Source organism: Culex quinquefasciatus, chromosome 3, assembly GCF_015732765.1.
Source record: "Culex quinquefasciatus strain JHB chromosome 3, VPISU_Cqui_1.0_pri_paternal, whole genome shotgun sequence".
Classification (NCBI taxonomy): domain Eukaryota; kingdom Metazoa; phylum Arthropoda; class Insecta; order Diptera; family Culicidae; genus Culex; species Culex quinquefasciatus.
The window spans coordinates 181,005,692-181,077,780 of record NC_051863.1 but is presented as its reverse complement, the minus strand read 5'-3'; the positions used below and the strand labels follow the sequence as shown (position 1 = coordinate 181,077,780).

At 33.0% G+C, this 72,089-nt stretch overlaps 1 protein-coding gene across 2 annotated transcripts; it reads right to left on the bottom strand.

Annotated features, from left to right (window-relative positions):
- Window positions 1-26,809: 26,809 nt before the first annotated feature.
- On the bottom strand, window positions 26,810-60,950 carry LOC6050503 (ras-related and estrogen-regulated growth inhibitor). 2 transcript variants are annotated; one of them, XM_038263907.1, is made up of 5 exons: window positions 60,837-60,950; window positions 39,846-39,992; window positions 33,711-33,767; window positions 33,495-33,568; window positions 26,810-27,639 (listed from the first exon to the last, which is right to left on the bottom strand). In XM_038263907.1, exons 2-5 carry the CDS (start codon window positions 39,931-39,933, stop codon window positions 27,208-27,210), a joined length of 651 nt encoding a protein of 216 aa, XP_038119835.1. In that variant the 5' UTR covers window positions 39,934-39,992; window positions 60,837-60,950; the 3' UTR covers window positions 26,810-27,207. The 2 variants fall into 2 exon arrangements, with proteins under 2 accessions (XP_038119835.1, XP_038119836.1); XM_038263908.1 differs by having other exon boundaries at window positions 60,773-60,838.
- Window positions 60,951-72,089: the final 11,139 nt, after the last annotated feature.

The following is a 72,089-nucleotide window of genomic DNA, read 5'->3' as shown; positions in this document are numbered from 1 at the left end:
ATATCATTTTTTTTAATTGACTGCTCTACAACTTTGTAGAACTTTGTTACACTTTAAAAAATAACCGTGCAAAGTCAGAAAAAAAACAAAAAAAAAATGAAAAATTTTGTTCTTAATGAAAAAATTACCCTTCTGGGTCAATTTAGATTCGAAAAGTACATTAAATTTTCCTTGAAATGCCATGTTTCAAAATTTTACAGTTGAATAACGGTAAATTGCAAAAAATATTAAACTATTTTAGTGTTTCTTTTAAAAATGAAAAATACTTTTTTTTAGAATTCTGACTACGCCATCAAATCGGGCGTCCAATTTTATATAAATGTCCCTTTGACACCACTATCTCATCACCGTTCAGGCTGCAGCTTATTGAAAAACACCTCTTTTTTCGCATGTTCAAACATGAAAGGGGTCGTACCACCCCTCCATCACGAGATATAAAAAAAATGGTTTCTTGACCCCTTAGGACAAAGTTTCACGCAAATCGAAGAGTGGTCGGGGCAACTGCTGTGTGAGTGTGCAGAGAATTACCCTACAACATTTTTTGATATTGGAAGATATTGGCATAATAATATCTTATGTTATTTATAACAAGATTTGTTATTTGTCGCTATAAAATTTCTGGATATAGGGAAGAAAGAAACGTTCCTGTTTGTTCAGCCAAAGCTTTTCCTCTTTCATAGAAAAAACGCTAAAAAACTGAAAAAAAGATTTGCATGGTTCTTCCAAAATGGCTTCTAAAATTGTTTTTTTTTAATTAAGAATTCCGACTATTTTCTGAAGAATCTTTTGTTTATCTAGCAACTGTTGAAAGAATTTACCATTTCAAAATTCAAGCTTTAAATGTACCTCTTTTTTACATTGATAGGTTAAAAATTGTGTTGGTAATGTTAGAGATTCTTGTAGAAAATTTGATTTTCTAAAACTTTGTCGAAGAGCGCAAAACGATCCGAGTTGCTCCTGATTTCAAACAGAAGCTAATTTTTTGCTTGTTCTAGCAAACAGAGCTTTTTTTGGCATATTCTAGCTACATAATAAACCCCAGAAAACTATCAAATTAAACTTAACGTTCAGGTTCTGGTCCACGATCAAAATACCACCAGGGGGAGGGGTGCCTGTAATGCAACCATTTATTTTGGCCTCACTTAACAACAACAATGGGGAAGTGTTTATTTATAGGATAATTATCGCCGAAACCTGAAAGTGGAAAATTGTTTTTCGGGTGAAGGGTAGTTCTGGGGGGGAATGCTTGTTGGTACATAATATTGCATTTTGCAAAAGCGCGCGCTTGGCGAACTTTGGCTAATTTCGTTGTTTCAAGGAAGTATGGGAAAGGTGGGAAACCTTGTGAAATATTTGCACAAAGTTTTGATACAGAGATGCAGCATTTTTGAGTGAGAAGTATTTTTGGGATTTGAAATTTGAATTTCTTGGACTATATTATACAATTATAAATTGCATTTTCGATTCTTAAAATTACCACTCAGAGAAAAATAAAACGTGCAGATGAGTTTTCAGAGTAATCACTAAAACTATTTCAATAGAAAAAAAAATCGGGAAGCGTTCCCTCCTACCTAACAATACCATACAAAAAAAAGGAAAACTAGAAAAACATTTTTAAGGCTTTCATGTTTCATAAAATTCAATCAACATCAAAACGACAGCGGCAGGCTCGTCACAAAAAAAAAAACAAAACAAAATGCATTTTTATCTCCACTAGGCTGGGCTGCACAATTTTCGCATTTTTCCAGACTAGAATGAAAAGAGCTGGCCTGCGCTGCATGCATGTTCCCAGATCAATCACGGCATTAATACTGAATCGACACACGATAAAACTGTGTGAGCGATTGAAATGCAATTTTTAACGAATTTGTTCGATTTTATGACGGCAAAGGGTGATTTGGAAATGTTAATCGATGTTTTTTTGTAGGTCTCTTGATGCTGTGTTGTTTTAGCTTTAAGCAGTTATTTGTTTGACGATTTTGATCATATTTTCCAATCATTTAAACTTAGTTTAGAAACATTATTGTAATTTAACATTTCTTGAAAGAGCATTTCTCGACTCCCGCTTCCGGCAATTGTCATTAGGGGAGAAGCACCAAAGCATGAGCTGTATCCGTTCTCCTGAAAACCCCTAATTGACTTCCGCTCGAGTATAGCGGTTCCGATTAATTCCGTTTCCCGCCCAGGATAGATGGTGGCTTCGTGGAGTGACGGTAACGTGCATTCCACCGGCAGGGTTGGATACTTTGGAAAACGTGAAACCCTTCCACTCAATATAAATTGGAATTTTTGTTTTTGGAAAATTATTTAAAATTGCATCAAAATATTTATTTTATAAATAAATCATTTAAAATTAATAGCAAGAAAAAGTTGGTCTTAAAAGGGTTAAATTGCAGCACATGAGGCAAGTGGAAACAGGAAAAATTCTCCAGATGGAATTGGTCCTCCTCTGCCTCTGCGTTTCTCCCACAGCTTCCAGCAATCGATCCGAAATTGATCCGAATACTGCACATTTTCGCCTGTGGCAATGGCATGTTAGCTGCTGCACTTCGACGAGGTTGGTTGCATTGCGTGATCAAACGGAATTTGTTCCCGGAAGATATTTTCAATGAATCATGGATGTCCTGAAGCTGCTGGATGATCTTGATGTTTGCTGGATTTAAATGGATGAGTTTGATATTCATGTTATACTTATTGTTAGTTTTAGAAAATGTCATATTTTGCGTTTTCTTTTTTAAATCATAATTAATTGATTCAGAATTGCTTTTTCATATTACCAATTTAGCAAATATTCGGCAAAAATCAAACAATTTTTTCATGCAAGTTTCCAATCACAATCCTTGATTTCCAATATAACCTGAATTTATATTCATCTCACTTTCAACTGACAAATCAACTAATTGCTCCTTTGATGGTGCATATTCTATCGGGACAAATTATCCTATGCAGTCCAAATAATTTGTCGCACTCCAAGAACTTGATTTCGGGTCAAATTCCCAGAATCAGTGCTTAATTTATTACCAAACATCGAACCCTCTCTCACTGTCTCATCCACCAAATCGTAACAGAGCCTAAAGATAGGCCTTGCCAATTCAAAGCTCGCCAAACTCCACAGTAAAAGAGCAACAATTTCATCAAAACTTCCAGGGGACCGATAATTTAGGCCGCCTCTTTTTACGACAACCCCTCCCCCGGCCTCACTCATTCAAGCTGGCATCCTGGCCAAACTGTTGCATTTTGGGCTCCCCGAGAAAAGTCTAGAAAAAAAACACAAAATGTCGGAGACACCCTCCGGATCTGCGACACTATTCTGCTGCCTAGAAAATATCTACAAGAGAAACATTTCAAAAGGGACTAAATGAAAAAGGGGTGTAGATAGGACACGGTAGAAAACATATTCCACCACCTAGACGCTATTAAAAAGGAAAAAAATGACTTTCTCACACATACATTTTAGTTACGGCCAAGGTAGCAACTGTGTGGCTATGCCAACATTTACGGAGGGCCGTCCCGCTGTAAACTTAACGATAAGTGAAGGGAAATTTATTACACCCAGCAGGATTCATGCTTTTAACTGCGCAGAACGCACACATGCTCACATACTCACAGAGTATATGGTAGATACCGTTATGTTTAGAAAAAGAGTTGTTGCGATACAAAAAAAAAATACAAAAATACAAAAATACAAAAATACAAAAATACAAAAATACAAAAATACAAAAATACAAAAATACAAAAATACAAAAATACAAAAATACAAAAATACAAAAATACAAAAATACAAAAATACAAAAATACAAAAATACAAAAATACAAAAATACAAAAATACAAAATACAAAAATACAAAATACAAAAATACAAAATACAAAAATACAAAAATACAAAAATACAAAAATACAAAAATACAAAAATACAAAATACAAAAATACAAAAATACAAAAATACAAAAATACAAAAATACAAAATACAAAAATACAAAAATACAAAAATACAAAATACAAAAATACAAAATACAAAAATACAAAAATACAAAAATACAAAAATACAAAAATACAAAAATACAAAAATACAAAAATACAAAAATACAAAATACAAAAATACAAAATACAAAAATACAAAAATACAAAAATACAAAAATACAAAATACAAAATACAAAAATACAAAAATACAAAAATACAAAAATACAAAATACAAAAATACAAAAATACAAAAATACAAAAATACAAAAATACAAAATACAAAAATACAAAAATACAAAAATACAAAAATACAAAAATACAAAAATACAAAAATACAAAAATACAAAAATACAAAAATACAAAAATACAAAAATACAAAAATACAAAATACAAAAATACAAAATACAAAAATACAAAAATACAAAAATACAAAATACAAAAATACAAAAATACAAAATACAAAATACAAAAATACAAAAATACAAAAATACAAAATACAAAAATACAAAAATACAAAATACAAAAATACAAAATACAAAAATACAAAATACAAAAATACAAAAATACAAAAATACAAAAATACAAAAATACAAAAATACAAAAATACAAAAATACAAAATACAAAAATACAAAAATACAAAAATACAAAAATACAAAATACAAAATACAAAAATACAAAAATACAAAAATACAAAATACAAAAATAAATACAAAATACAAAATACAAAATACAAAATACAAAATACAAAAATACAAAAATACAAAAATACAAAAATACAAAAATACAAAAATACAAAATACAAAAATACAAAAATACAAAATACAAAATACAAAATACAAAAATACAAAAATACAAAATACAAAAATACAAAAATACAAAAATACAAAAATACAAAAATACAAAAATACAAAAATACAAAAATACAAAAATACAAAAATACAAAAATACAAAATACAAAAATACAAAAATACAAAAATACAAAAATACAAAAATACAAAAATACAAAAATACAAAAATACAAAAATACAAAATACAAAATACAAAATACAAAAATACAAAAACACAAAAACACAAAAATACAAAAATACAAAATACAAAATACTAAAATACTAAAATACTAAAATACAAAAATACAAAATACAAAAATACAAAAATACAAAAATACAAAATACAAAAATACAAAATACAAAATACAAAAATACAAAAATACAAAATACAAAATACAAAATACAAAAATACAAAATACAAAAATACAAAAATACAAAAATACAAAATACAAAAATACAAAATACAAAATACAAAATACAAAAATACAAAATACAAAAATACAAAAATACAAAAATACAAAATACAAAAATACAAAATACAAAAATACAAAAATACAAAAATACAAAAATACAAAAATACAAAATACAAAAATACAAAATACAAAAATACAAAAATACAAAATACAAAAATACAAAAATACAAAAATACAAAAATACAAAATACAAAAATACAAAATACAAAAATACAAAAATACAAAAATACAAAAATACAAAAATACAAAATACAAAAATACAAAAATACAAAAATACAAAATACAAAAATACAAAAATACAAAAATACAAAAATACAAAATACAAAAATACAAAATACAAAAATACAAAAATACAAAAATACAATAATACAAAATACAAAAATACAAAAATACAAAAATACAAAATACAAAAATACAAAATACAAAATACAAAATACAAAAATACAAAAATACAAAATACAAAAATACAAAATACAAAAATACAAAAATACAAAAATACAAAATACAAAAATACAAAATACAAAAATACAAAAATACAAAAATACAAAAATACAAAATACAAAATACAAAAATACAAAAATACAAAAATACAAAATACAAAAATACAAAAATACAAAATACAAAATACAAAAATACAAAAATACAAAAATACAAAAATACAAAATACAAAAATACAAAAATACAAAAATACAAAAATACAAAATACAAAATACAAAAATACAAAATACAAAAATACAAAATACAAAAATACAAAAATACAAAAATACAAAAATACAAAATACAAAATACAAAATACAAAAATACAAAATACAAAATACAAAAATACAAAATACAAAATACAAAAATACAAAAATACAAAAATACAAAATACAAAAATACAAAATACAAAAACACAAAAACACAAAAATACAAAAATACAAAATACAAAATACAAAAATACAAAAATACAAAAATACAAAAATACAAAATACAAAAATACAAAAATACAAAATACAAAAATACAAAATACAAAAATACAAAATACAAAAATACAAAATACAAAAATACAAAATACAAAATACAAAATACAAAAATACAAAAATACAAAATACAAAAATACAAAAATACAAAAATACAAAAACACAAAAACACAAAAATACAAAATACAAAATACAAAATACTAAAATACTAAAATACAAAAATACAAAAATACAAAAATAAAATACAAAAATACAAAATACAAAAATACAAAAATACAAAAATACAAAATACAAAATACAAAATACAAAATTACAAAAATACAAAAATACAAAAATACAAAAATACAAAAATACAAAAATACAAAAATACAAAAATACAAAAATACAAAAATACAAAAATACAAAAATACAAAAATACAAAATACAAAAATACAAAAATACAAAATACAAAAATACAAAAATACAAAAATACAAAAATACAAAAATACAAAAATACAAAAATACAAAAATTCAAAAATACAAAAATACAAAAATACAAAAATACAAAAATACAATAATACAAAAATACAAAAATACAAAAATACAAAAATACAAAAATACAAAAATACAAAAATACAAAAATACAAAAATACAAAAAATTAAAAAGCACAAAAAATTAAACATTCAAAAAAATAAAAACATTTTTTTTAAAAACAAATCAGAACCCTACGGTACCTTCCCAGATAGACACATTAAAACACAGTGTGTATTTTCTCATAGTTTTTAGGAAAAACTGCACCTTCTCTCCACCATCTCATCCCGCTCCCTCAGACTATAGCTATCTTTTCCCTCGCACATTTTAAATAGTGGGGAGGCCATTTTCGATGGAAAGATACTTTCTCGCTTGTTGGTGTGTGTGTGCTTTTATTGCACCTTTATCTTCGGCTGCAGCAGTGGGACCATAAAACTTCAACTCCAGCCCGACACCGCCGAGACTCCTTGATGGGGGTTTTTTCCAGCCGAGTGCGCGAAAATTTGCTGAATTGCCAGGGCCACCAAATGAGTACGTGTAAGGGTTGGAAAGCGTGTGTCACCCCGCTCGCGGTAATTAAAGCCGTTCTTGTTGGGGAAGCGCGCCATTTTAGTGCTGAGATGGTTTCTTTCAACTATCTACAGACATTTATCTTTGGCTGCCTTGGTGGTGCTTAAAATTGAGCTTTTTCAAGGGTAATGGCTGGACGTAACTGCACTTCATTTTAGTGAGCCGTATTGATAAGACACCAAATGGTGACTCATGGAGTTCGTAACAAAAATAGAAATCAAATTGACAATTCCTGTAAACAAAATTTTCTAAGAAAAAAACTCAAAAAAGAACATCCTTCCGGTGACGAAAAAAGCACTTCACAATCAATTACGCTCTCCAATAACTCATCTAAGTGTCAATTAACTAAACTGATAGTGACAGACAAAGTGCCCCTCCCCCGCACTTTTCCAACGAGCGCTTTCCTCAGAAGCCACGCATATGGTTTCTGTTGACATGTCGGCGGACGGCGAGCCTCTTTTTTCCGCATTAATTGAAGATGACATCAATAACACTTCACGAGCTCCTCTCGTCGGGCTCTTCCAGCTGCGAGACCAGAACCAGGCCGGCACATCTATCAGCGCGCTGCCAACATGGACCGAAGAAGATGAATACGACGAACTGAGGGGAACTTTCGATGTGAGAAACTTGTGTAGAACTCATTAGCTTCGACAGGGGAAACGGAAAGTTGAAGTTTATGAGAATGACAGGATTTTGGTTTCGGTTTTGCTTTTGATTTAGGTTTTGGTTCTGGTTCTGGTTCTGGTTCTGGTTCTGGTTCTGGTTCTGGTTCTGGTTCTGGTTCTGGTTCTGGTTCTGGTTCTGGTTCTGGTTCTGGTTCTGGTTCTGGTTCTGGTTCTGGTTCTGGTTCTGGTTCTGGTTCTGGTTCTGGTTCTGGTTCTGGTTCTGGTTCTGGTTCTGGTTCTGGTTCTGGTTCTGGTTCTGGTTCTGGTTCTGGTTCTGGTTCTGGTTCTGGTTCTGGTTCTGGTTCTGGTTCTGGTTCTGGTTCTGGTTCTGGTTCTGGTTCTGGTTCTGGTTCTGGTTCTGGTTCTGGTTCTGGTTCTGGTTCTGGTTCTGGTTCTGGTTCTGGTTCTGGTTCTGGTTCTGGTTCTGGTTCTGGTTCTGGTTCTGTTCTGGTTCTGGTTCTGGTTCTGGTTCTGGTTCTGGTTCTGGTTCTGGTTCTGGTTCTGGTTCTGGTTCTGGTTCTGGTTCTGGTTCTGGTTCTGGTTCTGGTTCTGGTTCTGGTTCTGGTTCTGGTTCTGGTTCTGGTTCTGGTTCTGGTTCTGGTTCTGGTTCTGGTTCTGGTTCTGGTTCTGGTTCTGGTTCTGGTTCTGGTTCTGGTTCTGGTTCTGGTTCTGGTTCTGGTTCTGGTTCTGGTTCTGGTTCTGGTTCTGGTTCTGGTTCTGGTTCTGGTTCTGGTTCTGGTTCTGGTTCTGGTTCTGGTTCTGGTTCTGGTTCTGGTTCTGGTTCTGGTTCTGGTTCTGGTTCTGGTTCTGGTTCTGGTTCTGGTTCTGGTTCTGGTTCTGGTTCTGGTTCTGGTTCTGGTTCTGGTTCTGGTTCTGGTTCTGGTTCTGGTTCTGGTTCTGGTTCTGGTTCTGGTTCTGGTTCTGGTTCTGGTTCTGGTTCTGGTTCTGGTTCTGGTTCTGGTTCTGGTTCTGGTTCTGGTTCTGGTTCTGGTTCTGGTTCTGGTTCTGGTTCTGGTTCTGGTTCTGGTTCTGGTTCTGGTTCTGGTTCTGGTTCTGGTTCTGGTTCTGGTTCTGGTTCTGGTTCTGGTTCTGGTTCTGGTTCTGGTTCTGGTTCTGGTTCTGGTTCTGGTTCTGGTTTTGGTTCTGGTTCTGGTTCTGGTTCTGGTTCTGGTTCTGGTTCTGGTTCTGGTTCTGGTTCTGGTTCTGGTTCTGGTTCTGGTTCTGGTTCTGGTTCTGGTTCTCTAGCTCTGGCTTCTGGCTTCTAGCTTCCAGTTGTCGTTGGTCGCTGTCGCTGGTCACTGTCGCTGATCACTGTCGCTGGTCAATATTGTTAGTCGCTGTCACTGGTCACTGACGCTGGTCACTGTCGCTGGTCACTGTCGTTGCACGGAAAGAAGGTTTATCGTGATTCTTGCTAAATTTTGGTTAAAAATCCTAAAAAAATTGGCTGTTTTTTCAACCAACATTTTTTTTAGCTGGAAATCCTAAAAAAAACCTGGATTTGACAGCTGGATCCAGGTCCTAAAAATGGTAAATCTAGCAAAATTTTACTAATTTACAAGCTGAAAAAATGCTGTCAGTCTCAAAAGCTGTGTGTTTTGAGAAGGTTTGTTAGCTATTTTAGCTAGATTTTATGGTATTCTAGGAAGTTTCATAGTTAGCCCAGCGAGTTTTCAGGCTGTTTCAACTAGTTTTTTTGGAATCATTCTCAAAATTTTCCATTGATGGCTGCGAAGCCAGGTATTTTCACACATCTTTTTAGCTAGTTTAGCTAACTTTGCCACTATTCTTGGTAGGTGTTTTGGTTTTAATAGCTAATTTTTCCACTATTTCTACAAGTTTTCTTTCAAAAGCCTCCGTTGCTGCCTGCAAAGCACGCATTATTCACCCAGCCTTTTGGCTGATTTAGCTCGTTTCTTTTTTGTTATTGCTTTGTTTTTCCGTAAGTCCAGCTAATTTTTCGACTGTTTTAACTGGTAATTTCGAAATAATTTTTAAAAATCCCTTGCTGCCTGTAAAGTTGTTGTTATTTAAAAAAAGACTTTTTGCAGGTGTAGCATGATTTTCCGAAAAAAAATACAAAAATTAAAATTAGAATTAACATAATTTAACTTAATTCAACTTAATTCAACTTAATTCAACTTAATTCAACTTAATTCAACTTAATTCAACTTAATTCAACTTAATTCAACTTAATTTAACTTAATTTAACTTACATTCACTTAATTTAGATTAATTCATCTTAATTTAATATAATTTTACTTAATTTAACTTTATTTATCCTAATTTAACTTAATTGAACTTAATTGAACTTAATTTAACTTAATTTAACTTAATTTAACTTAATTTAACTTGATTAAACTTAATTTAACTTAATTCATCTTAATTTAACTAAATTTTGCCTAATTCAGCTAAATTTTACTTAATTCAACTTAATTTAACTTAATTTTACCTAATTCAGCTAAATTTTACTTAATTCAACTTAATTTTAATAAATTTTACCAAACAACTTTCAACAACAATCAAACTTAATTCTACCAAATGTAACGAAATTTCAAAAAATGCATCTTAGTTTAATTAAATTTAACAAAAATTTCTAGATATATCCACATTTGACTAAATTTATTTCTTTTTTACTATGTTCAGTTTAATTATACTAAACTTAACTTTACTTAATTAAACTTGATTTTTAATTTATCATAATTTAACTAAATTTAATTAAATTTATCTAAATTTTACTGATTTTAACAAAATTTAATCAATTTAACTGAATTCTACTTTTTTCTAAATTCAACCAAATGTAATTCAAATTAACTTTCACTTAATTTAAAGTAATTCAACATTATTCAACTCTATTTTTTGATGTGCTTCAAAGGCATAAAGTGCCCTGCTCGTTCGGATCTGTCAAACATTGGCCAGTCTATATCTGGACACTCTGTACCCGCAGCCTCCCCCCCACGTAGACAGATTTCCATACAAAAAAAGTGGAGTGTGGACAAACGCCAGCCTCCACCTCCCCCGCCAAAGGGTTCACGACAAAGATGCCACCAATCGTCCAAACACAAATTAGAGGCTCAACTTCTAACCTCTTTCCCTCAACACAAAAAAAACTTCTCACCTAATCAACTGAAGATCTCAGCCCGCAGAAAGTCTTCCTGGCTTTCAATCCATTCACTCACGCACCATCTCCACCTTTTGCACTTGCACTTTCGACTTTCAAACGCAGAATCGTCACAAAACTCCGCGAACTGAGCGACTTAAACAGGATCAAACACGATACGAGACGTTCTCTTGCTTTGTGTTGGTCTCGAACTGATGATCTGTCAAAAAATCCATGCTGCCGGTTGCAGCTAGTTTTTCGGTAAAAAGTAGGCAAAATTGTGCTGAAACACCATTATTTTTGGTAAAATCTTTCCTGTCATTTTGATTTGGGCTGTCAGTTTTGGATAGCAAATCAGCATTCAGGGTTAGCTGTTTCACCAATCCCAGGTTGCTAAATTTACCTGTAATTTTAGCTAATTTAACCAAAAGAATCACTGTTCCACCAATTTGAAGCCAGCTAATTTGAATTGTTAAATTTAAGATGGAACTCCTTTCCGTGTGGTCGCTGTCGTTGGTCGCTATCACTGGTCAGAGTCACTGTCGCTGGTCACTGTCACTGTCGCTGGTCACTGTCACTGTCGCTGGTCACTGTCGCCGGTCACTGTCCCTGGTCACTGTCCCTGGTCGCTGTCGTCGGTCAATGTCGCTGGTCACTGTCGCTGTCGCTGGTTACTGTCGCTGGTCACTGTCACTGGTCACTGTCGTTGGTCGCTGTCGTCCGTCACTGTCGCTGGTCGCTTTCGCTGGTCACTGTCGCTGGTCATTATCGCTGTCGCTGGTCGCTGTCGCTGGTCGCTGTCGCTGGTCGCTGTCGCTGGTCATTGTCGCTGATCACTGTCACTGTCGCTGGTCAGTGTTGCTGGTCACTGTCGCTGTCGCTGGTCACTGTCGCTGGTCACTGTCGCTGGTCACTGTCGCTGGTCATTATCGCTGTCGCTGGTCGCTGTCGCTGGTTACTATCGCTGGTTGCTGTCGCTTGTCACTGTTGTCTCAGATTTTGCTTACCTCTTGACTTCCAGTGTATTTGAACAATTGTATGTTTTCCCCCAGTTGGGCAACTTCTTCCAACATGGGCCACATCCAAGGACGTTCCTTTCCGTACCAGGAAAAGTCAAGATACTTTCCTTCCACTATTCCCGCAGGCCGTTCTCCCCCCTCGGGACCAGAGTCTCACCATATTGACACAGCGTCGAAAAGGTGATGATGATGCTGTGACGGCCTCGGTGCCAAATACATTGCGGTAATGATCCGGACAATCAAGATGGATGAATTTGGCCATTAACTTTGTTGACATCGTCCACCATGTGTTGGGAATGGCTCCCGGGGACACGTTCAAACACGTTCTAATGGCCAAACACTTTGGGGTGTCCGTCGGATGACCCCTATGGTCCTTTTGTCACCTGCAGCTATCAATCAATTGCGGCCTTGTTTTCCGGGTAGCGGCGGGTGGCGTTTAAAAGCATTTCAAAATTTGACAACCTTTTTTTTTAATTCGTTAAAAAATCAATGATCAGATTCCTTCCACAAAATTAATTTCCCAATTCACACGAAAAGTGTACCGCCGCCCAAATTGACATGTTTGCGGGTGCCACAATCCTGTTGATTGAAATCCCCCGCCGTAGTTTCAATTTTCAATTTACGTTTCCCGAAAATCGAACCCCAATGGTACGGTTGGGTTGCCAAAATTCCCAGGAACCAACGCAACGATGTCAAACCACCGACAAGAGAGAGAGAGAGAGTTCGGGAACGAAACGCGTCCAGGATCGATGTCAATTTTCATCACAGCAAATTTGAATACATTTGGCTTTTCCTGTTTGAGCGCTGCCAGAATAGAGCTCGAGGGTGGCACCACTTTCGTGGAAATTCTTTTGTGTCCAATTGATTGAAGCGATTCGATACGGGGCTGGTGCGTGATTACATTTCGAAGAATTGCTGCCGGATTTTCCTCAGTGTTGGGCCTTTTGAAAGAACAAAGGCCGAGAAACAAGTCTGGAGAAAAATTAGTTTAAATTCGAAACCTTTTTTGTTGCAATCCTGTTGTAAAACTTTTCCTGAAGTTTTTGAGTGAAGAATCGGCCTGCTTTTCATCTCTTAAATATCAATACTGAAAAGTTTTTTTCAGAATGCATGTGGGTGCTGAAAAGTTTTTCTTTTCAGAACTTGACTTCAAAACAGCGTTTATCTCTTGAATCGCTTTCAGATAAAGCCAAATAAAACAATCATTTCTATTCAACCCGCCAAACTCTCCACAGAGCAGAGAGGGTGGGAAAAACCACCCCAGTGTTGCCTCCCAATTCAATAATTTTCAATTTTCACCAGGTGGTGCCGTGCATTGTATTTTGCGCGGAGGAATTTCTGTTCTGCTTAAAAGATTTGAAAAGGGGACAACAACACAGAGAACGAGAGAGCGCGAGTTGGTGGAGCAGAAGTGGCCGTTTTTAAAGTCCTCACCCCATCCGTGTCGGTGAGTTATAGCTTCGGTGAAAAGGTGCCGAAAGTGCACCACCGGCAGGCTGTGGACGCTGCTGTGGTCAACAGTGCGTGGCCGCGATGGGTTTTGTGGGGGAGGTTTTTTGGAACTTGTGAGGAAAGAAAGCTTTTGTCTTTGATTTGTTTTAATGTTTTTATCAAACAAAATCTAGTACATTTTTTTCTATTGGCTGTAATCAAAAAGTTTTTTAACGGTTTTTGACGTTTGAAGCTTAAGACAATTATTATAATTTTAACCATTATTATTTGTGTGAATTAACCTGAAATGAGTTGGCATAATTTTGGAAACTATGAAGAAAAACCGAAATTCATAGTCATGTTTTCTTGTTTTTAAAAGCCATTTTTGTTTGGAGAGTTATTAGGATTGGTTTTTTTTTTATCTTAAATATCTTGTTGTTTGTAAATTTATGTTTTATTTTACAAATTCATCCTTTACCTCTACTCTATAGAGAAACAAAACAATACTTAGATTGCATTTTTTTTTTTGGTTTTGAACGGTATCACAAATTCTGAAAATTGGGTGTATTGTCCCAGAATTTTCATTGCAACAATATTTAAATGCGGGTTTTTATTTGCTGTGAATTTTTTCGGAAATTCTTTAAAAAAATAATTGATTTCTTTAAGGATGTAAAATTTATGAAAAAATATTTGAATTTGATATTTTGCGCAATTGCATAGAAAAATTCATTATTTTGAATTTGATTGATTTCAAAAGCTAAAATAGTAGATCAAATAATATTTTTGTGTTCAAATTATCTAAAAGTCTGAAAACATACAAAAAAAAAACATTTTAATTATTAGTCTGCGATCGAACATAAATATTTTCTAGTCAAGGAGATCCTTATTTACAAAAATATATTCATAAAAACATAAATAAACTGATGCTCTTTTAATCTGTACGAACATTTTTTTAACATGTAATGGGAAGGCCACTCAAGGTCCATGCACTATTTAAAAAAAGAAGTTTTTTCAATGGTGTTTAAAAAAATATCTGTGTTTATAATTCTTATTTCGAATTCTGGGGTGACAATGATAATCATAGTTTTACATGTTTTAATCAAGTTATTATTATTTTTTATTTATTTTACGTCAAATGTAACATCAATAAGGTCAATAAGGTCTTTATGAAAAAATATTTTTATATTTGCTTAACTAAGGTTATAACTTTTTTAACGAAATACATTTTAATTTTAGGTAAAATTGCTAAAAAGTCAGAATTTTGCCTGAAATTTGTCGAAACTACTTTTCTTTATAAGATTCAAAAGTCAAAAGTCGAATCAAAAGTTTTCACATTTTATATCAAATTTTTTGTAAGGAAAATGCTTACAAATTTTGAGATTGTATTTCATTATGTTTCAAAAACAAATAATACATATTATTTATTAACTATTTTTATCTTCTCCTAGTGGAAAATTGTCCAACAATTCCAAAAATGCGTTTCGTTTTCCGATTTTAAATCATGTTCATCAAGAAAATCATGACACTTTGTTAATTTTAAAATAAGCGTTAAATAACTTTATAAACATTAAAAATTCTATGAAACTCCCTCTAGAAGTACTTTGAACACTTATCTACCACGGTCATATTGATTCCATACCATTCCGTACGTATTAAATTTGTACTCTTCATTTTGCGGAATATTTCAAACCTATCAAAGTCACCCCGTTTTACAGTATTCGTAAATACATTGAAGAATGTTTGCTTTTGATAAGAACAAGCAGAAAAATATTTAGTTTTAGTGTCCAAAAAAAGTATGCAATATTTATTTACCGATATTTTTTAGAATTTTGAACCGATTTTCAACTATTTATTGAAATACAAATCCACATTTTTTTTTTTTAAATGGCCATGAATTAGTGTTTATGGATTCTTTCAAGATAAGAGATTTTCGACGCTGCGTCGCCAAGTCAACAAGTTGATGTTATTAATAAACATTGTCGATGTTATGAATTGAAAGAAGTTCTATCATTGTTATATTCTTTTGTAAGAAAGGATCTATCTCACCCCAGGTGGGATTGAATCGGGTTTTTTTTTTTTCAAAATAGGTTCAAAATTATTGGAAACTTTTAATACTTTTCGAATGAATATTCAAAATTTTCACAGAACTACGTACTTTTGACATAAAACTTTTTTTAAATACGTAGTTTTGAAAAAGTTAAAAGTAAATCTTTTCCTGTTCCTGAGGGGAACATCCGTGAAGAGTATCGGGGCCGGCATTTACAAAACGGACCCAGTGACAGTTTTGTAATCAACTCAATGTTAACATGCTAAGGTTAAAGTTTACATTCCATAGGTTGTCTTCCTAAGGTGTCATGATAAGGTCCAGTTTGTGACGATACACTTCCTTTCCTTTACTAAGCAATCGAATCCTGAAGGGAAAAGATCACCAGTTGTGTTGGTCCGAACTGGGATTTGAACCCCGATCTACTGCTTACGAGGCGGAAGCATTACCACTAGGCTACGTAGCTCGGTCAAGTATTTTCAAAAGTTTGTGTTGTTACTTTTCAAATATATGAAAAATCTCGATAAATTTTTAGTATTTTACTAAAATACGTAGTTTTGTGAAAATTTGGAGTCATTCACTAAAAATATTATTCCTATCGAAATGTTTGAAAAAATCTTGATCATTTGATACCCGTATAGTAAAAACCAAAGTGTTGAAAAAAAAAACAAAAAATACCTAGTTATGTGAATTTTTTCAGTATTTTCACAAATATGTGTTATCACTTTTAAAATAATTATTTTTACAAATACCTTTTGTAAGATTTATTTTAAAAACTGAAATTTTTAGTTTTTTTTTTTTCAGAAAATAAGTAGTTTTGTTCTTTTTTGTATTTGCACAAATATGTGTTATCACTTTCTATATGTGTAAAAATAACCCCGATTATTGATACTCATATTGTAAAAAACTGAAATTTTAAGTTTTTTTTTCGAAAATACGTAGTTTTGTGAAAATTTTGAGTATTTTCAAAAACGGTGTGATAATTTTTGAAATGTATGAAAAATTCCCGATCATTTGATACCCATGTAAAAAAATCAATAATTTGGAGTATTTTTTCGAGAAAAAAAATTAATTTTAAAAATGCAGAAACAATACGTATTTTTGTAAACATTTTCAACAATTGCATTTTCAAACATTTTCAACAATTGGATAGCTGACATCATCTCGATTCGTAAATACAATTTTTTATGTTTGAATGTTTTTTCATAGAATTATAGCCAACTTTATCGATCCGGAATGCCACCTTAAAGACAGGGTAGATTTCCCTACTTTGGACCTACTTAGCATAGCTCTCACTCATTCTGGCCTATTCTCAAGAACCGTTCGACCAAAAGTTGTCTTGTTAATCCAGACACTATGCTGAAGACTATTGATAAAGCTTAAAATTTATAAAAGTTTTTGGGTGTATATTGGCCCTTGAAAATTGCTTAAAAAGATAAAATTGGAGCTATTCTAGAGCTTTTTTTTTCTATTTTGGATCAACCATTGTACACAATGTGCTTGAAACAATAGAGTATGTCATTAAAAATAATATTAAAAATTATTTCTGAATTTCTCATCGAGTTCGTGTCTTTAGCTGTGGGTATAGATTCAAAAAACTAAGGAGAGAAATTTAACTCGAAAAAATCATTCATTTAAAATAAAATCCACACTAAATTCAAAATACAAAAAGAAACACTTTGTCCATTATTTTCCTTTGGAAATGTTTTCGATGACAAGCAACGCCATAAATATTTAGTGCAATCGAATAAGACTTAATTTTTTTTATTATTATTTTAATAGTTTTTAAGTTACAAGTTTATTTTTGTATGATAATTTTGCCTTTTTACACATGTGTTTAATTTTGTTGAACAGTCAATTGTATGCTTGTTAAATAAAATTAAAAAAATAAAAGAGAATACTTTCACTTGACTGTGTTTTTTTTTTCTATCACTTCTGAAAGTTTAATCATAAGTTCAAGTAAAGTTATGAACTTTGTGATATCCATTATTTTTAATAAATTCAAAACTCTTTTCTGCACCACCGTCACTCCCCCAGCACAGGTAGCAATGAGAGAGGGGGGGTAAAGTCACTCGAGCGGGAAGCGATTTTCGGACAAATGGGATCGATCGGAATTTAATTTTCAATCGAGCGCAAATATTTAATATTTATAAAGTTTGGTGCGCCGTGAAAATTGCCGAAAAGGTGAGTGCGTTCGTCCGTCCATCCACCCCCCGTGCGACGACCTGTGTGCACCGCAAGAATATGTGGTGTGTGTGTGTGTGTGTGCATGCACACGTACAATGCCCCGTCGTCAATACAAGTGCAAATATGTGCACTGAGCTGCATATGCCCGTGTGTGTGTGTATTTGGGTGCTGAAGAGGATGCAGTTAAAATTATTTTGGCGCAGGAAATTCTCTGATGTGCACTTCCGGTTCACGAGAAATGAAGGGAACAAGATTGCGAGATGAAAGTTGCGGTGCCAGATTGAAGTTATGGCATTCTCCGAATTGAATTAAAATTTGTACCGGAAGTTACTTAAAATGTTCAGAAAGTATTCATCAAATGGAGAAAATAAGTCAAAATACATCAAGCCATATTTATTATGCTCAGCCTGTCAGCACCGATGAAACTATCTCTTAATCACGAACCTCCCAACACAAAATTGAATCAATATCCAATCAGTCGGCAGTTTCTTCTCCCATCAAATTACGCATGAAAGTTGCAACATTGAGTAACTTTTTCGCTGAGCTACAAGGCCAAATTGGAAACGTGTCGAGCTGAGTGCCCGGGCACGTGATAAATGATTCTAATAACTCGTGCATTAACGCCACACTGACAGAGAGGACGACCCATCATAAATGGTCCTGGAAGCTGGAAATGCTCTCCTCCCCCCGGGGGAACCAAATCCTTGGCCAGACCCGGCGAGCCCGGCATCCTTCTTCTGATAAATCACGGCACGGCCTTTGTGCGTAATACATTTTTCGATTTGGCTTATGTGGCTTAATCCTATTTAAGAGGATATAATTTCCAGACTTGATCCCCGGGAAGCGCTCGGGATGCGTTGTTGATGGGGATAGAGGTTTAGAGACTTGGTGTGATGCCGGGAGCTTCGAATAGGATGAACCAACACCCCCTCTTCCTCTTAAATTGCACGTGGCAGTTCATTCGAGCTTTTGGCACCATCAACGGTTAAGCTGATCTGTGGGAACTGTTCATAGGGGAGGCCATGGTTAGTTTACTTTGTAAATTTCAAGGAGCGGCCGTGGCTGACTGATTACGGTGTTCGCTTTGTAAGTGAATGGTTCTGGGTTCGGTTCCCATCTGCTCCCAACGAGAAAGTTAAGAACACATAAATTTGAAATGGTGAATATGAACGAAAAATCAAAGTCGCTCTATGCGGGGTTCGATCCCCCGTCCTTTGGATTGGTAAGCAAAAATGCTAACCACTAGGCCATGACGACTTGGTGAGCGTGGACTGGAATTAGGAATACTGTTACAGAGAGCGAGTTGTGGCGCTATAACCACGGCAAATAGTGTCCAGGGCATTCGTGGAAACACAATGTCCCATCTCAGAGGGTCCCGGAGTTCCAAACCTTCTTAGCATGGTGCTCCCAACGAATACAACCAACTCAACCGAATTACGAATCATCTCTGCGATACTTCTTTACGCAGTAGGCCTGGCCGCTTTAACGCTTGTGTTGTTTCAATGCATTCCGATGCAATGGCGCACTACAAATGTTAATAAATGACAAGAAAAGTGCTAGACGTCATCTAACCTAAGTCACTCTCCAGGATCCCTTCGAAAGATTGGCTGCGCTAGGGTCTGATTAGATTAGATTAGATTAGAAACTTAGGTATGTCATGTTTCAATAAAAGAAAACCTTTCCCAGGTCTCACAGGGCTATCATGTACAAAGGTGTCTTCCTTGAGTGTCATAATAAGGTCTAACTTGTGACGATTACTAAGCAATCGAGTCCAGAAAGGAAACGATCACGGTGAAGGGCAAAATTGAATTCTCGATCCACCTCTTATTTTATGAGCCTTAGACCCATTGTGACCGATCTGAGGAATGATAGTTTTCATTTAGGTGTCACCCATAAACCATGTGAACACTTTAGGGGGAGGGAGTTTGGCGAAATGAAATGAAATTTTGGGTAATCTTCAGGGATCTCCCTGGTTCGATTTTTTTGGTAAACATAAGTAACTGTGCAAATTTTGAGCCAAATCGGTTAAGGTATAATGGTCGCTTTTTATCGTTGAAGTTTGTATTGGAAAAACTGCAAAAGATTATGGCGTTGAATGTATCGGATTATTTTCAAGTGTGAGGTTCTTGAGTAAAATTGTATGACAAACTACTTTATCGAAAACTGTAAAACGATCCGAGTTAACCCTGACGAGTTATAAGCGATTTGAAGAAGACTTTTATGCATGAAAACTTTTTTTTTCACCAGCTTTAAAAATCTAAAGCCTTTAAACTTTAGACGATTTCGCTCAAAATTTTCACGGTTACTTATTTTTGCCCCAGGAATCGAATCAGGGTGTATCCTTGAGGTAATTTTTTTCAATCTGTTTATTTTTTTTCGTCGTTATTTTTTTTATTATACTGAAACAAATTACAGTCAACATTAATCCAATGCTTATAAAAGTTCAGCTATTGGCCAAAAAATAAAAAAAATAAATATGATTATCAATATAGGAAATTTTAGATTTTTTTCACTTGATTAGATTTTTATTTTCAATACAATTTTGAACATATTTCAAAAAAAAAACTATTTTTGCCACCTGATTTTTCAGACCAGTTTTAAAAGGGGGCAACGGCTTGGTAATATTTTACTAATTATTTGATCGTTTAAAAAAAAAGATAAATGATATAATGGTGTAGCGATTCGTATTTTTTCCATACATAAAATCCATATGGAAATTTTGCCCCACCTGAACAAAGCTTTTTAAAATCTATCATCAAAATTAAGCCTTATTTTGTGCGTTCCAAGTGGTATAAGAAAACAAAGGATTTCACAAACATCATTTAATCTAGTGTCCCGTGCCGTTTACGTCGCTATGGCGTTTATGTGGTAGTAGAATCAACTGATTGCGCTGCTATTAAAAATTCCTCATATTTACTTATGAAAATTGTAAGAATAACGGTCGTACGAGCGATTGTTCCTCTTGACCCATATGGTCGTCTTGTCCCACTTTCCCCCTATTTAAGATTTTTTTCATCAAATCACAATATGTTCCAAAAATCATATCTCATAACAAGATTTTGCACCATCCCAAACATTAGTGCAGAAGATGCCTTTTAAGTCCCTTAAAACATATCGTTTCATGAGAATTAATATGAAAAAAAACAAGAGGAATTATTTTCCGTGGACGGCACTTATTTAAAATTGTCATTAAAATATTAATCAAGAAACAAAATTTTAAAATATATTTAAAAAAACACTCATAATCAAATAGAATACTTTAAAATCAGTCAATGAAACATTATTTTTTAATTATTACAAAACAATAAAAAATCAAGGTTTACCATTGCAATTTTTCAACATAAATATCCAATAGAAAAGGGGATGATAAAATTTACACATTACTTAATTTTAAACTTAGCTTTTGAGCATGAGCATGAGCATGAGAGACCACCCATGGTTGTCCTTCTCCGTTGCTGAACAGGACCGTAATATGCTATCAATACAACCGACCATACGCTTGAACGATCTAGTGGTGTTTCCCTTATCAACAGCATGTATGAATGCGTTGAAAAGATAAAACATCAAGATCATTAAAACTAGATCTGAAGCAAATAGGTAACAGTCATTGGCCACCAACGGCGCCCGCCATGTCAGTTTGTAGATCTCGGGGGATTGGGACGGGAATGTTAGTTAGCACAGGTTGCTACCAAGGGTGGGTTCTATACGATATCCACACCCCCACGTGTGCCGGAAAACTACTTCTACTTGGGATTTTGTTAGTGGGTAAGGGTAATGGCCAGGATTCAACATAGAGGATGATGATGCGACCCAATAATCAATAAATTTTGTTTAATGGTGTGATGTATTATGCATTCTCAAGGCAAACAATCGGAGGATGCGGATGAGATTATTCCCGGTTATTTGGTGTTGAGTTTAGCATAAATGATTCAATCTTAGACAGCCGGCTGTGGAAAGATAAAACCAAATAAAATGCGAAAACGCGAAACCGCCCGGACCGAAAAATACACACAATCGGAAACGGCAACGAAAATCCTGCGTAATGACCGCGACGCGCACCGTTCAAAGTCTCCAAAGCAACTGTCAAACATTCGCGAAATCACCCGGGTCGAAATACACACACAATTGGGGGGAAAACAAAGACGGAAACGGCAACGAAAATCCTGCGTGATAATCCCGACGCGCACGGTTCAAATCCTCCAAAGCAACTGTCAAACATTCGCGAAATCACCCGGGTCGAAATACACACACAATCGGGGGGAAAACAAAGACGGAAACGGCAACAAAAATCCTGCGTGATAATCGCGACGCGCACGGTTTAAATTCTCCAAAGCAACTGTCAAACATTCGCGAAATCACCCGGGTCGAAATACACACACAATTGGGGGGAAAACAAAGACGGAAACGGCAACGAAAATCCTGCGTGATAATCCCGACGCGCACGGTTCAAATCCTCCAAAGCAACTGTCAAACATTCGCGAAATCACCCGGGTCGAAATACACACACAATCGGGGGGAAAACAAAGACGGAAACGGCAACAAAAATCCTGCGTGATAATCGCGACGCGCACGGTTCAAATTCTCCAAAGCAACTGTCAAACATTCGCGAAATCACCCGGGTCGAAATACACACACAATTGGGGGGAAAACAAAGACGGAAACGGCAACAAAATCCTGCGTGATAATCGCGACGCGCACGGTTCAAATTCTCCAAAGCAACTGTCAAACATTCGCGAAATCACCCGGGTCGAAATACACACACAATCGGGGGGAAAACAAAGACGGAAACGGCAACGAAAATCCTGCGTGATAATCGCGACGCGCACGGTTCAAATTCTCCAAAGCAACTGTCAAACATTCGCGAAATCACCCGGGTCGAAATACACACACAATCGGGGGGAAAACAAAGACGGAAACGGCAACAAAAATCCTGCGTGATAATCGCGACGCGCACGGTTCAAATTCTCCAAAGCAACTGTCAAACATTCGCGAAATCACCCGGGTCGAAATACACACACAATTGGGGGGAAAACAAAGACGGAAACGGCAACAAAAATCCTGCGTGATAATCGCGACGCGCACGGTTCAAATTCTCCAAAGCAACTGTCAAACATTCGCGAAATCACCCGGGTCGAAATACACACACAATCGGGGGGAAAACAAAGACGGAAACGGCAACAAAAATCCTGCGTGATAATCGCGACGCGCACGGTTCAAATTCTCCAAAGCAACTGTCAAACATTCGCGAAATCACCCGGGTCGAAATACACACACAATCGGGGGGAAAACAAAGACGGAAACGGCAACGAAAATCCTGCGTGATAATCCCGACGCGCACGGTTCAAATCCTCCAAAGCAACTGTCAAACATTCGCGAAATCACCCGGGTCGAAATACACACACAATCGGGGGGAAAACAAAGACGGAAACGGCAACAAAAATCCTGCGTGATAATCGCGACGCGCACGGTTCCCATTACTTAATTTTAAACTTAGCTTTTCTGATTTAACTATTTCATATAAAAAAGCCTTGAAACATAATAACATTGATGCAAATATTTTAGAAAGAAAAACTTTTTGCGATAATAATCATCGAAAATTTTCAAAAATTCAAATGATTTCAGTTTTATTTATACAATTTATTCAATTTGTATATCAATGTTGATTAATCAACTTTTCAGTAATTAAGTGTTATATTTTTTCAATGCCAAAGCCAGTTTCATGAGCAAGCATGCATCACCTCTCATTTTATGCAAAAAATATGACTAGACAAACTCTATAAACATATTCTTAAAAGCCTTAATTAAAAAATTTCTTGAATTTATTTTGTCATTTCTGCACCCTGATTTGTTAAGGTAATATTATATTTTAATTTTTGAATATTTCTAAAACAAGGCTACAGAAATAAAAAATAAATTGCAAAAGTTGTAACGCCTAAAAATTTATTGTTAAACAAATTTAACATATTCACTTGTAATAAAAATCTCTTGAAAAACTCAAAATGGAATCTTTTTTTTATTATCTAAGCAATGTAACATAATGAAACAGAATAATAATTTCGTTTATATAATCGTTTCGTAAAGGTCCAAGGTCAAATAGATAAAATGAAACAAAAAATAACTTTAAGATGCTCATACCCGAGCAGACGTTAATAACTTTGGAAAAACATTATTTGATATTTGAAAATTCTATTTTATGTCATTTAGAACAAAATTTGTTATTCGTCGTTATGATTTTTTTGTTATTGTAATAACAGACTTATAACAATTTAAGTTATTCTTCGAACAAATCTTTTTTATTATTTTTTGTCATTTTAACAACTAATCCAATCATCCCAATAACAGTTTGAGGTATTCTTCCATAACAAAAAATGTTATTCCAAAGTTGTTTTTGCTTTCAATCAATATCAGACCAATAACAAATTTTGTTATGATAACATAAACTGTTATTCAACTCTTATGCAAACATTGATTTTGCAAGAATATTCCATAACACTTTCTAATATTTTAACAATATTTGTTATTGAAATGGCATAAATTGTAACGATTTCAATAAAAAGGATTTTTTTTAAAACATGTAAGCTCGGATTTCCGACAAAAAATCACAATCTCTTTACTCTTTCCCAATTTTTGCAGGTTATGGAGAATTCCCAACTTCTTTCCCACTTTCCCGATTTGAGTGGCCACTTTGAACATAGGGAATGCATTTATTCGATGTGATGTGCATTATTAAAAACATATAGTTATTTTGTTCTATTTGATTTGGACGTGAAATGATTTTCACTGAGAGATAATATCTATTAAAAACAAATTCTTTTTTGGTCTCAAAGAGATGCCATTTGCGTGTAATATTTTATTTTGAATATGCATAACGATGTATAACATGTAATTTATTATTAAGTTACCAAAGGAGCAATAGTAATCATTTTTTTATACTTTTTTTCAGTTGTTTGTTATTTTAGTAACATCAAACTCCCAAGCTCGAGAAAAAAATAAATGCAAATTCCCACTTTTCTTGAATTAAGATGTAAAACAAAACTATAAACTGAGTTCTAAATATATTTATGAAAAGATCTAATAACATTCAATCAGAGAAAGCGGCGATGCACTCGCTTCACTTTTCATAAGTTAATAACATAAAGGCTTGGATCGGGAATGACAAAAATCACGAAACTCCTGGAAATACTCACTAGAAAAGCCAAATTTCCGCACAACTCCCAAAATTAAATTCGTGAGAATTGTTCCCTCGAATTTTTTTGAGAGCTCAACGCCAAAATCGATAGAATAATGCTACCAACTCACACCATCAAAACAAATGTGTTCATTCGTTAATTGATACAATAAATCTCCAACAAGTGTCATACGTTGACTTCAGACCTCCCTTTAGCTACTAAGCTGTGGTGGCCGAGGCAGTTAAGTCATTGGGTTAGTCTGTCAATGGTTTCTGGTTCAATTTCCGTAGTCTCGACACCTCTGTTTTTTTTTTTGTTTTGAAGGGTGATTTTTTGTAGCAAATGAACCTCGAGGGAATAAATCTTTCGCCCAACTCGAGCTGTGTTCTCTGTGTCCTTGAATGATACCACTGTTCTCTCGACACCAGGCTATTATTCCCACGGACAACGCTGCCCAGTTTTGGGTGTAGATAAAGTAAAACTAATAATTCGCCAAATGTCAATTTCATCAATTTTATGATATTCAAAACGCCTTTTTTCCCCACATTTCTTATGTTTAAATGGTGCACACAAACCAGAGCTTTATGCACCAAGGTTTTTATTACGTAATTTCAAATCTACGGAAATTATCGATATATTTGATTCATCCCCTAAGATACTGCCTACAAAATTTTTGATAATACAGTTTGACTATTTTTACAACCAGATTGCTGCAGGAAAGGGACCGTCAATTTTTCAATTTTGAAGTAAGAAGACAACAACTTTATTGGCTGCTGTACACCCTTAAATAGCCTAAAACGAGTTTTTGATATGAATAATTATCATTTATCAATAATGTGTTTTTGGTTTTTTTTTCTTCATATATATTGATCATTGATTGTTACACATAAAATTAAATCAACACCTCACTTTCCCTTACGTTCCTTTTCTCTCCCTGACTGTAAGCTACAAGCAAAATAAATATCAAAGTTTTTGCTTCATTTCTTCACGGCGGGACATATTTCTTCTACCCAGCCCGACTGACTGCGTAACACCACATTTTCACGCAGGCAAAAAGGAAAACCTCCAGATTTGCTAAATGGAAGGGAAAACTTTGCAACCACGACTCTCTCGCAAGTTGAGTTTTGGCCACGCCTGAAATGATGCAACCTGCTCGCGTTGCCTACTTGCTGGCGGGGGGGATCTCGCCCCGAATTATTTTCACCGGATTAGGACGGATGGTATAAAAATCGCTCGTGTTTATGCGGTAAATTATTTGCGGAATTAACGTAAGCCAGTCGCAAGAGGGGATGATATAATGACTTGTGGATTGCACAACTTTTTTTTTCTACTTAGTCGCCTCGTACTTTGCGTACGCCTCATTATTGGTGTGTTTTATGGGGAAAGAATAACACTTGAGTGGAAGTTGCGCTGCTTAATTAGTTTGAGTTATGGGTGCTAGCGTGGAATTCATTGGAAGCGCTTCAATTTAACAGTTGAGTATGATTTTTTAATCAGAACTTTTTATTTTTAGCTTGAAATTTTCATTAAATTCTTGAAAAGTAAGCAGATTATGGAATGATGAATAATAAAATAAACCGACAAATATACGGTTTCTTCCAATTGCGTTTCCAAACAATCTGACAAGCATTAATTACCAAATTGATATGAGCTAACAGATATCATCGACAAATCCAACAAACAGTTTGCAACGAAAGCTGTCCGATGCGTTTAATACCTCCAGCATCAGGTGTGGATAAATTTATTTGTTTAGATCGGGTTTCCAATTCAATTACCTGCCATAAAGCGCTATAAAAAATATAAAATACAGATATCGAATAATACACAAACGCAAACGCACACTCGCTGCAAAAATGTTTTCTATATCTGGAAAAAGAAAAAAAAAACGCTAATTAAATTTAATCTCACTTGTTTGCTCGTATATTTCACTGTTTATTGTTTTCATTCTCATTTTCTATTTTTTTATCTATCTCTTCTGTCTCTGTTTCATACATATTTGCACTACTGTTGTCCTATCACTTAAACAAATTGAAATAAATTAAATCTACACCTCGGCACACGCAATCGACACTATTGCGGGATTGGAGGAAAATAAAAAATACAGACACTAGATCGGATAACATCCCTACGAAACCCCCTCGGGAGCCGGGAGGGGGGAGAGCAAATCAACAAATCAATACAACTAATTTCAATTAATACCGCGCAACAATGCACATTGGGATAGAACTGTTCGATAATTGAATTGAACAAGTTCCCCCCCTCAGAAAAAAAACCCCCGCTGCCCCGCTCGTCAGTCCTTGGGCGAAATGCTGTCGCTCTTGCCCCGGTTGTACGTCCGCGACCCGCTCAGCATCCGGTCAATCTTGTCGATGAAGCTCTGCTTGGACTTGCGCTTGGCCGCGATCACCTCCCGGCACAGGTCGTGGAATGCCTCGGCCACCTGGAAGACGTGCTCGGCGGCGGAAATCTCCGCAAATTTACACTCAAAGTCCTTGGCCAGGATTTCGCCCTCGTCGGTGCTGACCTGGCGCAGGTGCACCATGTCCACCTTGTTGCCGACCAGCGCCACCGGCGGCGTTGTCTCGCACGGCAGGTCCTCCTTGGCGCGGCGCACGTAGTTGAACGAGTCCCGGTCGGTGATGGAGTACACCAGCAGCAGGCCGTCGGCCCACTGGACCACCTCGGAACCGGCCGTCAGGGACGGCTCGCCGTGCTCCTCGACCTGTCGATGAGGGAGAAAGCATGGGTTATTTATTTTTTGTTTTAATCGTTATGTTTGACCAAGTTGAAGTAAATAAAGTACAAAAAGTTTGAGCCAACATTTGAAAGTGTATATTTTTTTATTTCGAAACAACAGGTAACTATATTTTATTCGCAAGACTTGAAGTGTAAAATAATAGGTGGCTTCCCAAGCTTCCATTTAACACAAAGGAGTTTGTTAAATAATTATTGCAAATTATTGCTAACAATGCAAATTATTGCTAACAATGCTAACAAAAATTAAAAAATAACATGTTTTTTCGGAATCATCAACTTATCACATGCATTGTAAATATTAGGAATCATTTGTTATTACAGTTATTCCATCAACAAATGTTTTAATTTTTACAAATGATTGCCTTTTCAACCGAATCTTGTTAAAGTTTACTGAACAATGGAATTGTTATAAGTTTTTAAAAAAACTGCAATTTTTTTTAAATTTAATTGATTTATTTTAAAAATCAATTAATTGCAAACATTCATGTGAAAGTAATAGTAGGAACATTCTCTACCCTGAGTCAATATATCATTGACTGGAGGAGCAAGCAATCAGAACATAGACTGAAAAAATTAATTCCATTGGATTAGTGACAAATATTCAGTATCAATAATAGTTTTTCTTAAGAAACAGAATAAATTCAGTAATGTTTCGATGCGCGGTTTTAAAAATTTGACAACTTTTTTTTTATTTTTAAGGTACAATTTTAAAATAAATTTCAAGATTCTAGCTTGGTTTATCCAAGATTAATTTACTATACAATTAATCCAAATACAGGCCAAACATTGAATATTACGCCCATTTTAAATGCTAGTCTTGATTTAAAAAATTTCAAAATATTTTTTTCAAAAAGATCGGAAAATTTCACGAATGTTTCATGTATTAACATTAAAAATCGGACCATTAGTTGCTGAGATATCGTCATTAGAAAATGGTGGGTTGTTTTGGTGAGACTTAGAAAACTTCAATTTTCGTGTTTCTTTTTCTTTAAGCCGCTGTATTTCAGCAACCAGAGGTCCAATCTTCAATGTCTCTTAGACAATTTTATAGCAAATTTTCTGAACTTTTCTAAAAAAATATTTTTAGAAATGGTCACTCATGGTCACTATTTTTAAAAATTGAAAAACTGCAAAAAATTTGCTAAAATCAGACTTCGGTGGCTATATCTTGAAAACGGAGCCCTTTATAAAAAAAAATTGTAAAGTATTTTTCGATTGCAAATTCAATTTTGCGTCAAATAATAATGTCAAACTTGTTTTTGCATGAAACTTCGAATTTTTCCAAAAATCACTGTTTTTTCAAAAATTCATAACTCGGCGGCAGATTTTTTGACCATGTTTCTCTATAGCTCAAAAGTTGCGGATTTTTGTCCCCTAAAACATATCAAAAAATCTCGAAAATCAAAAAATACGTATTTTGGAAAATTGAGTTTTAGTGAAGAAAAAGTTGATTAAAAAATTTGGCTCTCCTCTCTCGCGCACGAAAGATCGGTAAAAGGAATCTAAAAAAAATTCATCTTGCAAGTGTAACGTCACACGTTGAAAAATGAAATGTCACATTTAATAGATAGGCAATTTGTGTAAACAAAATGAAATAAATGATTTTAGGTGGTTCACTTCCTCTCTCTTTCGCGGGTAAAGAAAGTTAGCAAGCGAAATTGTTTTTTTTTTGTGATTATTTCATCCCTGTTCCCGTGGAAATTAAACAAATACCAGTTGGTTTGTTCGTTTCTGTAATTTTATCATGAGAATTTCAGAGTAATTTTAACGTTTTCCACGCAGTGGCAGTGCGTGGCCGAATGGTTACGCTGTCCGCTTTGTAAGCGGATGATTCTGGGTTCGATTCCCATCTGCTGCAACCTTCCATCGGATGAGGAAGTAAAATGTCGGTCCCGGCCTTGGTTGTTAGGCCGTTAAGTCATTCCAGGTATAGGAGTTGTCTCCATGCCATAAGTACAAACAACACACCAAACCAAGCCTACTCCGGTGGAATCGCTGGCGGCGGTTGGACTCGCAATCCAAAGGTCGTCAGTTCAAACACTGGGGTGGAAGGTTCCTTGGAGTAAAAAGAGGTTTGGGTGTTCTCCCCATTCAAGCCTTCGGACTCCTAGGTTCGAGCAGAAACTTGCAATAGAGACCACAAAAGACCCGGGGGTCGTTAATGTGGATGGTTTGATTTTTGACGCTCCGCGAAACTTCCGTTAAATTTGATAGTTTGAAATTAGGGTCCCCGTGGAAATCGCCATTTTTTAGCGTGAAAAATCACTAAGCCTGCATCTATTTTTTTACTATTTTCAGTGTTGCAATTGAGTGATAGAAGTAGTGATCTCTGCACCAAAAACATCCGAGAGTATAGCGGCTGTCACTATAGCCTGTGCGATCTTTTCTTGTGTCTCGTGATTCCCAGCGATGGCATTCTCTCTCTATCACTCCTGCCCTTTTCCTCGACCATGCGCTCTCACCGCAGAGTCTCTTAATCTCTCCGCAAACTGTGACGTCCCGTTAAACTGCGCATGCAAAATTAGTTTTGTGGCTAAGCGCTGATGTGGTGGAATTATCGTCCCGTACTCTGATTTGGCTCAAATTTGGCATGGAAGTTCCTTGGCCAAAATAATAAGGCCCGTATTTTTTGGTACGGCGATTAGGGTGCTCCTATCCGAAATAATGTAATAGGGTATTTTTAACGGAAAGCTTTGACAGCTTTTTGATTTATGTCGTATTTTTATTTACGTAATCAAATTTACTATCCTGGTTTCAAACACATTGAAAAAAATATTCTATTTTCAGTTATAAGCAATGTATTTAAGCTTATATCTGTAAGCCCCAATTGAAATGCTGTCAATGGCAAACTTATTGGAAATTAGACGAGCTTTTCGGTAAAAATATTTACGAAACTGAAAAACCAAGTCTGTCATATAGAAATTGCCAAAAAACACAAAAAAAAACCTTTTTTTCAACATTTTTATTTTTCAAACCGCTGTTACTTCACAAGGATTAGACTTAGGACAATGGTCAATATGGAGACTTTTATATAAAATTGTCTGGAAAATCGATTCCCGTATTCAGTTTTTGAAAATTTTGACGTTTAGAGCACTTTTCAGAAAAACAGTTTCAGTAAATGATTTTTGTATTTTTTTAGGTCAGTTGCTCCATCCCGCATTTTTCGTGAGTCTTTTTGTAACATCTTAGGCTATTTTCACAAAAAAATTGAACGAAAAAAAATCGTAGGCTCACCTTCAAATTTGACTTTTAATCTTTAAAATCAAAAAATCTCATAAAAGTGGAGTGTTTATTTCTTTCAGTGTATTTTTTTCGGAAAGCCCATCATATTTCCTACAAGTTTGTCTTTGACCACTTTTTGATACGATGCAACGGCTTCGAGATACAGCAATATTTAAATTACGAAATACAAAAATATTTAAAACACTTACGCCCTTCTCAAATGTCATTATCGAGTGTAACTGACTCTATATATACAAAAATGGCTTATATATGCCTAGAATAACATTTCTACAAAGTTTCATTGAAATCGTTGAGGGTCGAGAAAAAAGTACTAAAAAAATTCCTGTTTTGAGCTGGAATTGCTCTATGTCGTATTTATATTTACGTAATCAAATTTACTATCCTGGTTTCTAACACATTGAAAAAAATATTCTATTTTCAGTTATAAGCAATGTAATTAAGCTTATATCTGTAAGCCTTTACATCCAATTGAAATGCTGTCAAAGGCAAACTTATGGGAAATTAGACGAGCTTTTCGGTAAAAATATTTACGAGACTGAAAACCCAAGTCTGTCATATAGAAATTGCCAAAAACCACAAAAAACCCCTTTTTTCAACATTTTCATTTTTAAAACCGCTGTATCTTCCCAAGGATTGGACAAAGGACAATGGTCAATATGGAGACTTTTATGTAAAATTGTCTAGAGAATCGATTCCCACTACCAATTTTCAAAAAAAAATGACTTTTAGACCACTTTTCAAAAAAACAGTTTCAGTAAATGATTTTTGTATTTTTTTAGGAGAGACATAACATCCTGCATTTTCGTCAGTCTTTTGGTTATATTTTAGGCTACTTTCTCAAAAAAATTCAACAAAAAAATCGTGACATCACCTTTAAATTTAAGTTTTATACTTAAAAATCCAAAAATCTCATACGAGTGGTGTGTATTTTTGTTTCAGTGTATTTTTTTCAGAAAGCCCGTCCAATTTCCTACAAGTTTGTCTTTGACACTTTTTGATACGACGCAACGGCTTCGAGATACAGTAATTTTTAAATTATAAATTACAAAAATATTTAAATACCTTACGCCCTTCTCAAATGTTATTTTCGAGTACTAATGGCTCCATATACACAAACATGGCTTATATAGGCCCAGGATAACATGTCTACAAAGTTTCATTGAAATCGGAGAGAGTCAGGTACAAAAGTACCAGAAAAAATCCACATTTTGAAAAAAAAGATTATTAGTTTAGCTTTTTTGGAAACATATGTTGAAGTACGAAAAAATTTGCTGAATTTTTGAAAAAATCCTTTGAAAAATTCTTTTGCTGATTTGAAGGTCTTAGGACCAGAGAGCTCATACCTAAAAATATTTTTCCCTGGTTCCTTGTAAAGTATTTCATAACATATCCAAAATTTCGATATGATTTTTTGAACATAAAAACTGTTTTTTTTTTTCGACGCACCGCGCGCCTAAACGGTAAAATAACGAAAACGGGTGAAAATCAACATTTTTCACTAAAATTGCGATATCTTGAAAATTTCAGCAATGTTCATGATCATGTATACAGGGTGAAAATTTTTGAAGAGCTAGGGGAACTATATCCTTTCTCAGCCTATTTCAATAATTGGCCTATCAGCACTTTGATCATGAATTACAGCTTGAATAAAGTGAGCAAAGCAACTCTTCATTGTTGATACATCTGAAAATGTAGATTTAATATCGGAAAACGGAAACGGAAAAGTGATGAGAATTGGTTGAACGGCTTAGTGTGATTAAAATCGCAGAAGTTTTTCAATTTTATTTTTCAATGTCGAATTTGCAAACAAAAGTACTCTAGTGAAATTTTGATAAAGTGCACCGTTTTCAAGTTATAGTCACTTTTAGGTAACTTTTTCGAAAATATAGTCGCAGTTATTCATTTTTTAAAATTAGTGTTCGTGTTTACCCAATTCCGGTTTTTTTTTTTTTGAAAGCTGAGAAAATTCTCTATATTTTGCTTTTTGAAACACTGTTGATACGACCCTTAGTTGTTGAGATATTGATTATATTGAAAATTGATGTTTTGTAAGTCTAACCCAAACAACCCGCTATTTTTCACAATGTTAAAATATGAAACATTCGTAAAATTTTCCGATATTTTTGAAACGATATTTTTGATTTTTATTGATCAAGACTAACTTTTCAAAAGGGCGTAATATTGAATGTATGACCCTTTTTAAATGTTAGTCTTGATTTAAAAAAATGAAAATATTGCTTTAAAATAGTTCGAAAAATTCCACGAATGTAACATATTTTAACATTTAAAATCGGACCATTAGTTGCTGAGATAACGACAATATAAAATGGGGGGTTGTTAGGGTGAGTCTTCCTGAACTAAATTCATGTCATTTCAATAACAAATACTGTTAAAATAACAGAAAGTGTTACGGATTCTTCCTTGAAAGTTTTTCAAATATCAAAAAAAGATATCTCCGTCTTCTCAGGTTATTAAAAAAATAGAAACGCATATTTGAATGCTTGAAAATTGTGGATTTGTGAATTGTTAAAAATATACTACACAGACTCCAAACCTTTAAAGACACCTTTCTGTTACCTTCGGACAGGTATCCCAAATCTCGCAGAGTACTGCTTCACCATCCACCATGATCTCGTATTTGTGTCTATTTTCTGTAACGAGATGAGCACCTGTCATTTTAGAAAAAAAAATACTGGCAAAGCATTCCAAAATGATCTAAAAATTTTGTGAGTCAACTCAGTGATCCACTTTGAAATGCTTCGCTTTGACGTTTCACCAACGTGGTCCACTCACCTGCCTGATGGTCATACTCTCCAATGTACCGTTTGGTCAAAAACCGAACCGTCAGTGCTGCCAAAAAAATAGAAGATGAAAAACGAAGAAAATGGTTTAAAAATGCGCTAAATCCGGAAAAAACATTCTGAAAATCAAAACTATCAATGGTGCCTCACAATGATGAAACGGACAGACAGCCAAAGCCCTCCCAATAATAATACCCCTTAATTATTCACGACTACCGACTGACTGACTGATGGACAAGCGAACAAACGTATGTGTGTGTGTGCGCGCGTGTCCCAACGTGAAATTTAACAATCATTTTGCGGTAACGGCATCAACGGCGCTCGAATGAATAATTAAAAGGTCGCAGCGAGGGGCAACCGATGGGAAATCAAATGGTAATTGCTTCACTGACTGGAAAATAATGGCGGGTTTCGATTTCACTGGAAAATTGTAATTTGAATTTTTCATACAGGCCTCTTTCCTCCCTCCCCGCACGCACACTCACACGCATAGTCATTAATGGTGCTGGGTGGCTATTGTTTGGGCAGCGGATGGGGTCTGAACTTTTTAATTAAAAATAAATGTATTAACGTTCCTTGGAATTATATTGAGTAATTTTCTACTGAAATATGCACTGGAATTAAAATTAATCAAACAAAGAATGCACGGGAATGGCATTTCGGCTGATAATGAGGATTTATTTATTGGAGTCGAAACAATAAGCTTGCAAATGAGTGAAAGGATCAATTTGTTGTGTTCTTAACTGCAATAATATTCTATTGTTATTTAGTTTAATGAGCTAAATGATGATTAAACTTTACTCAATCCTATTATGCATGATGCATTGAAAGTGCCTCGGCTTATTATCGCATTTAATTTAAAACTTTCGCCAAGAGTAAAAGAAATTCTAAACATAACTTTAATCAATTTATGACACTTACAATTGAAAATGTTCTGACATTTTTGTTCAGTCTCATGTTTCTTTATCTTTTGCAGGCTGCAAAAAATCAAGCTAGAGATTTAATCTTTTGATTAAAAATTTGCTGTAAAAACCATTTTAAACTAATACAGTTGGTTTGCAATCATCAGTTTAAAAAAGAGGAATGGCGAAAAAAATTTTTGCGATGCAAAAATTCTTTTTGCGAAGTTGTACATCAAAAATTAATCAAAATTGAAACCATTTTTAAAACGAACTTTAGCACGTGATAATTATTATTAACACATTTGAAGTTGTTTTCAGCTGATTTGCACACCAAATTTCGCTAAAAATTTGAAGTATTTTGAAAATAATACCCTCCCTTTTGAGTTTCTTGACAATTTTTAAGGAGGAATGCAGAAAAAAAACTTTGAAAATATTAGTTTAGGTTAATTTAATTTTTTTTTTAAATTTTTAAATTTTTGATGTACAGTACTGCAAAAAGTTTGTTTCGTTAAAATTTTTGTTTTCGTCAAATCTTACATTTTTTGAAAACTAATGATTGCAAAAACAACTGCACTAGTGTAAAATGCATTTTGAAGCACTTTGTTTCAGTCAAATGTGAAAATATGAAACAAATTATTCAAATTTTAATTCTTTTTTTTTGTTTTTTTTTTTTGCTAATTTTGTAGTGATTTTTTTTTTGGTTAAGAACCATGGTGCCTGTAATAGTCACCGTTATTTTTTTTTATTTCGGTCTAAATGCATTTTTTTTTATTTCGGTGCATCACTTAATCAATCCAAACATAAAGTCAGATTTGTCTTCAAATTTTATTTGAAACACAGCATAATTTATGTTTAGTTAGGTTTGTTAAATTTAAATAAAATTTAAATTTTCAGTTAGGTGGATTGTTTCTGGTTTTATCAGAAGTCATTAGAATTTATTTATTTAATAAAAATATATTTTTTGTTGCCACCAAAACCATTTTCTAGCATGTTTAAAAAATAAAATTTTCCTAAGAAACCTGTTTTACGAAATTCGGTTTCAGTAACACTTGTAACTTGAAACTCAGAAAATAATCTAAACTGTTTTAATTGTGAAATATTAAAAAAAAAACTCCGGGAATTCAATCCAAGTTAATTTTTTTAATGATTAATAATAAGCTCAAATCTTTCCATCAGATTTTTAAATATTCTCAGCAGTGTGACATTTTTGCAATTCTTAATCGGTCTTTTTTGTATTTTTTTAATCCGGCTGAAACATTTTTGGTGCCTTCGGTATGCCCAAAGAAGCCATTTTGCATCATTGGTTTGTCCATATAATTTTCCATACAAATTGGGCAGCTGGCCAAAAATGATATAAAAAAAAAAAAAACAAAAATCTATATCTTCTAAAAAAAAAACTTTTGATCGATTTGGTGTCTAATAAGGACAACACTAAAAAAATATACGCGGTAAAAAAATTCTGGTGGTTTTTAATTTTCTTGTTGTCAGAAAAACTTGATTTGCAAAAATACACTTTTTTTATTTTCTTATTATTTTTAGGGGACATCAAATGCCAACATTTCAGAAATTTCGAAGATTTGCAAAAAATCTTTGACTGAGTTTTGAATTTTCGAATCACTACTGATTTTTTCTAAAAATCGAAAAAAAATCAACTTCATTTTTCGATGCAAAATCGAATTTGCAATCAAGAAGTACTGTAGTGAAAGTTTGATGTGACAATTTTCAAGTTATATCCATTGTCAGGTAACTTTTTTTTAAATAGTCGCAGTGAAAAAATATTTGAATTATGTAATCATGTTTGCCCACTTCTGAAAAAAAAAAAATTTGAAGAGCTGAGAAAATATTCTACATTTAACTTATTTGAAATCATGACTAAAATTTCAAAATGGCGTAATAATAAATGTTTTCCACTTGAGCAATTCGCTCCGATTTCGGTCATTCGATTTTTTTGTATTTTTTAATCCGACTGAAACTTTTTTGGTGCCTTCGGTATGCCCAAAGAAGCCATTTTGCATCACTAGTTTGTCCATATAATTTTCCATACAAATTTAGCAGCTGGCCATACAAAAATGATGTATGAAAATTCAAAAATCTGTATCTTTTGAAGGAAGTTTTTGATCGATTTGGTGTCTTCGGCAAAGTTGTAGGTATGGATATGGACTACACTGAAAAAAAGTGATACTTGGTAAAAAAAATTTGGTGATTTTTTATGTAACTTTTTGTCACTAAAACTTGATTTGCAAAAAAACACTATTTTTAATTTTTTGATATGTTTTAAAGGACATCAAATGCCAACTTTTCAGAAATTTCCAGGTTGTGCAAAAAATCTTTGAGCGAGTTATGAATGTTTTAAATCAATACTGATTTTTTTGAAAAAATCGAAAAATTGGTCGCAAAAATTTTTTAACTTCATTTTTTGATGTAAAATCAAATTTGCAATGAAAAAGTACTTTAGTGAAATTTTGATAAAGTGCACCGTTTTTAAGTTAAATCCATTTTTAGGTGACTTTTTTGAAAATAGTCGCAGGTTTTCATTTTTTAAAATTAGTGCACTTGTTTTCCCACCTTTGAAAAATATATATTTTTGAAAAGCTTATCTGTACTTTGCTTTTTTGAATTTTTTTGATACGACCCTTAGTTGCTGAGATATTGCCATGCAAAGGTTTAAAAACAGGAAAATTGATTTTTTCGCATATTTTAACATTGAAAATCGGACCATTAGTTGCTGAGATATCGACATTTGAAAATGGTGTGTTGTTTGAGTGGGACTTAGAAAACATCAATTTTCCTGTTTTTAAACCTTTGCATGGCAATATCTCAGCAACTAAGGGTCGTATCAACAAAATTCAAATATGCAAAATGTAGAGAATTTTCCAGCTTTTCAAAAATATTTTTTTCAAAAGTGGGCAAACATGTGCACTAATTTAAAAAAATGAAAAACTGCGGCTATTTTTAAAAAAGTCACCTAAAATTGGACTTAATTTGAAAACGGTGCACTTTATCAAAATTTCATTTAAGTACTTTTTGATTGCAAATTTGATTTTACATCTAAAAATGAAGTTGAAAAATTTTTGCGACCAATTTTTCGATTTTTAGAAAAAATCAGTATTGATTCAAAAATTCATAACTCGCTCAAAGATTTTTTGCACAACCTGGAAATTTCTGAAAAGTTGGCATTTGATGTCCTCTAAAACATATAAAAAAAATAAAAATAGGGTTTTTTTTTTGCAAATCAAGTTTTAGTGACAAAAAGTTAAAAAAAAATCACCAAATATTTTTTTTCCATGCATCATTTTTTTAGTGTAGTCCATATCCAAACATACAGCTTTGCCGAAGACACCAAATCGATCAAATAAATCATTCAAAAGATACAGATTTTTGAATTTTCATACATCATTTTTGTATGGACAGCTGCCAAATTTGTATGGAAAATTATATGGACAAACTAGTGATGCAAAATGGCTTCTTTGGGCATACAGAAGGCACCAAAAAAGTTTCAGTCGGATTAAAAAATACAAAAATTAAAATTTAAGAAAAAAGACCGATTTCGTAGAGAATTGCTCACTTTTGAAATTTTAGTGTTGATTTAAAAAAATAAAAGTATGGGTTTCGGAAAGATCGTAAAATTTTACGAATGTTTCAAAATTAAATATGAAAATCGGACCATTAGTTGAAAGCTCAAAAAGCAAAAAATAGAGATTTTTTCTCGTTTTTAAAAGCATTTTTTTTTAAATTGGCAAACATTGGCTCTTATTTAAATGAATAACTGCCACTATTTTCAAAACAAATACTTAAAAATGATTGTAACTTGAAAATTTGGTACACTATATCAAAATTTTACTATAGTTCCTTTTGATTGCAAATTCGATTTAACATCGAAAAATGAAGTTGAAGTTTTGCGACCAATATTTCGATAATATTTTTAAGTTAGTATTGATACGAAAGTTTTTCACACATTCTGGAAATTTCTGAAAAGTTGGCATTTGATGTCGTCTCAAACACACATAAAAAACATTGTTTTTTGCAAATCAAATGGTGAAATTAAAAATCATGACAAAAATCGTGTATAATTTTTTCCGGTGCAATCCTTATCCATACCTAAAACTTTGCTAAAGACACCAAATCGATCAAAAAATTCCTTCAAAAGATACAGATTTTTAAATTTTCGTATATCATTTTTGTTTAGACATCTGCCAAATTTGTATGGAAAATTATATGGACTAACTAATGATGCAAAATGGCTTCTTTGGGCATATCAAAGGCACCACAAAATTTCAGCCGGATGAAAAAAATACAAAAAAAAAACTAATGACCGAAATCTCGGAGAATCGCTTGATTACAGTATTGCAAATCAACCAAAATCTGCTCACACTCCCCTCTCAAACCACCATTAAAAAGCCATCAAAAAGATCTACCTACTCGGGGCAGCTGTCCACTCTATCTTGTCAAAAATCATTTCCCCCAACCAGCAGCAAGGTCATTGCGTCACGGCTCAGATTTTTTTTTATTTTCGTCTCAGTTTATTTCCACGCGAGTTTTCCAACCTAACGAGACACAAAACTCCACCGAAAGGTATCGTTTCGCTTCGTTTTTTTTTTTCTTTGAGCTGTGAAAAAAGCAGTTGGGTTTCCTCAATCACACTCAGAGTCTCAAAAAATTTCCGCGGGATAGTGTTAATTGGAAAGATGAGCCGGACTGAAAAACCCCCCACCGCAAATTTCGCCACTCGAAAGTTGGCGGTCGACATCTGGCACGTGCTTGAACCACCTCGATGACGGGACTCAGGGATTAACCCTTGACGAAACGGTATTGTTTTCTAATTTAAAATTTTTAGTTCAACACATTTTGAAATTAATTTTGGGGAAAAAACCGCTTCAAACAACTAAGAGGCAATCAAAATGAAACAAGTTTTATTAAACGATTGAGGGTTAATCAATCTGTATGCTAGTTAATGTCGACGCGTTGTTTTTAATGGATGTTTATATTTTAGCAACGCGCAAAACCTCGTCGAACATGGGCTTAAATTTTGCCAGCTGTTTTGCCCGGGCGGATGTTGACTGTGTTCACTCAGGTTGCAGGCGAGAATTTTCCAACTGACGGAATCCATTAGTCATATGACATTCCGGAATAGGGAAGCATGACAACGAGTGCATCAACAAATTGGACGTCATTACAGTGATTGGCAGTTGGAGAGAGAGACAGAGAAAAAAAATGTGAAAACTTACCACTTTTCCCCACGCCGGGTGCCCCAATGACTGCCACCTTAATTTCCGCCAAGTAGGACTTTTTCCGCCTGATCCCTCTGGTTGTCATTTTTCACACTAAAAGTTGCCACTACCTGAGTTGAATCCTCTTGTTTGTCCTCAAATAGACTGCGAAACAAAAAAATAAATAATATTGAAAAAAAAATCTGTAAAACCCACGCACGCTTCCACTATAAATCCTTTTATCGAGCAACTCTCATGCATTTTGCCTGCTGTTGTAGTCCCGTTCGTGTGAGTGCAATAATCTCAGTTTATACACACACACACACACACCGCCACAGAGCTCAAATGATGCATCGCTGATGAATAAATTTCAGCACCGCGCGCGATATGGACGCGAAACAGCCGTCAAACAATATCACTTTCTACCCCCAGCGGGTCCTGTCAGTCCGTTACTATTTTGAAATTTAATACACAATAGATTTGTAAAAGCCGTTTTTTTCAAATTTATCCAACAACAAATACACCCATTTCTCACGATTCCATCAATTTTACAGTCGGTATAGCCCGTGGCTATCAATTTTACAGTCGGTCTCGTGGCGCAGGGGTAGCGGCTTCGGCTGCCGATCCCGATGATGCTATGAGACGCGGGTTCGATTCCCGCCTTATCCACTGAGCTTCTATCGGATGGTGAAGTAAAACGTCGGTCCCGGTTTCTCCTGTCTCGTCAGAGGCGCTGGAGCAGAAATCCCACGTTAGAGGAAGGCCATGCTCCGGGGGGCGTAGTGCCAATAGTTTCGTTTTTTTATAGCCCTTAAAAATGTGCTCAATGAAACAAAAAACAAAAAAACTTCAACTCTTTACCGCTGTGCTCTTCACCATTAGCACTCTCTGTGTCATTGAGCACTCTTTAAGGTTTAAAATCGGGAGATAACGAATATTTCCCCTTTTGGCTTCCTCTTCGAGGAATGCCATATAAAATCACTTGAAAATTGGCTAAAAAATGTCACTGCGATTTCTCGGAAATGGCTAAACGGATTTGGACACTTTCGGTCCTTCTAAGCTTTCGATAAGTCTAGCGACTTGAAAATCTTCCCCGTAGCCCTTTTCTGTCAAAAGATATTTACGAAAAACGATTTGCAAACCTAAAGCCAAAAAACAAAAAACGATGAAATTTTTTCAAAATTGCTTCATTTTTGCATAACTAGGTAGTCTGGAGTGTCCTCCATCCCCGGCTGAAACAGGACAAAAATCCATTGAAATTTGCCAAAGTTACATCCACTTTAAGAAAACTGTTTGCATTCAGCCGCCTTCAAATTGACTAAAACGAGGCCAAAATTAACCAAAATTTCGGCATGTTGCACATTTTTGTCAAGCTCTTTCAAAACCCAATCCACTGAGATACATATCTCGACGAATTATTAAGCTTAGTCGTTAATATCTGCACTAAACTGCTAGTTTCGACGATACCAATGCATTATCACATGCTGGTTCGCCCATCCGGCTAAAAAACCCAGAACTATTATACTTAATTCGAAAGCATGTTGCATCGTGCTTCGAAAGTCATCTTGGGAAATAAAATTCCCTTTGTGAATCGCGTCCAGCATGCAAAGATTCCACCGACCTCAAATCAGGTCCAGAATAGCCTCAAAAATGTCTTAGCCAAGCCAAGACAAGTCAAGTCATTTCGGGAAATGACAATAGAGCAATTCTGTACCAAAACCGGAAATGGATTTTATTTGTATTTTTTATTTGGCTCAAACTTTGTTGGGGGACTTCCCTATGGCCAAATATGCTATTTTATGTTATTAGTTCACCCATACAAGTCTCCCCAAGTAACATTTTTTTTCTAGGAGTTCTACAAGAGCTCTTCAAGATAGCTACAGCATAGCAGTTTGAACCGCGGTAGGATTAAATTCTCTTCAAAACTTCTTCAGGAGTTTGGAAGAGTACTTGAAGAGAGTTTTATCCTACCGCGGTCCAATCTGCTATGCTGTAGCTATCTTGAAGAGCTCTTGTAGAACTCCTGGAAAAAAAAATGTTACTTGGGCTCCATACAATTTTGGCAGCTGTCCATGCAAAAATGGTATGTAAATATTCAAACAGCTGTAACTTTTGAGTGAATTTTCTGATCAATTTGGTATCTTCGGCAAAGTTGTAGGTATTGTTGAGGACTTTTGAGAAACAAATAGGTACACGAAAAAAAAATTTGCAGATTTTTTTATCAACTTTTTTTTTCATTAAAACTCACTTTCCCAAAATACGTATTTTTTGATTTTCGACATTTTTTTATATGTTTTAGAGGACAAAAATCCGCAACTTTTGAGCCATAGAGAAACATGGTCATAAAATCTGCCGCCGAGTTATGATTTTTTGAAAAAATAGTGATTTTTGGAAAAAATCGAAGTTTCATGCAAAAACAAGTTTGACATTATTTTTTAATGCAAAATTGAATTTGCAATCGAAAAGTACTTTACAGTTTTTTGATAAAGGGCTCCGTTTTCAAGATATAGCCACCGAAAGTTTGATTTTAGCGAAATATTTGCAGTTTTTCAATTTTTAAAAATAGTGACCATAAGTGACCATTTATAAATATTTTTTTTTGGGAGGTTCAGAAAATTTGCTATAAAATTGTCTAAGGGCTATCCATAAACCACGTGGACACTTTTTTCGAATTCTCAACCCCCCCCCCCTCCCCTCCGTGGACAATTATCCATACAAAAAAATCTTTTTTGTATGGAGCGTGGACAATCGCCATACCCCGAAACACGAAAATTGACGTTTTGTTAATCTCACCAAACCCTAGTAACATTTTAGGTTTTAAGTAGGCCATAAAAGCCTATTTAGGCCGTATGAGGGTTTCCAGAACCATGATAAAACCTGTAAGTTTAAAAATGTTACTAGGGAAGTAACCCACCATCAGCAACTAAAGGTCCGATTATCAATGTTAACACATAAAACCTTCGTGAAATTTTCCGATTTTTCGAAAAAAATATTTTGGAAATTTTTAAATCAAGACTAACAATTTAAAAGGGCCAAACATTGAATATTACGCCCATTTAAAATGCTAGTCTTGATATAAAAATTTTCAAAATATTGTTTTCGAAAAGATCGGAAAATTTCACGACTGTTTCTTGTATTAAAATTGAAAATCGGACCATTATTTGCTGAGATATGGTCATTACAAAATGGTGGGTTGTTTTGGTAAGATTAAGAAAACTTCAATTTTCGTGTTTCTTTTTCTAAAAGCGGCTCTATCTCAGCACCCGGAGGTCCAATCTTCAATGTCTCTTAGACAGCTTGTTAGCAAATTTTCTGAACTTCTCAAAAAAAATATTTTTAGAAATGGTCACTTATGGTCACTATTTTTAAAAATTGAAAAACTACAAATATTTCGCTAAAATCAAACTTTCGGAGGCTATATCTTGAAAACGGAGCCCTTTATCAAAAAATCTGTTAAGTTCTTTTCGATTGCAAATTCAATTTTGCATTAAAAAATAATGTCAAACTTGTTTTTGCATGAAACTTCGATTTTTTCCAAAAATCACTATTTTTTCAAAAAATCATAACTCGGCGGCAGATTTTATGACCATGTTTCTCTATGGCTCAAAAGTTGCGGATTTTTGTCCCCTAAAACATATCAAAAAATCTCAAAAATAAAAAAAATACATATTTCGGGAATTTGAGTTTTAGTAGAAAAAAATGATAAAAAAATCTGCAATTTTTTTTTCCTTGTGCCAATTTTTTTCTCAAAAGTCCTCAACAATACCTACAACTTTGCCGAAGACACCAAATTGATCAGAAAATTAACTCAAAAGCGACAGCTGTTTGAATATTTACATACCATTTTTGTATAGACGCAGCCAAAATTGTATGGAGACTTGTATGGATGAACCAATCACACAAAATAGTTTATTTGGTCATAGGGAAGGCCCCTAACAAAGTTTGAGCCAAATCAAAAAATACAAATAAAATCCATTTCCGGTTTTGGAAGAGAACTGCTCAAATGCCAAAATCAAAAACTGACGATTTTTTTATAAGAAAAACTCAAAAATGTTCTTATCTTTTTTAAATGAAGTCATGCACACAGAACTGGTTCAACATGTCTTCACCAAAATTTTGAGACGATTTGGTCATTGTGGCACCAAAATCAAAATCAAAATCAAATTATTCGCTCTACAGCATTGCCTTGGCGTTCTCGACTGCGAGTGTCAAAACTAAGTGTCCGAAGGCTTGATTGTTGAGGCAATTGCAAACCTCTTTTTACACTTTAGATTAGAGCAACACATGTCTCATGGTGAGAAACATTGGAAAGTGATAAACATTGAATAAAGAAAAAAAATAGCGAAAAAATTGTTCACTGTATTCTTTTTACACCTTAGCTTCCATCCACCCCGGGATTTGAACTGACGACCTTTGGATTGTGAGTCCAACTGCCTACCAGCGACTCCACCGAGGCAGGACACAAGGAGACGATTCTTACACCTGGACTGAGCTATTGACCTAACCCTTTAGGTTAGACCGGGGCCAACATTTACTTCCCTGTCCGACGGAAGGCGTGGTCAGACAAATCTCGTCTCGAAAAATACCTTCGGGATCGTCTGGGATCGAACCCAAGCCGACTGGGTGAGAGGCAACCACGCTTACCCCAACCCCACGGTCCCGGATTGTGGCACCAGTTTTTTGAAAATTCTAGCTTCAAATAGCTATATCTCAGCAATGATTCAACCAAATGTCTTTAAAATTATTTTGTTAATTGAACGGAAGGATATTCTCATTGAACGCCCAACGCATGTCCAACTTACACGGACGCCCAAGCCTCCCAAAAAAGTTGGAACGGTAACTTCAACACGCCCGTTCTCGGGCATAACTCAACCAATCGGGACGATTCTTGTTCCCAGTGATTTGTAAGAATGTCTAGATGATCCTAAAATTTTGCAGAACTTGATTTGAACAAATCTGTAATTTCTGCGACCGAAAACATCGTTCCAACTTTTTTTAAACGACTGCCTCCGCGGAATTTTTGGCGAATTTTTTTTACACGCGAAAAAAAAAGTTGGAACGATGTTTTTAATCGCAAAAATTACAGATTTGATCAAATTAAGTTCTGCAAAGGTCTAGAATCATCTAGACATCCTAACAAATCACTGGAAAGAAGAATCATCTTGATTGGTTGAGTTATGCCCGAGAACCATTGAGTTGAAGTTACCGTTCCAACTTTTTTGGAGCCTTGGGCGTTGGAATGTTAAAGATAATTGGTTATGCCACTATTTTCATAAAATAAATTTTTAACACATTTGCTAAATATTGTTCAATTTCTGCTCTGGACTCACTTCGCTAAAAACACACGTTAAATTTGCAAACAGATTTCCATCCTGGAGTGTGTTATTCTTGTGCGCAAATTACATAAACAACGTCATCACACGCCAGCACCCTTCCGTGAAAATCTGTTTCAATGATGGCTTTTATTTTATCTGCAGTGTATTTTTGCCGATGCACTCGCGCACCGCCCACACTGGATTGCTTTATCATTATATTTTTTGCTCCATTGTTATTTTCCCCGATCAACGTGATCGTAGGCCTCCCTCGTGCCTGAAAAAAACGCCCATTTTCCAACCCAAACCGCATCAAATCTTCCGCAAAATCACACAAAAGTGCACGCACACACACGGAATAAAGCCGCCACGGTTGTACGTGTTGAATAAAATTTTAATTATTTTACACCAAACAACGCGGAAAAGTCCCGCTTCTCCTCCTGGGCGAGGGAAGTGGGACAAACGCTTCCGGGGATCCGCCAGGGATTTTCCCTCCGCCCACCCCGAGGGAGGGATTTTCATTGAAGGGCCGGGAGGGCATTTTTTTCCGCCTCACTTTTTTCCACTCTGGCGCACACGTTTGCAACTATGTACACCGGTAAGCTGAGCATGAAAGCTCCCGTTCGCTTTAAAGTTGCTGGATTTTACATGCGGCGGAGGGGATTTAATTGAAGTGAGTACTCGAATTAAAAACGATGGGAAAACTGAGTTTCCGTGGGTTTTCATCACGTAAGGATATTGTAGCCATGTTTTTTGTAATTTGAAGGTAATTTAATGTTTATTATTTTCACGCCAATAAAAAAATTCGACATTGAATTTGAACTTGAACAAATTGCGCAAAATCAATTGTGTTATTGGGCAGAGAATAAAAAACACGATCTGATAGTATAAAGAACGGACACAGAGGATAAATCCCGAGATTGGCGAGAGCGTTATTCTCATAGGTTCATCAACCAACAAAAAAAAAACAGTGCCGACATTGAGACTTAAGCCCAAGACCTTTGACTTATCAAACTGCGCCTTTGCCGTATCGGCCACCACAAAGTTCGATGAATATGAGATGGTCATTTGGCAATGTAAGCCACTTAATGGGATAAACTGTTTCAATGAACAAATGAACACAATTTCGTGGTGGTTCACCCTCGAAAAGTTTATTCTTTCATTTAATTTTGGAAGAGCTTTTCTCTCTACTGTGGATGTATGTTTTGCATTTGAAATCAAATAAATACTTTAAGTTTTTTCATGTTTACAATAAGTAAAAGTTCAGGAAAAAAATATTTGCATAAATTCATTGATATTTTGATAGCAGCATAACTGTAGCGATGCATAAAGCATTTTGAAATATTTTTTGTTCAACAATTTCGAAAATCAGGCTTAAAATTTGAAATTTAGGGAGAAAAACTAAATGTTTTATGGATCTGGTACGTTAATATATATTAATTGGCTTAAATTTTGCAGAATATTCGAACTCCCATAACATTTCCGAGACTTTTTCGAAAACTATTTTCTTTTCAAAACTGGCAACCCCAAAGAAAACAAAACCTGTTCGAAGAATGTTGTTATCACATGACAAAAAATAGCAATTCCTCACGAAAACAGCACAACAAAAAAAACAAAAGGGCTCGGATCGGGTTAAAAATTTGCCGAAATAATTAGAGCTGAATTTTTTTTGGTTGGCCATAAGGGGGCCTTGTTAGGGTAGTCCAAAAAATTGCAATTTTCGTTAATATTCGTAAAAAACACTTTTTTCAAAAAATCACAAATCCCAACAAAACCCCACAATTTCAACCGAATTGAGATGACTTATCACAAATGAGCAGTTCTCTACGGAATCGGTCTTATTTCTTTAATTTTAATTTTTGTATTTTTTAATCCGGCTGCAACTTTTTTGGTGCCTTCGGTATGCCCAAAGAAGCCATTTCGCATCATTAGTTTGTCCATATAATTTTCCATACAAATTTGGCAGCTGTCCATACAAAAATGATATGTGAAAATTCAAAAATCTGTATCTTTTGAAGGAATTTTTTGATCGATTTGGTGTCTTTGGCATAGTTGTAGGTATGGATATGGACAACACTGAAAAAAAATTATACACGTTAAAAAAAATTGGTGATTTTTAATTTAACTTTTTGTCACTAAAACTTGATTTGCAAAAAACACTATTTTATTTTTTTCATTTTTTGATATGTTTTAGAGGACATTAAATGCCAACTTTTCAGAAATTTCCAGAATGAGCAAAAAATCTTTGACCGAGTTATGATTTTTTGAATCAATACAGATTTTTTCAAAAAATCGAAATATTGGTCGCAAAAATTTTTCAACTTCATTTTTCGATGTAAAATCGAATTTGCAATCTAAAAGTACTTTAGTAAATTTGCAACGGAGAAGGACAACCATGGGTGGTCTCTCATGTTCATGCTCATGCTCAAAAAGTACTTTAGTAAATTTTTGATAAAGTGCATCGTTTCCAAGTTAGAACCACTTTTAGGTAACTTTTTTGAAAATAGTCGCAGTTTTTCATTTTTTTAAAATAGTACCCATGTTTGCCCACTGTTGAAAAAAATATTTTTGAAAAGCTGAGATAATTCTCTATATTTTGCTTTTTCGGACTTTGTTGATACGACCCTTAGTTGCTAAGATATTGCCATGCAAAGGTTAAAAAACAGGAAAATTGATGTTTTCTAAGTCTCACCCAAACAACCTACCATTTTCTAATGTCGATATCTCAGCAACTATAGGTCCGATTTACAATGTTAAAACATGAAACATTCGTGAAATTTTCCGGTCTTTTCGAAAAAAATATTTTCAAAAAATTTAAATCAAGACTAACATTTCAAATGGGCGTTATATTGAATGTTTGGCCCGATTGAAATGTTAGTCTTGATTTTAAATTTTTGAAAATATTTTTTTCGAAAAGATCGGAAAATTTTACGACTGTTTCATTACGCCGCGCGCAAAAACTAAAACTGCGCCAACTTTAAAATTTCAGCGATGACCTGGTTATGTATGGGTACCAAAAGTTGTGTCTTTTAATTTTGAAAAAAGTGTTTTTTTTTGCAAAACTCGACAAAAATTGCAAATTTTTGTACCACCCTATCAAGGCGTAGATAACTCTTATGGCCAAACAAAAAAAAAGCGGGTCTTATTGTTTTGACAATGACCCCCAGACAAATTTTAAGCCCGATCCGAGCACATTTGTTTTTTTTTATGCTGGTTTTGTGGGGAATTTCTGTATATATACTTTGTATATAAATGTATAACTTTGTAGTTGGTCTTGTTGAAAAAATGCTATATTCTCATTTTCATAGAAAACTCTATTATCATATTTTTTTTATTCTTTTCGAAAGAAAAAGATATCAATTAAAAATTGTAAACATTTTTTGAAGTTTTTACATCATCAGGACAATTTTTTCTACTAGATGATCAAACGGACTACATTAAATTAATTTTTTCATTAAATTCAAAGCCATTTTAATACATATTTTGTTTCTTTTACAATTCTCGTTTACGATACAATTCTCGTGTATTGTTATCGATTGGAAATATAACAGTTCTTTATTTTCGAGAAATATAGCATTAGAAAGTTGTTTGTAAACTTATGAAATTTCAGATCAAAAAGATTAAAGAAAACATAAAAACTAAAACTTACTTTTAATTCAATCAAGCGTTGCAAAGTTATATTAATTCAATGATTTTTTTTTAATTTCCATTTGAATTTCTCACGATGATGATGATTTAAACCAAAATATCATTGGAATAAATAAAAATCCAGCAATACTTCCTCCTAATTAAAATATCATATTGGAAAAAAATGTATGAAAACAAAGTTGATTCAACAATATTCGACGGATTTTTAGGGTTTAGGTTTTTAAGAAATTTTGAAAGAAGTGCATTCAGTTTAAATTTCAAAACTTCTCTGCTAAGTACACAAAAATTACTTTCGAAAAATTACTGATTTTTCAGAATATTATCATAACAATTGAATCAAGACTAACATTTCAAAAGGGCGTAATATTTAATGTTTGGTGCAAAAAGTTTTTAAAGTACAATATTATTTTTTTTACAAAAATCACTATTTAAAAACAACCAAAACTCGTCGGCAAAATTTTAGAAGATACTTTTGAATGGCTTAAAAAATGTGGGGTTTTGTCCTCTAAAACAAATAAATAAAATCGAATATTTAAAAACTATGGATTTTGGGATATTAAAGCTTTTTAAAAAAAAGAAAATATTAAAAATTCTCAATTTCTTTCCGGATACCTATTTTTTCTGAATAGTCCGATTCTTGAGATTTTAAATTCCCGGGAATCAAGGGTCGAATTTTGCAAATTAACACTGGAACGCCCAACGCATGTCCAACTTACACGGACGCCCAAGCCTCCCAAAAAAGTTGGAACGGTAACTTCAAAACGCCGGTTCTCGGGCATAACTCAACCAATCGGGACGATTCTTGTTTCCAGTGATTTGTAAGAATGTCTAGATGATCCTAAAATTTTGCAAAACTTGATTTGAACAAATCTGTAATTTCTGCGACCGAAAACATCGTTCCACCTTTTTTCAAAACGACTGCCCCCGCGGAATTTTTGGCGATTTTTTTTTTACACGCGAAAAAAAAGTTGGAACGATGTTTTTGATCTCAAAAATTACAGATTTGATCAATTTGAGTTCTGCAAAGGTCTAGAATCATCTAGACATCCTAACAAATCACTGGAAAAAAGAATCATCTTGATTGGTTGATTTATGCCCGAGAACCAGCGAGTTGAAATTACCGTTCCAACTTTTTTGGAGCCTTGGGCGTTGGAAGAATGTTTCAAAATTTATAAAATTTGTATATATTTAATATAATTATGTCATAGTTATACAACACAATGTAAGTTTAAAATTGAAATTTAAATAAATAGAAAAGTCCCCCACAAAGTTTAAGCCAAGTCAAAAATACAAACAATAAAAATTGTCAAAATCGGTAATTAATAATTATTATATTATTACATCATCAACCCTTGATAAAATTGCTAAATTACAACATAAACAAAAATCATGTTAGGATCAGGAAATAAAACAATTTTAAAATTTATACAACAGTCCAGACTCGATTATCCGAAGGCCTCGGAAAAATTTCTATTCGGATGATCGAATCACAAAAAATATCGCTGTCTTATTTTTGATTGCATGCATTTTAATTATTTAATAAGCAATCAACTATTCAAATTTGACTGAAATGGGGAAGCAGAACTCAAAATTGATGTTTAAAGCAAGAAAAAGAAAAAAAAACGAAAAAAAAATCGTGATTTGATTATCCGATGTCCCATACAAAACTTCGGATAATCGAACTTCGGATACTCGAAACTTCGGATAGTCGAGGCTTCGGGTAATCGAGTCTGGACTGTAGTTTAGGTGGTTTGCAATATACTGTTTGGACGCTGACAAACCTAACCACCAAATTCAATGCGAGGTTTGGCTAGGGGAAAATTAGATTTTTGGAATAAGTTATGTGACGAGAAAATGACCACTTCAAAAATGTAAAACATAAAGTTGCAAGCCTGAGTTTAATATCCAACCAGTAAATTGAAGGCCACACAAACTAATACAGATTTGAAATCACATTTCTTCCAGAAAAATTTCAAATTGAATTTATTGGTTAGGTTTGTCAGCATTCGAACAATAAATGGCAGACCACCTGAACTAATAAAAGTTAGGAAATCATGACATGGCCAAAACTAAAAGTGTGTGTTTTTTTATTTTTAAATGTTCCGAATGCATTTTCCTAAATTTGATTTTTTTTGTTGAATTACTTTATTTAACTGCCATGGCAAAAAAAACAAACTGCTATTTTGACTTTTTTCAGTATTCATACCAATTTTTTTCAGAAAAACGCTGAAGCAATTTTCCAAAAGCAATTATAAAATTAAATAAAATCAATTCGCTTCAAAAGCACTCCCAAACAACCGACTCCATGCAGCCACACACCCCCCTCGAGCGCAACGGAAACTGCCCTCTTTGATCTCATTTCGGCGTGTAATTTCAGTTTTTAAAATATTATTGTGCGTTCGCCGTGGGTCATAAATTAAACTGTCGCGAAGCCAATACAGAAAAAATAACGGTTGGCGACGGAAGAGAATAAATCTGAGCTGACAGGGTGTCCCGACCCGCCGGATGCACCACCCCCCTGACCTGCACTCTGTAAAAGCTGTTGGTGGCCAGTTTGAACAGGATCTCATACATTGCTGGCAAGCGTCGTTCTGTGATGAATTTTCCCACCCTCCCGTCACTTAGCGCGCGCGCGCACGGTAATGAGGAAAATGTCAGTTTTTTTTCACCGGTTTTTTTCCGAAAGGGGATGAGTTAATTAAAATTGAACGATTGGTTTATGGTAATTTACTTTGCAAGTGTTGTGGGACATATTGTGAACAATGCTAATGGTAACGGTGATGGTGACGCTTGCGTGAAATGTTGAAATAGTGAAAATATTTTAATGTAAGCCAGAAACTTTCAGACTAAATGGCGTTCACTAAATAACTTTGTGATCTTTTTCGAATGAAAAATGTCATAGAAGTTGCATACTTTGATGATTTTCGCAAAAGCATTTCTTTTTTTTTCTAAAAATATATGTTCGAAACAGCTGTATCAACTTTGGCTAACCACGTTGCTCGTTAGAGCTTTTCAGTACATACATGTCAAATTAAAACTGTATCTTGGTATAATTCTGGTTTAGTTTGCATATGGTTCTAATAGACCTCTCAACCTTCAGCACAAATTTGCATTTTTATCTAAGTCAGGGGTGACCAAAGTATGGCCCGCGGGCCAAATGTGGCCCGCGAGGTGATTTTTTGTGGCCCGCGGGCCCATTTCGAATGATCATGTAAAATGGTCCTTTGACCAATCTGTATAGTAATTTGTAATTTTTAAAAATTAAGATTTAGTTCAAGTGTGATTTGGCTGAGCGTTTTAGTAGAATGTTAATTTGACTAAAGTGAAAAAACAGTAAAGATATCAAAAATATAGGCATTCCATTCAATAATTAATTCAAAAATTAGAACGCACAATTTTTCAAGGACTGAGCCTAAAACTTATCTTTTTCCTATAAACCACCTAGGGATTTGAAGTTGGGTAATTCTCTACCAACTCACACGAAATCGGGAAAAGTTGCCCCGACCCCTCTTCGATTTGCGTGAAACTTTGTCCTAAGGGGTAACTTTTGTCCCTGATCATGAAACCGAGGTCCGTTTTTTGATATCTCGTGACGGAGGGGCGGTACGACTTCTTCCATTTTTGAACATGCGAAAAAAGAGGTGTTTTTCAACAATTTGCAGCCTGAAACGGTGATGAGATAGAAATTTGGTGTCAAAGGGACTTTTATGTAAAATTAGACGCCCAATTTGATGGCGTACTCAGAATTCCGAATAAACGTATTTTTCATCGAAAAAAACACTAAAAAAGTTTTAAAAATTCTCCCATTTTCCGTTACTCGACTGTAAAAAATTTTGGAACATGTCATTATATAGGAAATTTAATGTACTTTTCGAATCTACATTGACCCAGGATGGTCATTTTTTCATTTAGAACAACATTTTTCATTTTAAAATTTCATGTTTTTTCTAACTTTGCAGGGTTATTTTTTAGAGTGTAACAATGTTCTATAAAGTTGTAGAGCAGACAATTACAAAAATTCAAATATATAGACATAAGGGGTTTGCTTATAAACATCACGAGTTATCGCGATTTTACGAAAAAAAGTTTTGAAAAAGTTACTTTTTGCGTTTCTCTTTGTTTCGTCGTCCGTGTCTGTCGCGGGTGAACATGAACGGCCATGATCGATGACGACCAACTTTTTCAAAACTTTTTTTCGTAAAATCGCGATAACTCGTGATGTTTATAAGCAAACCCATTATGTCTATATATCAAAATTTTTGTAATTGTCTGCTCTACAACTTTGGAGAACATTGTTACACTCTAAAAAATAACCCTGCAAAGTTAGAAAAAACACGAAATTTTAAAATGAAAAATTTTGTTCTGAATGAAAAAATGACCCTTCTGGGACAATGTAGATTCGAAAAGTACATTAAATTTCCCATAAAATGACATGTTCCAAAATTTTTTACAGTCAAGTAACGGAAAATGGGAGAATTTTTAAACTTTTTAGTGTCTTTTCGATGAAAATACGTTTTTTCGGAATTCTGAGTACGCCATCAAATCGGGCGTCTAATTTTACACAAAAGTCCCTTTGACACCAAATTTCTATCTCATCACCGTTTCAGGCTGCAAATTATTGAAAAATACCTCTTTTTCACATGTTCAAAAATGGAAGGGGTCGTACCGCCCCTCCGTCACTAGATATCAAAAAACGGACCTCGGATTCGTGATCAGGGACAAAAGTTACCCCTTAGGACAAAGTTTCACGCAAATCGAAGAGGGGTCGGGGCAACTGCTGTGTGAGTTGGCGGAGAATTACCCAGTTATGAAATTTGGTGACAAATCTGAGTGCATAACATCTGATTCAGACAGACAAAAAATATTGAAATTTTATTGAAATTGGAGGAAGAAATGCTGAAAAATCATTTGCAACGATTTTTTATTATTTTTCAAAGATTATTTTACCATTTTCAAAATATAATAAGAATCGTTGAAAATACAAGTGAATTCAAATAATTACATTTTTTCCAATTTCATTATCTTCGTGAAAATGTTATTGTTTTCAGCCACAAAATGTTTAACCACCTCTCGACCTTGTCCAGGCCATGGTATTTAAAATTCTTACAAAAATACTGCAGTTTTCCTGATTCAATGTTTGGCATAAACATTGTAATAAAAAGCTTACGAATAATATGTTTTGCTATTTTTTTTTTCAATTTTGCTTATTAATGAAATTGGAAGCTATTTGGAACAAAACTGCGGCAAAAATATGTTATTTGTTAACAAATATTTGAACGACGAAAAAAAACTAAAAATATATGAAAATAAAAAAAAACCCGGTAGTTATATTTTTTGCTATTATGGATTGAAATAAAGTAATTTGTTTTTTCTCAAATAAACAATGTTTACATTTGGCCCGCAAGCTCAAGTGAGCTACAAATTTGGCCCGGCTTTCAAAAACTTTGAGCACCCCTGATCTAAGTCTCTTTTAGTTGCGTCAAGATAAAAAAATAGTAAAATTATTGAAAAAGAATTTTTATAAATTATTCCAAATAACCGTTTTATTTATCACAATGTTGTAAAATAAATTTTGAATTATTATATGAAATTCTATATAATATTACACCCTGGAATATGTAGCTCATTAGTATGGGAAAACTACTTGACCGAAATGTCATGAAATAACATTTTCAAATGCATTAAAAAGGAGAAAACATAATCTTTAAAAATAAAGGAAATGGACAAATTGTGAATTGCTTATTTTTATTTTTTCAATTCAATACGGTCGTTGCAAATATTTCTCAAAGTTTATGTCACCCCTCATTCAGGAATAGTCTGAAAAATCAGGAGGCGAATTTTAATGGAAACAGAAGTCTAATCAACTGAAAACAATCTAAAATGCTCTATTCTGCATTGATGATCATATTTAGCATGTTTGAACTAGTTTAAAAAAAAAATTGAACTTTACTGGAATTCCAATGTACATCACCGCAAAATCTTTTGTTTTTTTGCAAAAATAAAATTTGGAAATACTTAGAAATTTTGGAACTTATGATTGTAAAAAACTGAATAGTTGTGTAATGCATTTTAAAACACCTTTTTTTATTGAAATGTTGAACCGTGGCCTGTAACTTCCATTTTTTTATTTTTTTTGGGGGGGGGGGCCTCGACTTTGGTCTGAGTTGAGGAACATTAACTTCAAAAAATATTTGCAACGGCCTAAATAAAAAGTAGAAACATACCTAAAAAGCATATCGAGCATGAAATATTAAGAGTATAAAATACAAAGAAAAAATTATGTTTTCTAAGTCTCACCCAAACAACCCACTATTTTCTGATGTCGATATCTCAGTAACTAATGGTCCGATTTTCAATGTTAGAATATGAAACATTCGTAAATTTGTTCGATCTCTTCGAAACCAATATTTTCATTTTTTTTATATGTTGAGCCCTTTTGAGATGTAAGTCTTAATTTAAAAAAAAAACTGAAAACATAGTTTCCAAAAAGATAAGAAAATTTCACATATGTTTCATATCATAACATTGAAAATCGGACCATTAATTGCTGAGATATCGACATTTGAAAATGGTAGGCGAGACTTAGAAAAACTCAATTTTCCTGTTTTTTGATCTGTGCAAGACAATATCTCAACAACAAAAGGTCAACATATTAAATAAAGCAAAATATGAAAAAAAAATTCAGCCTTTCTAAAAAAAAATCAAGAGTAAGCAAACATGGGCACTTTTTTAAAATGAATAACTGCGACTATTTTTAAAAAATACCTAAAAATTCACAAAAATGAAGTTGATTTTTTTTGCGACCAATATTTCTATTTTTTGAAAAAAAAAATTAGTTCAAAAATGTATAACTTGGTCAAACATTTTTTGCACATTCTGGAAATTGCAGAAATGTTGGCATTAAAAATAATTAAAATATTGTTTTTTGCAATTCAAGTTTTAGTGACACCAATTTTTTACCGTGAATCATTTTTTTTTTCAGTGCATTCCTTATCCATACACGGATAGAAATCCTATAAGCAAATTTGGTAACTCTGTATTGTTGAATTTGACAACATAGAAATGTTTAAAAAACCGTCAACATTTTTTTTTCGATTTTGAACAACAATGTTATCGATTTTGAAAACATTTGCAGAAAAATTCAGAAAAATGTTGACGATTTTGCAAACATTTCCATGTATTCGAATTCAATAACACAGAGTTAGCAGATTTGCTTACAGGATTTCTATCCGTGTACCTACAACTTTGCCGAAGACACCAAATCGATCAGAGTATTCCTTCATAAGAAACGATTTTTTTTTAATTTTCATTCATCATTTTTGTATGAACAGCTGCCAAATTTTTGTATGGAAAATTATATGGACAAACTAATGATGTAGATTGGCTTTTTCGGACAGACCAAATGCAACACAAAAGATTCGACAAGATACAAAAATTAAAATTAAAAAAAGACAGATTTCGATTAGAACTGCTCATATAAAATCCAGGTTTCGTGTTAACTAACAATTTTGACGGCTAGAAAAACTTGCCATACCTTATCTAATCTACATACCTTGATACATCTTTGATATTTAATTACTAAGTTTTTCTCAATGCAAAATTCATGAAAAAATGTGAATTGTGTTGCTAATGGCAATTTTTATCATATTCTTAGAGATTCAATATATTGGGATTGAATCTTTAGCAGAAAATTGGTCTCGAAAAAAAATATTTTTCTGTTTTTCTTTTTTTCTCTTCTACTCTTACAGTCTTGACAGATATATAGTATGTAAATAAAGTATTTACACCCCTTGGGCACTATGCACATTTTGTGATGAAACTTGTAAACAATTTAAAGTTTGACAGAAACCTAGTAGGGGAAATATGCCCATTCTAATCACTCTAAGCCGTTCGACCAATTCTCATCACTTTTCCGTTTTCCGCTATTAAATCAACATTTTCAGATGTTTCAACAATGGAGAGTTGCTTGCTCACTTTTATTTGAGCTATTCATTACTTTGGAACAGTCAAAAACACTTTATGAAAGCTGTAATTCATGATCAAAGTGCTGATAGGCCGATAATAGAAATAGGCTGAGAAAGAGTATAGTTCCCCTACTACGTTTTGTTCAGAAAATCATGCCGAAAATTTTGCTATAAAAAGCTCATGAAAAGATGATTTCCCTAAAAAGTTATATATCAAATACTATTACAGAAATCAAAAAAAGTGAAAAAAATGTGTACACTTTTCGAAAAACTAACATAAATAAAGTTATTTGTTGAAAAATCACCTTTAATCCAGTCTCCCAACTCCAAATAGGCATCCTTGACTGATGGAAAAAATAATTTGGATTGAATATAATGTTTAATGAATACTTAGTATAAAAGTTTATATAACTCTGGAAATTCTAAATAAAACTTATCTAAACTTAATTTTGCAATCTTTCAATTTAACTAAATGTCAATATATTACCATAGAATTGCAAAATAAACATTCTGGAGTGGGTATAAAACCGTTTTGGGGGTCTTTGTATCGATAGAATAGATTTTTCGTTGGAATTTCGTACCAACCCGGAATTACGTCGTCGGAAAATCCGCCGGCATCCGAACCGGTCCACGATTCACAAGTCAACCTATGTGGAATCGGAAAGGGCATGAAATTTCCGATCTTTTGATACCCATACATCTAGGTTTTCTATAAAATCCACGTTTTTTGCTCAAACGAAACCATAACAACGTTTTTACCTAGGTATTTAAAAACGTGGGTTTTATAGAACACCAAACATCAATCTTTTTGATATAAATTGTCAGTGAGGTTATCAAAACACCTTTCTAAGGAATCTAATTGTTTAAAGATCTGACAACCCTGTCTTAAATTATGACGACCTAAAACAGACTCCAGTTCAATACAATGGGAAGGATGACAGGTCTATTTTTGTGAGCAAAATATGTTGTTAATTTATTGAATTGTAACAAATCTTTGTTTCAGAGAAGAATATGTACAACGAGTCTTGGCATGGTAAAATGGAACTGAGCGGAAATTTTAATTTTTGTATACTCTTGAAATAAAATTGACTCATGATTTTTTTTTTTCAAAACAACAGTAAACTTTTGAAAAAAAAATGTAAAGGCCTTGTTGTGAATTATATTTGTTTTTATTGATTTTAACATTTTTATGATAAAAAACGTTGCTTAATCCACCTTAGGTGGGTGGTGCCTTCCTTACATTCATAAAGTTAATTCGTGCTTGCCATTTCACAAAACTTTTTTAACCAAGAGTGTGTCCCTTTCACACCTTATGAAAACTGTCATTTTAGTGAAAGGGATGCACTATTGTTTACAAAAATTATGTGCCCTTTTGAAATGTTAGGCCAAATTTCAATTCACTACAGAGCCTCAAAAAAGAGTATATGTAAATAAGACTTATTTTTATCAAAATATCTCAGATCCGCCTTAAAAAGTGTATAAATAACACTTGAGTGGTTATAACTTCTGATAGAGTTGTCAGAACTTCAACGTTTTAGGCTCATTGGAAAGGTCTTTTGATTACCTATACAAAGACAGGTCGCATGGTGGATCCGGACAACGTTTTCATCAAAATATTTATGATCCGGCCTCCAAAAAGGTGCATAAGTAACACTTAAGTGCTTATAACTTTTTATAGGATTTTCAGATCTTCAACGTTTTGGGCTCGTTGAAAAGGTCTTTTAAATACCTTTATAAAAATGTATATCATGACGGGTTTTCTTACAAAAACCACCCTTTTTACAATCTTCCGGACTTTATTTGAAATCGTTTTTTAGCATAACTTTTGAAGTACTTTATTAAACTTCAAAATATTAACTAGGGTCTTGTGGGACCCCAAGACGGATCGAATGAGACCAAAGCGGTTGAAATCCGTTCAGCCAATCCGGAGATAATCGTGTGCATATTTTTCGGTGCACGGACTCACATCCAGACACACGTACAGACATTTGTTCAGAATTTGATTCTGAGTCGATAGGTATACTTGAAGGTGGGTCTACGAGGTCTAATAAAGAAGTTCGTTCTTCGAGTGATTTTATAGCCTTTCCTCATTGAGGTGAGGAAGGCAAAAACCCAAAAAAAAAATATAACCCACGCAACGATTATGAAGATCAGGAAATATTTGAAACGAGAATTTTAAAATTAATGGCAGATTAATTAATTTTCTGCACTTTTCATGAACCTATTGATTCACAATAACAATTTTTCATTGATCATTAGCCAGGTACAAATGATATTTAAGGTTTGTTTGAAATTCTGGCTTTTAATTTCAAATATTATATTTTTTAAATTCCCCACCATACCTTGGCCAGAGTCGAGGAACAAAAACTTTACTTTTTGAATTCAGAGATTTTAGCTACCGTCAAAAAAAAATGATGCAAAAATACATAAATGAGGTCAAAATTATACATCCAATAGTGTAACTTGTTCGATCCTATCTTAATGTCACAGAAATGGCCAAAGATAATAAATTGAAATTGCTACTCAATAAGCCCTCATTTTCAATCTTCGATATATTTGAAAAATTATGATCCAATTTTCAACGTCAATGCAAGAAATTTTCTCATGTTTTTGTACATTTTTCTTTTAAATTTCAAAATGATGTAGGCATAAATTTATCAACGATTATTCCCCTTTCTGGTCATATCATCTACCAATCCTGACCTTCCCTTACCTTTCCCTACTAACAAAACTCCGCCACTTCCCGTGATGTTTAAAGGAGATGCTGTGGATTCAACGGTCTCATGCGAGACAAACTCTGTGTCTGATGAGTCTGCAACTTCAACTATCGGACTAACATTCCTACCTTTGTTGAACTGCATCTCCTTGGGGGGGCGCCGGTATTGACTTAAAGCAGAGATCTTCAGGGGTTATACAGTGAGGATGATTAGCTCCCACTACTTTTCTGTTCCCGAGCAGATGGAAATATATTATATTTGAAAATACTAGGCCACTAACATTTTATGTTATTTAAAACAAGATTTGTTATTAACCGTTGTCATTATTTTGTTGTTGTATTGTTACCGTAATAACAGACTACAAACATTTTTAGTTATTTTTCGAACAAATTTTTGAACTACTCGTATGCAAAAAAAGGGGTTTTCAAGAAAAATTCATAACAATTTTAGTTATTTTAACAGAATTTGCTATTGAATTGGTATGAATTTAGTTATTAACGTCTGATCGGGTTGGTTCATTGTGTAACTTCAGCTGATCCGTCAAAAACGGTGTAGCAGCTCATTGGCAGTCAACCAATGCTCATGCTCAAAATTGGATCAAGAGATTCTAAGATATTGTCAACTTTTAGAATAGTTTGACAAAAAAATTCTACGTCCATTTTTTTTTTTAATCTTGGCTCAACTTTTTATGGCTTGAGATAAAGCAGTTTGAAAATGGAGGTTTTTATAATTTTTGCGAAATTTTTTAGAGTGGTGTCAAAATGAAGGAGATGGTTCATTTTGGACAAATATCTAGATTCGTGCTGGTTTTGATTTCTAGAAGTTTGAGGTGACTTGACCCAATTATGTTTGTACCTTGAGTTCCATTGTATTGTAAACAGAAAATCTGCACTGCATAAATTCCCAGAATTGAAAATGCTTTACAGTTGAAATTAATAATATTTCTTTCCAATTATTCTAGCCAACCAAGCAACAAACAAAATGTTCAGCTCTTTTCGATTCCGTTCCTCGAACATCAGCGATGCATTTTGTAACATTTCAGCAGAATGCATTTGTCTTTACTCTGGAGCGCAAAATATTCCATGAAAAATCCTCATAAGCACACGAGCGGCAATTTTCCCACCCCCTTCGATCACGTTGGATGGTTTCCTCACAAAACTGGTAAAATTGACGGTTCAGGAAAAATTTCATCAACAGATCCGAGATTCTTTTTTTTTGTTTTTGTTTTCCACAAAGAGGTAAAAATTGCCACACTGACTTGTGCTGCTGCGTTCCCGGATGGCCTGCGGAATTTCGATACACACCATTCGGGGAATCACTTTGCCTTCAGGAATATTTTCCACGGCAAAAAAGAAAATTGCAACGCACCTTTCCTGTACCAGCGTAACGTAGAAATGCACCAGCGAGCAAAATTTAATAACAAAATAGCGCCCAAACTCGCGATCCCGGCCGCGCCCGTACGGTCCGTACCGTTATTCGATGAATTTTCAACTGAAAAGATTTTATTTCCGTGAAAAGTGAGAGAATTTTCCGCGTCGCACACACACACAACCACACGCTGTGGAAAATGTACACAATATTTTGTGAGCAAGTTGATCCTAAAAATAAGTCGCGATCGTGTGTGTGTGCGTGTGTCGGTGATGCTGGCCACACTGGCCGGTAGGAATTGGGACAACCATTCGAGATCGACACGCGACGACGGCCAGCACTGGTCTGGGCCGTTTGCCCGATATTGTTTGGAGTGCACGCAAAATTGAACGGTTTATTTACAAGATCCGCGCGCGCAAAACATGGATCGGGCACATCTGTTTGGGAAATGGAGATTTTTGGCCGGTTGACGCGGTAACCCTTGACCAGCTTTTAGTTTTTAGTTTATTTTTAGTTTTTAGTTTTTAGTTTTTAGTTTTTAGTTTTTAGTTTTTAGTTTTTAGTTTTTAGTTTTTAGTTTTTAGTTTTTAGTTTTTAGTTTTTAGTTTTTAGTTTTTAGTTTTTAGTTTTTAGTTTTTAGTTTTTAGTTTTTAGTTTTTAGTTTTTAGTTTTTAGTTTTTAGTTTTTAGTTTTTAGTTTTAGTTTTTAGTTTTTAGTTTTTAGTTTTTAGTTTTTAGTTTTTAGTTTTTAGTTTTTAGTTTTTAGTTTTTAGTTTTAGTTTTTAGTTTTTAGTTTTTAGTTTTTAGTTTTTAGTTTTTAGTTTTTAGTTTTTAGTTTTTAGTTTTTAGTTTTAGTTTTTAGTTTTTAGTTTTTAGTTTTTAGTTTTAGTTTTTAGTTTTTAGTTTTTAGTTTTTAGTTTTTAGTTTTAGTTTTTAGTTTTTAGTTTTTAGTTTTAGTTTTAGTTTTTAGTTTTTAGTTTTTAGTTTTTAGTTTTTAGTTTTTAGTTTTAGTTTTTAGTTTTTAGTTTTTAGTTTTTAGTTTTTAGTTTTTAGTTTTTAGTTTTTAGTTTTTAGTTTTTAGTTTTTAGTTTTTAGTTTTTAGTTTTTAGTTTTTAGTTTTTAGTTTTTAGTTTTTAGTTTTAGTTTTTAGTTTTTAGTTTTTAGTTTTTAGTTTTTAGTTTTTAGTTTTTAGTTTTTAGTTTTTAGTTTTTAGTTTTTAGTTTTTAGTTTTTAGTTTTTAGTTTTTAGTTTTTAGTTTTTAGTTTTTAGTTTTTAGTTTTTAGTTTTTAGTTTTTAGTTTTTAGTTTTTAGTTTTTAGTTTTTAGTTTTTAGTTTTTAGTTTTTAGTTTTTAGTTTATTTTTAGTTTTTAGTTTTTAGTTTATTTTTAGTTTTTAGTTTTTAGTTTTTAGTTTTTAGTTTTTAGTTTTTAGTTTTTAGTTTTTAGTTTTTAGTTTTTAGTTTTTAGTTTTTAGTTTTTAGTTTTTAGTTTTTAGTTTTTAGTTTTTAGTTTTTAGTTTTTAGTTTTTAGTTTTTAGTTTATTTTTAGTTTTTAGTTTTTAGTTTTTAGTTTTTAGTTTTTAGTTTTTAGTTTTTAGTTTTTAGTTTTTAGTTTTAGTTTTAGTTTTTAGTTTTTAGTTTTTAGTTTTTAGTTTTTAGTTTTAGTTTTTAGTTTTTAGTTTTTAGTTTTTAGTTTTTAGTTTTTAGTTTTAGTTTTTAGTTTTTAGTTTTTAGTTTTTAGTTTTTAGTTTTAGTTTTTAGTTTTTAGTTTTTAGTTTTTAGTTTTTAGTTTTTAGTTTTTAGTTTTAGTTTTAGTTTTTAGTTTTTAGTTTTTAGTTTTTAGTTTTTAGTTTTTAGTTTTTAGTTTTTAGTTTTTAGTTTTTAGTTTTTAGTTTTTAGTTTTTAGTTTTTAGTTTTTAGTTTTTAGTTTTTAGTTTTAGTTTTTAGTTTTTAGTTTTTAGTTTTTAGTTTTTAGTTTTTAGTTTTTAGTTTTTAGTTTTTAGTTTTTAGTTTTTAGTTTTTAGTTTTAGTTTTAGTTTTTAGTTTTTAGTTTTTAGTTTTAGTTTTTAGTTTTTAGTTTTTAGTTTTTAGTTTTAGTTTTTAGTTTTTAGTTTTTAGTTTTTAGTTTTTAGTTTTAGTTTTTAGTTTTTAGTTTTAGTTTTTAGTTTTTAGTTTTTAGTTTTAGTTTTAGTTTTTAGTTTTTAGTTTTTAGTTTTTAGTTTTTAGTTTTTAGTTTTAGTTTTTAGTTTTTAGTTTTTAGTTTTTAGTTTTTAGTTTTTAGTTTTTAGTTTTTAGTTTTTAGTTTTTAGTTTTTAGTTTTTAGTTTTTAGTTTTTAGTTTTAGTTTTTAGTTTTTAGTTTTAGTTTTTAGTTTTTAGTTTTTAGTTTTTAGTTTTTAGTTTTTAGTTTTTAGTTTTTAGTTTTTAGTTTTTAGTTTTTAGTTTTAGTTTTTAGTTTTTAGTTTTTAGTTTTTAGTTTTTAGTTTTAGTTTTTAGTTTTTAGTTTTTAGTTTTTAGTTTTTAGTTTTTAGTTTTTAGTTTTTAGTTTTAGTTTTAGTTTTTAGTTTTTAGTTTTAGTTTTTAGTTTTTAGTTTTTAGTTTTAGTTTTTAGTTTTTAGTTTTTAGTTTTTAGTTTTTAGTTTTTAGTTTTTAGTTTTTAGTTTTTAGTTTTTAGTTTTTAGTTTTAGTTTTTAGTTTTTAGTTTTAGTTTTTAGTTTTTAGTTTTTAGTTTTTAGTTTTTAGTTTTTAGTTTTTAGTTTTTAGTTTTTAGTTTTTAGTTTTTAGTTTTTAGTTTTTAGTTTTTAGTTTTTAGTTTTTAGTTTTTAGTTTTAGTTTTTAGTTTTTAGTTTTTAGTTTTTAGTTTTAGTTTTTAGTTTTTAGTTTTAGTTTTTAGTTTTTAGTTTTTAGTTTTTAGTTTTTAGTTTTAGTTTTTAGTTTTTAGTTTTTAGTTTTAGTTTTAGTTTTTAGTTTTTAGTTTTAGTTTTTAGTTTTTAGTTTTAGTTTTTAGTTTTTAGTTTTTAGTTTTTAGTTTTAGTTTTTAGTTTTTAGTTTTTAGTTTTTAGTTTTTAGTTTTTAGTTTTTAGTTTTTAGTTTTTAGTTTTTAGTTTTTAGTTTTTAGTTTTTAGTTTTTAGTTTTTAGTTTTTAGTTTTTAGTTTTTAGTTTTTAGTTTTAGTTTTTAGTTTTTAGTTTTTAGTTTTTAGTTTTTAGTTTTTAGTTTTTAGTTTTTAGTTTTTAGTTTTTAGTTTTTAGTTTTTAGTTTTTAGTTTTTAGTTTTTAGTTTTAGTTTTTAGTTTTAGTTTTTAGTTTTTAGTTTTTAGTTTTTAGTTTTAGTTTTAGTTTTTAGTTTTTAGTTTTTAGTTTTTAGTTTTTAGTTTTAGTTTTTAGTTTTAGTTTTTAGTTTTTAGTTTTTAGTTTTTAGTTTTTAGTTTTTAGTTTTTAGTTTTTAGTTTTTAGTTTTAGTTTTTAGTTTTTAGTTTAGTTTTTAGTTTTTAGTTTTTAGTTTATTTTTTTAGTTTTTAGTTTTTAGTTTTAGTTTTTAGTTTTTAGTTTTTAGTTTTTAGTTTTTAGTTTTAGTTTTAGTTTTTAGTTTTTAGTTTTAGTTTTTAGTTTTTAGTTTTTAGTTTTTAGTTTTTAGTTTTAGTTTTTAGTTTTTAGTTTTTAGTTTTTAGTTTTAGTTTTTAGTTTTTAGTTTTTAGTTTTAGTTTTTAGTTTTTAGTTTTTAGTTTTTAGTTTTTAGTTTTTAGTTTTTAGTTTTTAGTTTTTAGTTTTTAGTTTTTAGTTTTTAGTTTTTAGTTTTTAGTTTTTAGTTTTTAGTTTTTAGTTTTTAGTTTTAGTTTTTAGTTTTTAGTTTTTAGTTTTTAGTTTTTAGTTTTTAGTTTTTAGTTTTTAGTTTTTAGTTTTTAGTTTTTAGTTTTTAGTTTTTAGTTTTTAGTTTTTAGTTTTTAGTTTTTAGTTTTTAGTTTTAGTTTTTAGTTTTAGTTTTAGTTTTTAGTTTTTAGTTTTTAGTTTTTAGTTTTTAGTTTTTAGTTTTAGTTTTAGTTTTTAGTTTTTAGTTTTTAGTTTTTAGTTTTTAGTTTTTAGTTTTAGTTTTTAGTTTTTAGTTTTTAGTTTTTAGTTTTTAGTTTTTAGTTTTTAGTTTTAGTTTTTAGTTTTAGTTTTAGTTTTTAGTTTTTAGTTTTTAGTTTTTAGTTTTTAGTTTTTAGTTTTAGTTTTTAGTTTTTAGTTTTTAGTTTTAGTTTTTAGTTTTTAGTTTTTAGTTTTTAGTTTTAGTTTTTAGTTTTTAGTTTTTAGTTTTTAGTTTTTAGTTTTTAGTTTTTAGTTTTTAGTTTTTAGTTTTTAGTTTTTAGTTTTAGTTTTTAGTTTTTAGTTTTAGTTTTTAGTTTTTAGTTTTTAGTTTTTAGTTTTAGTTTTTAGTTTTTAGTTTTTAGTTTTTAGTTTTTAGTTTTTAGTTTTAGTTTTAGTTTTTAGTTTTTAGTTTTTAGTTTTTAGTTTTTAGTTTTTAGTTTTAGTTTTTAGTTTTTAGTTTTTAGTTTTTAGTTTTTAGTTTTTAGTTTTAGTTTTTAGTTTTTAGTTTTTAGTTTTTAGTTTTTAGTTTTTAGTTTTTAGTTTTTAGTTTTTAGTTTTTAGTTTTAGTTTTTAGTTTTTAGTTTTTAGTTTTTAGTTTTTAGTTTTAGTTTTTAGTTTTAGTTTTTAGTTTTAGTTTTTAGTTTTTAGTTTTTAGTTTTTAGTTTTTAGTTTTAAGTTTTAAGTTTTTAGTTTTTAGTTTTTAGTTTTTAGTTTTTAGTTTTTAGTTTTTAGTTTTTAGTTTTTAGTTTTTAGTTTTTAGTTTTTAGTTTTTAGTTTTTAGTTTTTAGTTTTTAGTTTTTAGTTTTTAGTTTTTAGTTTTTAGTTTTTAGTTTTTAGTTTTTAGTTTTTAGTTTTAGTTTTTAGTTTTTAGTTTTTAGTTTTTAGTTTTTAGTTTTTAGTTTTTAGTTTTAGTTTTTAGTTTTTAGTTTTTAGTTTTTAGTTTTTAGTTTTTAGTTTTTAGTTTTTAGTTTTAGTTTTTAGTTTTTAGTTTTTAGTTTTTAGTTTTTAGTTTTTAGTTTTTAGTTTTTAGTTTTTAGTTTTTAGTTTTAGTTTTTAGTTTTAGTTTTAGTTTTTAGTTTTTAGTTTTTAGTTTTTAGTTTTTAGTTTTTAGTTTTTAGTTTTTAGTTTTTAGTTTTTAGTTTTTAGTTTTTAGTTTTTAGTTTTTAGTTTTTAGTTTTTAGTTTTAGTTTTTAGTTTTTAGTTTTTAGTTTTTAGTTTTTAGTTTTAGTTTTTAGTTTTTAGTTTTAGTTTTTAGTTTTTAGTTTTTAGTTTTTAGTTTTTAGTTTTTAGTTTTTAGTTTTTAGTTTTTAGTTTTTAGTTTTTAGTTTTTAGTTTTTAGTTTTTAGTTTTTAGTTTTTAGTTTTTAGTTTTAGTTTTTAGTTTTTAGTTTTTAGTTTTTAGTTTTAGTTTTTAGTTTTAGTTTTTAGTTTTTAGTTTTTAGTTTTTAGTTTTTAGTTTTTAGTTTTAGTTTTTAGTTTTTAGTTTTTAGTTTTTAGTTTTTAGTTTTTAGTTTTTAGTTTTTAGTTTTTAGTTTTTAGTTTTAGTTTTTAGTTTTTAGTTTTTAGTTTTTAGTTTTTAGTTTTTAGTTTTTAGTTTTTAGTTTTAGTTTTTAGTTTTTAGTTTTTAGTTTTTAGTTTTTAGTTTTTAGTTTTTAGTTTTTAGTTTTTAGTTTTTAGTTTTTAGTTTTTAGTTTTTAGTTTTTAGTTTTTAGTTTTTAGTTTTTAGTTTTTAGTTTTTAGTTTTTAGTTTTTAGTTTTTAGTTTTTAGTTTTTAGTTTTTAGTTTTAGTTTTTAGTTTTTAGTTTTAGTTTTTAGTTTTTAGTTTTTAGTTTTTAGTTTTTAGTTTTAGTTTTTAGTTTTTAGTTTTTAGTTTTTAGTTTTTAGTTTTTAGTTTTTAGTTTTTAGTTTTTAGTTTTTAGTTTTTAGTTTTAGTTTTTAGTTTTAGTTTTTAGTTTTTAGTTTTTAGTTTTTAGTTTTTAGTTTTTAGTTTTAGTTTTTAGTTTTAGTTTTTAGTTTTAGTTTTTAGTTTTTAGTTTTTAGTTTTTAGTTTTAGTTTTTAGTTTTTAGTTTTTAGTTTTTAGTTTTTAGTTTTTAGTTTTTAGTTTTTAGTTTTTAGTTTTTAGTTTTTAGTTTTTAGTTTTTAGTTTTTAGTTTTTAGTTTTTAGTTTTTAGTTTTTAGTTTTTAGTTTTTAGTTTTTACTTTTTAGTTTTTAGTTTTTAGTTTTTAGTTTTTAGTTTTTAGTTTTTAGTTTTTAGTTTTTAGTTTTTAGTTTTTAGTTTTTAGTTTTTAGTTTTTAGTTTTTAGTTTTTAGTTTTTAGTTTTTAGTTTTTAGTTTTTAGTTTTTAGTTTTTAGTTTTTAGTTTTTAGTTTTTAGTTTTTAGTTTTTAGTTTTTAGTTTTTAGTTTTTAGTTTTTAGTTTTTAGTTTTTAGTTTTTAGTTTTTAGTTTTTAGTTTTTAGTTTTTAGTTTTTAGTTTTTATTTTTTAGTTTTTAGTTTTTAGTTTTTAGTTTTTAGTTTTTAGTTTTTAGTTTTTAGTTTTTAGTTTTTAGTTTTTAGGTTTTAGTTTTTAGTTTTTAGTTTTAAAGTTAATATGCCCTATTCAAAAGTTTGTCTCAACGAAACTTTTTTGCCTCTAACTGGTAGTCCCTTCAAATCAGTTTATGTTTTCCTTTGGGAAAAATCAGTAAACATGATCTATGAACACTCATTTCCGTCATCACTCGGTGAAAAATTTCCTCGTAAAAATCCATTTTTCTTCCTTGCATGGCAAAGTCAGGCAAACAGCAGCCCCCGCGCTACCTTCCATAATGGAGCTGTTTATTCAAGTTCAACAATCTTTCTGCTATTTTTATTACTGCTTTTTTTGCCTTTCCTTATTTTCCCGCACTCATATTCCAAGTGAAAAATAAACGCACCACAACCACAGTGGCGGTGGAAAAGAAAGAGAGTGAGACAGCCTGCGTGGAAAAGTCTCAGGGTTAAACGGCACCTTAACTGATGGGAGGGGGCATCCGAAGCAATTAGCAAGCCCCCCCCCCCCTCCTGAGACCAAAGACTTTGTCGGAAATGAGACTCGGTAGAGACCCAGCTGGGAGGAGAGCAAGCGAGGAAAACCTCAAGGAAATTACCGCGGAAAAGTTTAAACTACATCATATTGAAAAGTGAAAATGGAGGGAAAACAGTCTCGCAGACAGCCGGACAACCATTTGGACCGGTTGACCTTTGGGTTTGCCGGTGCGGAGTTGGGTAGAGTTTTTTGTTATTGAAAAATGTTTTGAAATTGTTGCCAAAAAATTATACAATAAATATTGTTATGCTTTTTTTTAAATATTTAAGCATCGAAAAATTATTTTGTTAACAAAAAAAGGCAAAATTTTTTTTTAAGAGATAATTTACTAAAATTCACTTTTTTTCAGAGATTTACTTGAATTGACGTTTCTAATCAATGGAAATAGACGTGCAATCAGCTTGAAACATTTTTAAATGCATTTTGCTGTGTCAATTTTGTCAATTTTGTCAATTTCGTCAATTTCGTCAATTTTGTCAATTTTGTCAATTTTGTCAATTTTGTCAATTTTGTCAATTTTGTCAATTTTGTCAATTTTGTTAATTTTGTCAATTTTGAAAGTATTGGCTTCGCACAGCGTAGAGCATGACTCGGACCGGGTAGTCCCAGGGTCGGCAAGCTACTGGGTGATTCAAGGGAGACGGCGAACAAACAGAAAACACTACGAATTTCAACTTCAAAAACAGCACTTTATTGCGGAATGGTGTGAGTGTGGGTGTGGGGGTGTTTTGTGTGGGTAGTTCAGGGGCAACCTTACCATGCAGCTCAGCTGGATCTCGCCGGATGTTCGCCGCCAGAGGAGCTTCGGCGCTACCACTCTGCGGCTTCGTTCCGTCCCACGGTTGGGGGGGGGGGGTTCTTGGCTTGCTGGCTTCGGCGATGGCGGTTGTTCCCAGCTGCGATCTCCGATCTTCGTCGCCGGACGCAGCTTCGTACTGCGGCCTTCGGGCCGTCTTCTGCTTCCGTGCCGGATGCGGATGGACGACCAGCAGGCGTTGCTGGCTTCGTTGCGGGCAGGTGTCTTCCTCCTTGTCGAATCGGCAAGCCCCGGAGTCCACCGATTTGGGCTCGCCGAGAGGGGTCCCTCCTTAACGGTTAAGGCCAGCGGCCTGTGGGTGTCGTCCTTGGCGTTGATGGCGCGGGGAGGCGCCAGACGACGGGGGTGGTCCTGTTACGGTTAGACGTGGGCAAATGCCATACTGGACTTACGATGCCCAGGCCGACCAAACCGAGATGGACGCGCGCTCGCGGAACCTCCGGGTCCCGCCTTGTGTGCGGCAATTGACGACCAACACACCGAGGAGCACGTCTTGTCCACTCGGACACCTGATTGGAAGAGGCCGATTTTTCCCCAAAATCGGCTCCTTGTTAGTTTTCCCGAGTCCATTTTCCCACCAATTTCCTTATGTCACCTGGACGTTTACATAATCCCCACCCTGGGAAATTGGTGGGCTTCAGCCTCGCTAACACTAGTAAAATTAGCCCCCTCACTACTGTATAGTGTAGTGAAATGTGAAGGGACTACTGAAGTTGAAGAGGTAATTCGTCAAGGGTTGTGACCAACGGTTACACTATCCACTACCCCGGCGAAAAATGTGAATGCACGAAGTTCATGAACATTTTTAATCGAAAAGCATTTCCAAAATCATCTTCGGCACTCCTCAGGTTCGTCGACTAGTGTAAATGGTCATTCAACATTGTACAAGCCTCAATATGGGCAATATTTACAAGTCTCAGTGACTAACAATCACAGAAATATTTAAATTTATATTTAAAATAGAAAAAAGATGGCATAGCAAACAAATACAATTAAATAAATTAAAAATTAGACATGCACTACAAATTAAAATAATAATTAAAACGAATCCCAAAATAATAGTAGACAACTCTATTTACATTACGCTGCGCAGCGATTTAATTTTAAGAAATATTTACATTTCATCCAACATTAGATCACTTTGGATCTCATACGGAAATTCACCACATGGGCTTATTCCTGACGGGCAAACTGGTTGACAGTTCCCGAAACGTCTCTAATTTGGTAAACGTCAGCATATCGCAATGTTTACATTGCTCATCTGCGTAAAAGTAGTGCAAAGTAATTAAATCAGTGCATATCGGTGTTTTATCGTTGAAATCAGCTGAAAAATTCAACGAAAGGACAAGGTAAGTGAAATACAATACAAACATAACGAAGATCTTCTTTTACAGGGTAATTTTGACTCAAATTTGGGTGTGCCAAGTTCGGCTAAACTTTGTGTGGAAGATCGCTGCTAGGTCGCACTTTTTCTTTAAAAAGAGGCCTGCAGGAGTCCACTATTTATCCCGGGATTCACCATGTAAGCCATCTTGTCGCGCAAGATGCTACAGGTAAGAAATTGTGTACACATTAAAATTTTTGATCGAAACTAAGATCATAAAAATTCAATCAGGCCTGAATGCACCGAGAGATCCCCTCACCGCAACACCACCAGCCGCGCTCGGACCGAGGGAAAGGATATTTAACCCCTTGGTCGTCCACGAACTGGCCCGTTGGGCTATGGATTCTCGATTGTAGTGGTGAGTAGTTTAGGTTCATTACAACACCAAAAAGTATGCCATCTTGCCATTCTCTCCTTTTCACGAAGGTGGGGTTCTACACCCACACATTCTTTAGGGGAGAGTGGCTAAGACTAACACACACTAATCCCTCTTTCAAATAATTCAAATCTTGAAAATATTTTACAGGATTAAATTGTTCACTTTATCATTCACAACTAATATTCCTTTTCTCTTTTCTTTCCAGATATTTTCACTGTTCGGTCTTGCTGCTGTTGACGACAGGTCAATCCAGATCTGCTGACTTGGTCCAGGGAAAGTGGGACGTCGCCCGTAAACCCCTAGCGCCCAAGTCGGTGCGGATCGTGGCCACTGACATCTCCAGCCGCAACGTACTAGGTGTAAAATATTAGATATAAGAGAAGTGAAAAAGAAAATAGTTTAAATAAAGCTTTTGTTCGGGGCTTTCCCCTATTCTTTGCTTGTTCTAACTCCACGAAGGAAACAAGACTTTTCACAGGTTGCGAACGCCTACCAGGTATGACTACGTCACCTTGCTGGGTCCTCGGCAATTCTACAGCTTCCAACTCCTCTCGGCCACCTCCCGGGCAGAACTCCGCCTGCTATCCGGTTCTTTGGTGCCTAGAATAACGATTAGGACGGCCTCACAGGACTTACTCATTGCCTAATTTATCGGCCCAGTCCAACAGGTACAAAATAATTTCATTTCAGGTGTGATTACCTCTCCAGGGATGACGTCACACGTCATCTGCCTGGGTTTACGGTAATTTGTGGGTTCTAAATCGGTTCAATTCCTCTAATAAATTCCTAATCTGCCGCCGGATCTCATCACCAGGACGGTACAGACTCTTGACCAGCAAATGGTCGTAAATTATGGTTTCCTCACAACACTACTGCTGGAGAGGACTCGACTGACGATCGCTTGGATCGGGCACCAATCAGTCGCACTTTTTTCTTACTGTTCTGTTTTGATTCCATTCTGTAGTTGTGTGTGTGTTGGAGGAATAGTGTGGTTGTCGTTTTATAAATTTGATTGCTCGTCAAGTTCAACAATGAACACGAAAGAGACGAGACAAAATAAATAACATTGAATGCTGCTGCATGATTGTCGTGTAGTAGACACAAAAGGACGTTATAAATATTATGTACACGCAGCATAAAAGTTATAAAACTCGCTGCTGACCAAAATCGACGAACTGAGTCGTGCCAAAAACGATTTTGGAAAGCGCGCAAGATCCTCATTCCAATAGGACCGTAATGGACCGCGGTTCTGTGCTTTTTCACATTATTTTCGCTAGGGTAAGTGGACAGTGACCAACCGAGTTTACTCGGATTCCTGCCACCTCCCGTTGGAAAAACCCTTAGGTTTTTCTGCTTGACTCCATCAACCTTGATCACCTTTCGCGGATTTGAGCTGGGAGCCAATTGAAAGTATTGGCTTCGCACAGCGTAGAGCATGACTCGGACCGGGTAGTCCCAGGGTCGGCAAGCTACTGGGTGATTCAAGGGAGACGGCGAACAAACAGAAAACACTACGAATTTCAACTTCAAAAACAGCACTTTATT

Coding starts and splice junctions, on each gene's coding strand:
- LOC6050503 (XM_038263907.1), bottom strand. CDS start 39,933: ATGACAACCAGAGGGATCAGGCGGAAAAAGTCCTACTTGGCGGAAATT. Junction 33,768..39,845: donor ACCCGGCGTGGGGAAAAGTG/GTAAGTTTTCAC, acceptor TTTTTTTGGCAG/CACTGACGGTTCGGTTTTTG. Junction 33,569..33,710: donor AGAGTATGACCATCAGGCAG/GTGAGTGGACCA, acceptor ATCTCGTTACAG/AAAATAGACACAAATACGAG.